This window comes from Papaver somniferum, unplaced genomic scaffold (genome assembly GCF_003573695.1).
Source record: "Papaver somniferum cultivar HN1 unplaced genomic scaffold, ASM357369v1 unplaced-scaffold_139, whole genome shotgun sequence".
Classification (NCBI taxonomy): domain Eukaryota; kingdom Viridiplantae; phylum Streptophyta; class Magnoliopsida; order Ranunculales; family Papaveraceae; genus Papaver; species Papaver somniferum.
The window spans coordinates 1,903,708-1,975,006 of NW_020623156.1; the positions used below are offsets into that span (position 1 = coordinate 1,903,708).

The 71,299-nt window shown below is 37.5% G+C and overlaps 2 long non-coding RNA genes and 2 pseudogenes across 6 annotated transcripts; 2 read left to right on the plus strand and 2 right to left on the minus strand.

The window, feature by feature from the left end:
• Nucleotides 1-29,679: 29,679 nt before the first annotated feature.
• LOC113335247 lies at nucleotides 29,680-40,352 on the minus strand (annotated as a pseudogene).
• Nucleotides 40,353-53,020: 12,668 nt separating this feature from the next.
• Nucleotides 53,021-55,714, plus strand: LOC113335154. Of its 5 annotated transcripts, XR_003353180.1 has the most exons (7): nucleotides 53,021-53,229; nucleotides 53,415-53,458; nucleotides 53,566-53,657; nucleotides 53,758-54,180; nucleotides 54,286-54,382; nucleotides 54,647-54,824; nucleotides 55,106-55,465. It is a non-coding gene; the product is annotated as an uncharacterized LOC113335154 (long non-coding RNA). The 5 variants fall into 5 exon arrangements; XR_003353181.1 differs by adding an exon at nucleotides 55,589-55,714 and having other exon boundaries at nucleotides 53,415-54,180; nucleotides 55,106-55,242; XR_003353178.1 differs by having other exon boundaries at nucleotides 53,415-53,657.
• A 2,426-nt stretch (nucleotides 55,715-58,140) lies between these two features.
• Nucleotides 58,141-60,593, plus strand: LOC113335248 (annotated as a pseudogene).
• A 1,799-nt stretch (nucleotides 60,594-62,392) lies between these two features.
• LOC113335244 lies at nucleotides 62,393-63,627 on the minus strand. Its single transcript, XR_003353228.1, has 3 exons — nucleotides 63,535-63,627; nucleotides 62,615-62,798; nucleotides 62,393-62,507 (listed from the first exon to the last, which is right to left on the minus strand). It is a non-coding gene; the product is annotated as an uncharacterized LOC113335244 (long non-coding RNA).
• Between the last annotated feature and the right edge of the window lie 7,672 nt (nucleotides 63,628-71,299).

Sequence of the window (71,299 nt, forward strand, 5' to 3'; positions counted from 1 at the left end):
ACGATATTTACCCTTTAATTTTTAGATCTAAACGAAGGATAACCAGAAGGAATAAAAAAGAACGATTTATGGAAGCATTTTTATAAACAGGTCACAAATATTTTCATTATTCAAAAGGACACAGACGTAAAAAATCAATTCCCAAATAATGATTCGTTGAATCATTATCACAAATAGTTGACAATCACAGATCATGGCTCAAACGGCGAAAACAAAACTTTTAGGTAGCTAGAATGTTGTGTTACTAAAAGTTAAATCAAAAGAAGAGATGGTACGACAATACCACTTTATAGTAGCAAAATTTAATAACTAGAAATCTTAAGAGTAAAAGAAAAGAGATATCAGATAATGGAAAAGCTTAGAAGTTGACACATGGGTGTTGTCAGGTGGTATTTTTTAGTTGAATGATACTCAACTAAACTTTCTATGTGGAACACCAAATCAGAACAAATCTCCATTGAAGGAAACAAGAAAGTGAAAAACTAATTCCAGAGAATAAAAAGCTAATAGATATGGAATAGGTAGAATAAATTCTTTACCCATTCCCTGTTTCTAATGCCAAATTGTTACTACCATTATTCTAGTAGCAACAACCAAACGAACAAGATCATTGGATCTTGTTCTAAACCATAAAACAGCAAGTAGAAGATGAATTTAAACAAATAAATAACAATAGTTTCACACAACAATAATTTACGTGGTTCGACATCGGAGTGTCTACATCCACGGGAGGGTAAAAGAGTTTTATTATGATTTTTTATCTGTTACAAGGGTGATGAACCCCATTAATGATGATGAAGTTCAGTGAAAGTTTCAATAACGAAGGTATAACGAAGATGTAACGAAGGTATAACGAAGGTTCCAAAGGTAAAACGAAGGTAAAACGAAGGTATAACGAAGGTATAACGAAGGTTCCAAAGGTAAAACAAAGGTTCCGAAGGTAAAGCGAAGGTAAAACGAAGGTAGAAGATAGAACGAAGGTAGTAATACTACCCAGCTATTATTCCTCTCTTCAGAGGTATTGGGCATCTTACTCCTCCCTCTTTCTTCCACCCTCCAAAAATCCCCCTCCTCTCTTCCTTATCTTCCCCTATTTATAAGGAAAAGGGATGTTAGTTATTTACAAAAATGACATCCGCTTAGATTCTAAGCTAACTTAGAACTGATTCGGTGTACGCCGTTGTATGCTTATATCCAGCTACGACTTCTAATCACCGTCCACGTGTACGATGCATGATTCGGTATCTACAATACTATTGTGAAGTTTCTCCAAGTATCCAAACTCGATATGTTGTCGGTACGAATACGTCAATAATATATTTTCAAGTATATGTTATCATTTCGGTCCTCCAATCCTCACTGTAGACCAAGCTAACAGTGTGACGTATATGAATACTTTAAATGTATATATAATACGGATTCGGAAGTTTCTTCAAGTATCCAAACTTTGTTGTCGGTACGAATACCAAGTCAACAATGTATTTTCAAGTATGTGTGCTGCATAGGTTTTATACCATTTTCGTCCACCATTCCTCATGGTAGACTAAGCTAACAGTTTGACATTGCAATGATTGCATATTCGTATATACTATATATGGATCTTATATTAAAAATACCCGAAGACGTGAATGATACTGAGTCAACTTGTAAGAATTAATCAATAATGCTTCATGGTTATCTCCCCTTTTTTCTTTCTGGAAAATATTACCATTTCCTCTCTGTTATTTTAAAACTCTTCTAATTTCTCTTAGATTTTAATCAACATCTGTCATGTTTATTCTCAAATCTTAAGATCCTTTGACTAATTTGGTTACAAATGTTACTGTTTATTAAGTACTGCTCAATTTTAGTCAAATCGGTTGATTTTGTCTATTAGTTGAACAGCACTACTACTGTGTCCTTTGGAGCCCCTACAAAGCCATCCGAAAATAATACTTGAGCAAAGACGTATTTTCTGATCGAACAATCTATATATATCCCATAGCGTTTGATCAATTTTCATATACCTATCTTCTTTCTCGGCCAGTGACAAGTGAGTAACTATGTCATGGTGTAGAGATCCTGAGTTGTATTTAGTTTGTAATAGGTCCCACTTTATGATACAGAGGTTTAAGACAACATTCGGTAACAGGGTGAAGGCAGGTGATTCCGAGGTTGTTGGAGAATTAATTATATCTGAGCATCTCGCATTGGACAACAATTACCAAGATAGCGATTACTACGATTTCCTATGGTACCTTAAATCGTTTGATAGCAATGATGGAGATGGATATCTCAAGTGGATAAACTCCCAAGGTATGACACTCGACAGTACAGGCATCTGGTCGGTGGTGGAACCTGATTCAGCCTTCTTCAGTATACCTCGTCCTCCTGAAAAAATATTTATTACCCAGCTGATGCTTGACCAAGTAGTTCTTCTGAAACAGATTTCTGAAATAGAAACTGCGAATTCCTCTCTTACATGCCAAGTCAAACAAGAAAAAGATGAGAAGATGGATGTTATCAATGATCGGGATAGAGAGAAAACGGAGAAGGATGCTTTGCTGCAAAAATTCTCTGAGTTGGAAGTCGCAAATGGCCTTCTACAAGAGCAACTGAACCTAAAGAAAAGCATTAGGCTAGCACTGGACAAACAAGTAACTGATTTAACATCAAAATTTGAAGAGTGTAGTGATGTTGGAAGTAGATCGGCTGACAAGGAGGTAGCATGGATGAATGATCACCCAGTTTCTAATGTTTGGGTTCCTTTCGAGCAACTTGATGTTCTAACATTTTTGCAGGATATACCGTTGACGATCACTAAAACCTCAGACCTGCCGGTAACCGATGAAGATAAAACAACTAATATTCAAGCAAACCAGTTCTGTCGAGGATTATATCCTCTAGTGGTTGTTAACGTCGGAGAGTTGATCCAAGGCAGAGAAGACGCACGATTCGACCCAGATATTTGGGGTTCATACACCAACGCAGGAATTTGTTATGCCGCGCGTAAAATATTCGAGTCCGAAATGTGAGATGACAACACGCGCGCAAGTCATGATAATATCTTTATTACGTTACATATTTGTGTTTGTTTTTGCGTCTTTTTTTGTTGCTTTTGGCGTGTGGTCAGATCCTTGGCATATTTGAATATATGCTTACTTATTCGACTTTTAAGATAACCTGTTTTGCCTATTTTTTATCCCCATTTTCCTATTTCCTATCCATATAAATTTTCATCCCTAATAATCCTAAGTAGCACTTATATACATTTTCATATATGCTAAATACCATCTCTTGACTTTTTTATTTACACCCGAAAATAAAATCACCAACAACTCCACCACCGAGCTTCTTCCTTCCTACCCCACAATCCTCCATCGACCACCTAAATCACCTTTTCTTTTATTTTGCAGGTTTTGTATCACTAAGATGCATTCCTGGACTCAAGGGGTCTGTAACCATCAAGCTGCAGAAAAATGGTTAAACAAAACAATTTATGTCCTTATGGTTATTTAATTTTAGGATTGTATTCAATTAAAATTGTAATCTTATTAAGATAATTCATGATTTTCAATAAAGAGGAGGAACATAATGTATGATTTGTTTAGTCTTGTATGATTCTTACGCCCAGTAGTGAGTAGTCTGTACACACACTCCTCTTTCACAACTTCTGGAGTTTAATTAAGTTAAAGACTAGAAGGCAAACATTAATGACGGTGAGATTCAGTAAGCTTTAGTATCGTGTCGAAGGCCATTTCACATTTTTGACATGGGTGTTTTTATAAAGGAGGGGTGATTTTCAATCTGTGCTAAAAACGCAATGTTCACTTCTATTTTGACGGCTTGCTAGCGATAAGCTTGAATCAGTCAGGAATATAATCAGTCTTAATCATCTTCCATAACAGTGATTTACGGATTAATCGTCGTTAATTGATATATGTATGGAGGAATCAAATGACAAAAGATAAAGAAAGAAGAAGAAAACAAAAGTTAAAAGTAACAGAATAATTGAATAGAAAATCTAACCTAGAGTTTTTAATTTGAAAGTTTTCTAGTGATCGGTAACGAGGAAGAAGATAAATAGGAAAGTCATAATCTTAGCTGATTGACTTTTATAAGTGGCAAATAGGAAAAACCAAACTTGAAAAGTAAAATTAATCTTAGAAATTGTGAGGGGATGGGAAATAGGAAAAGAAGGGGCGGGAAATATGGAAAACCTTTTTAAAAACGTCAAAAAACCATGAAATTCTTGAAGTAAAAACAGAATATACGGAAAAACAAAAGAAGGAATTGTCTTTTGTTGATTAGATGTAAGTTACATATTACATAGCTAGGTTTAACTCTCTATATATAAGCTATGAGGTAAATTTTAGTTACATCTGGCCCCACATACGTGGGTCCAAGGCCATATAACACTTCTTTTTGTGCGGTCCAATAGTAGTGTTTTATATGTGTTTCACATAAGTACTTTGAATATAGTTCTTCACATGTAGTTCTTTCTTTGTGACATATCTAAGTCAATCGGCTCATTAAAACCTCGTCAGGAAAATCTAAAGGGACAAAACCGAAATTAGGAAAAAGAGTAGAACAATAAGAAACTTCGAGTCATGTTGGACTCGCATATGATGCTTCGTTAAAACCTTGACAAAGGTAAAAGAGTAGAACGCGATAAGTTCAAAAGAATGCTTTGCTGAATACCTGTATATAACATAATTTCTCTATTTTATAGGTCATTGGTGAAAACCCAGTATTGATACGCAATAGTAGTAGCAGTTATACTATGACTTTTGCTGAAAAATGTTGCGATGCAATCCTTGGTTCATTGTGCTGATTTCGGAAGTGCTTTCACTTGAAAAACTATCGAGTTTCATTTCCTTAATTAAGATAGTGTTCATCAATATCAATGCGATCTTCAAGTCTTTCAATACTTGTGGCTGGTATAGTTATGGATGTCTCGTTAAAAACATTGTCGAGTAACAAAAACCTCGTGAGAAAAACTAATCTCGATCGAACGAAAAAAGAGTACACACTACAAGGAAAATGGTGTATTGCAACACGTCGTTTATGTGGCAAGAACCCCTATTTCATGTGGCTAAATCCTATTGCCACATAATTATTTTTTGCCACACCCTGTGTGACAAGAAATTATTGCCACACCTTTAATGTACCGCAGCAAAAGCTGGGTTTTTTGCCACACCAAACGGTGAGGCAATAACATGAGGCAAAAAAATTATTTTTCTAATTTATTTTTTATTTTTATTTTCAATTTTTTTAATAAAACTAAATTAATAATTTTTAATTTTATTTTATTTTTGAAATTTTTTTTCAACGGCGTAATTGAGGAAGAAATTTGGTTTCATCACATTTGATTTCGTTTCCATCCGGAAAAACATAATTGATTTTTTTTTCTTTTGGACGAGTACTATTTTATTTTCAAGAAAATAACGGGAAAAAAAAACAAGAATTCAACTAAAGAATTTAATTTGTTTGCATGATAAAAAAAAAGTTTCATTGAATATCCTGATTAATTGCCGTTTCTTTCAAGCACTGATTGATTACACTGATTATACTCATAATACATTTAGATCTTGGATTACAAACTTTGTAAACTAAAGATAAACAACAAAAAAAAATGATCTTCAAACAAAGTCCTTCACGGGTGAAATTGACTCCTGCAAAAAAAAACAATTGGCTAAATTAATTATCTAACATTGATTGGAAATCCATTAATAAATTTAGATTCCAGTCTCAAAGTTTAGACTTTAAGATTTCACCATTTTATAAACAGAGGATTAATACGAACAAGAAACTATCTACCTCGTATGATATCAATACCATAATAAAATGGCCCCCATTAATGACAACAAAAGTGGATGTGGAAGCTCTTTAGATATAGCATAACAGATGCATTGTTTAATCATCAAAAAACATTGTAATAACAATCTCCACGAACTTGTTGCAGGAAGAAGTTTTCAGTACAAGTAATTAATACCGTAGAAAACAATCAAATAAAAACTAATACATGTACATGATGATAAGTTTCTGAAAGAAGAACTAATTATCTTGGAGAGAGTACAAGAGAGATGGAGGGGCGTTGTTTTGATGGCTTTAAATCAGAGAAAGGAAGAAATGCTAAGAGTTAGGGATCCTACAGTTATCTTTGAGAGATAATGGGGATAATTAAATATATTTTATTAACTAATTTCGTGGATAGTGGGGATAATTAAATACATTTTATTATGGAAGGAAATTATGTTTAGTCAAAATTTTCCGTTTTAGGCGATTTTCAAAATATTTTAAGCATTATTAAAATAGTAAATATATTTCCTTTTACAACTCCATATCAAGCATCCGTGGCAAGAAACCACTCTTTTGCCGCACCACATCCGACCTGCGGCAATAAAACTATTTATTGCTATACCGAAGCTTACATGTGGCAATAAGGTTTATATTGCCACACCTACCATAAACTACGTAAGGAAATAAAGTCACTTTCTTGTAGTACAATACAGCTTAATATTTCAGAGTGCAACATGTCGACCTTGTATCCTCCCCTGATGTCAGCATCTCCGCCTGAATTCAATCAGAGGAGTTTCCAAACAAGAATTTATGAAGATGATTATACATGGAATTCAATTACATGTTGATGTTTCCAAAATACCAAATTTTTGAAGCGGAAAAGGATGATTCTAGTGGAATTCCAATTCCATCAAGATTTTCTCCTAGTATGGTGGATGAGTCTCAAGAATTGGACCAATTTGAACAAAGGGAAAATTTCTTTTCTTCGGATTCGTCAATTCCCCCTGGATTCAGAAGATATAATCGATTCCAATGGGTTGCTTCAAAAATCGTCGATACAGCACTACCAAACCTACAGTGCCCAAGCCGGTTCAACCAGCCAACACTAGGATGCGCGGAAAGTCTAAAGTGACAGATTTCCTGAATGAGATGTTAAGCAGCAAAAACAAATGTTCTTCAAAATCTCTTACTAGTACTGGCAGGATGTCAACAGATAATCTCATGGAATATGGTTATATAATGGGGTTAAGTTTTCCTTCTTCGAAGGCAAATCGACAAGAAATGTTTAGTGATGTGGAGAAAAATCACATGGGTTTTGACCATGGAAGAGGTTGATGAAAATCCCACTTAAATATAGCTTGCGCTCTTGTGTTAGTTCGCAAGTAACAATTGTTGTTTAGTTCCTAAGGTTTGTCAAGAGATCTTCATTTCTTTTTATTTATCCCTGGAACTGTATTGCTTTGGTTGGAGTTGTTTTCCCTTTATTTTGGTGTATTCGTCTGCGCACGACTTGTGGGCTTCTTAATACAATTCCTACTAATCGATCAAAAAAAAAGAATATGACCAAATTTTGTAAAATTCGTGAAGAGACAAAATTTAATCTACATAGGAATTTCTGAATTATGGAGCAAGTTAAATTCTAGGTCCTTTTAGGAATTTTGAGTCACATGACACATTTTGAGACTTAACGGAAAATTTGAGTAGTGGAGTGAACGATTGCGTTACAGTGGTATATTTCGGCTCACAAAACAAATTTTGAGTCACCGACTCATTTGGAATTACCAAGTAATTTTGAGCCATGGGGTAGGTTTCAGGTCACTTGACAGTAACTTTGGGTCGCAGTGATTGATGGTGTACATTTTGAGTTACTTCCAAGATTACGAGTTAAAATGTCATAAAAATGTTCGGTCACCAGGAAGACCATGGTCGCAATGTGGATATTAGATAATGGATATATCTTGAGTGAACTAGAATCCATATGGGTGAGACTGAAAGCAATATTTTCTTACTTCATCAGCAAATTGAAGCAATTCAAGATGGAAGTCAGGATATTAATGCTACTCATCAAGTTCAACAGCTAGAATCCCAAGTTGAACATTGGCAACAGGTACAAAATGATTATTGGGGGCAAAAGGCAAGAGATGATTATTATCTGGAGATGGACATAAATACTAAACACCATCACGCAATGGCAAACAAGAGGCTTCAAGAAATAATATTATAGCTTTGAAAGATGGGAATGGACACTGGTGCACATCAAGAATAGAACTAGAGAATTTACTTACTGATCATTATGTTGCCCTTCACACAATAAGTTCACCAGTGAAGAACGAGCAATTATTACAGTGCATTCCAAATACCATAACTGTAGCTGACAACATGGAGCTCATGCGTATACCAGATGAAACGGAAATTTTCAAGGCATTGAAGGGTGTGAAATCTTGGAAAGCGCCTGGACCTGATGGATTTCCACCAGGATTTTTCAAATCACACTGGGATATTGTTGGAAAAGATGTAACTGATATGGTGCAGCAATTCTTCCATACTGGTTACATGCTCAAGAGTTTGAGTGCAACTAATATTGCATTAATTCCAAAGACAAAAAACAAACAGTTCCCGTCAGATCTAAGGCTGATAGCTCTATGTAACACATCTTACAAAATAATCTCCAAAATCATGTCAGGGAGAATGAGGAAACTGATGGGCAAAGTGATTTCACCATTACAAGCTGCATATGTACCAGGACGACAAATTACGGATAATATTCAGCTTGCACAAGAAATAATGCACTCAATGAAACATAAGAAGAGAGAAGATAAGTTTTTGGCTCTAAAATTGGACATGTCCAAAGCCTTTGATAGGCTGGAATGGTCCTTAATCAATGATGTAATGCTACAGATGGGATTTTGCGAAGATTGGTGCAATCTCATCATTCAGTGCATTACGACTACCAAAATTTCCATCGTTTTAAATGGATCACCATGTAAAGCTTATCAACCTTGAAGAGGCATACGTCAAGGTGACCCGTTATCACCTTACTTATTCATTATAGCAATGGAGCCATTATCAAGATGTTTACATCAAGCTGAGCAACAACAAAATATAACTGGGATCAAGATAGCACCTACAGCTCCATCTATTTCTCACCTCTTTTTTGCGGATGATTGCCTTTTATTTGTGAAAGCTGATCTACCCAATGTCAATAATGTTCTTAAGATTATTTCGGAATTTGGTGCTGCAATCAGGTGGGTTAGTGAACTTCAAAAAATCAAGTGTGCATTTCAGTAAACAGATGCCGCAAATATTTGTAGATTACTAACAAGGAGACTGAAAGTTCCAAAAATTCAGTCAGGTGAATGTTATCTGGGAATACCACTTATGATTGGAAAGAAGAAAAAGGAAAACTTCTCACATATACTGCACAGAGTTACTAATCGTCTCAATGCTTGGGATGGTAAAACAATGTCGCAATGTGGTAAATATCTAATGGTAAGGCACGTAACTAACACAATTCCTTCCTACATAATGAGCTGCTTTCAAATTCCATCTGACACTCTCAGCAAGATTGAAGCAGTCCAAAGAGATTTCTGGTGGGGTTTTGGTGAAAACAAAAAAGGTACTTATATAACTTCATGGAAGGCACTGGGTTTACACAAGAACTGTGGAGGCCAAGGTTTCAGAAATTTGAAAATCCTAAATAAAGCGTTGTTGGTTCGAGCAGCTTGGAGGATATGTACAAAAACAGACACTCAGTAGGGAAAAGCTAATTCATGCCAAGTATTTCCCCTGCACCAGCCTACTGCATTCTTCCATAAGATCAAGTTGCTCTTACTTCTGGAATGGAATACAGAAGAAAATAACTTTTATAAAACAAAATAGTCAGTGGAGATTGGGTAAGGGAACGAAGATTAAAATCTTGGTGGATATTTGGGTGGTAGGTCTTGATCAACCTCCTACACCAAGAGATAGCATAGCATATAGTGAGTCATATATTTGGGTTAATGAGCTTTTTCTTAATGGCAGACAACTTTGGAACACTGATCTTGTGCGCTATCTGTTTGAAGATTCAACTGCTGACAAAATTCTAGCAATGAGAATACCAAATTCTGCAGAAGATAAATTGGTATGGAAGCTGACAAAGAACGGAAATTTTACCCTTAAGTCTGCCTACAACAAGTTATTTGAATATAGTCTGGGAACAATGCAGGTCTCACTTTATATACACGGGACAACCACTCGTTGGAAAAATTTCTGGAGCTTAAATATATGGTCAAGAATTAAACACTTCTTTTGTAAATGCTTAACAGACATTCTTCCCACTAAGGAGAGGTTGTCAAGACAATGCCAGTACATCAACAGGCTTTGTCCTCTTTGCAATCAATATGATAAAGAAATCATGCATGTTTTATTTACATGCCATTTTTCTAGAGCAGTCTGGATGCTCATCCCAGGAGGGTCAGTGGTGTTATCTGGAGTGCATAATACTATGGGTGCGCTGTTTGAAGATTGGATGCAACAGTCTACACAACAAAATCTCCCTAATAATTGGCTCATCACAGCAACGATTGTTACATGGACTATCTGGAATACACGATGTGAAGTGAACTTCCACAATCTGAAGGCTGATCCACAATCTGTTGCTAGAAAAGATTTGAGCTTTTCCATATACTTAGAGAATGTTTATAGTAAACCACGTCATCATAGTTCTATAATTCCTAATGCACTTCCTAGGGAGATACATTGGAAACCTCTAAGCTTTGATTCTGCGTGATTTTACAGGAGCTTGGAGAGGATGCTTCTCAAAATGCTATGCATGAGTGAGAGATTCGGAACAAGCAGAATGTTTAGCTTTCTATGAGGCAGTCATCTGGAGCATTGCATTGCAGATCACTCACATTATTGTGGAAACAGACCTACAAATCATTGAAGGCTATATGAACAAGGTTACTCAAGGAATATCCTGGGAAAGTGAAACCGTTCTGTTAGATGCAATCGATAAGTCTAGATTATTTGAAAGTTGGGAATGTTTATTTGTCCCCAGAGTCTGTAATAAGCCTGCTGATTCTCTTGCAAAATACAGTAGGAAGTTTCGTGTTAACAGGGAATGGCTAACTTGTCCCCTTGAAACTATCGAGTCTGATTTATTGTCTGATAACTCCCATCTTTAGTTAATAAATTACTTTATATTTGCATCAAAAAAAAAAATTCTTGAGTGAACTACACAAATTTGGGCCTGTATACTGGGCTCCAATGTTTGACCGAAACGCAAAACCCTATAATCACAAATTTTCTTATAAATCGAACAAACTCTAGAATTTTAGATAGTGACAGATTAGAGAGTAGAGACTGCCACTGCGAGTGAGGCGGCGCCGATGGAACCAGTGATTGGAGTTCAACAGATGAGAAATTACTATTTCGAAGATTAGACGAGTGGTTATGATCGGAATGTTGGTTTTTGTGGAAATAAAAGAGGAAGATATTTGAAATTGTCATAGTTATCCTCTCAAATCTAAGTCGTTTGTTTTCAACCAATTCACATATTAGTTGCAGCATATATGTTGTTGGTTTTTTTTTTTTTTTTTTGGTAATGATGGTGTTTTATGTGGGGATTGTAGGTTTTTCTTCAAACAGAAAGTCTCAAGTTGAAGTAGATGAGTTTTTCAGAACTTCCAACAAAAATTGGGTATCAATTGTTACGACAACAGTGGAAACGGTAGATCAACATAAATCTTAAGATCTTGAGTATTGGTAATCTCTGGATTAGAAGTGCTTTTTTAGTTTTGTTTGTTTGTTCAAATATAAATTCATATATCTAGTTAAGCAATAGGATTGGGACAAATTATGTAATTTTGGTTTTAGTTGGAAATATATGATCAGATCTCTGATTCCGGCAATGTTGTACTTGTAACTTTCATTTGAATTGTCAGGAGTTATTTTTTTTATTGGCCTTGTGTAAGTTAACGGTAGTGTTTGATGATAGTTGCATTACATTTAAGTACATATTTGGTGCTTTCAGATTGATTTTTTTTTTTTTTTTTTTTTTTTTTTTTTTTTTTTTTTTTTTTTTTTGCAAATTACAAATTGCTTTCAGATTTGAAAGTTGCATTTTTGCTTTACAAATCTAATAGCTTAAGAACCACAAGACCACAATGCCTTTTATCTTTATTTGTTTGTTGTGGACATTTGAGCAAACGTTAGTCCTAGTTTCTGGTTTATACCTCATAATCTCAATGAAAATCTTTCCAAGTGTCTTTCTGGTTGACGGTGTAAAAAGAGTTTGAAGACATTCATGTTAGAATCACCATCAACTATCGAGTGGGAATGATGATCTGGCGAACGCTCTGAACTCCATTGTGGGTTATCTGGCGCGCCATATATTTATACGATGCCAATGGTTGCTTGTTTTGTATTGTATTAGCCTGTGTGAAATTCTGCATTTCTCCCTTCTTTTGTTCTTACGTGTTGAGAAATAAACCAAGATACTATGAAGAAGACAAAAGGGATCAACAATATTGTTGATCCAAGTAGTGTGGATCAACTATGAGAGTTGATCCAATGTGGTGTGATCAACTGGTGTAGTTGACATGAAGTGGATCGATAAACAAGTGTTGTTGATCCATGGTACAGTTTTTAGAAGTTTACTTGGGTTACAAGTATTACTTGTTTTAAGAGTTTGCTTGCGTGAGAATTGTCTAGAAGTTTCTTGTTAGAGTTTGTTTTTGATTAGGAAAGTCTTTTTACTTGAGAGTCAAGTTTGTGAATCATATAAATAGGCTGTTAAGCCATCAGTCGATATATATGAATTAAGTGAAGCTTGTTGATGCTTGTTTGAGTTTAGTCTTGTGTTCTTTTAATTAAGTCTTTGATATCATATTTTCTACATCTGGTATCAGAGCATTGGTATCAGATTCTAGGGCTATGGGTAAGAGTTTGAGTTAGATAAAATGACGAGTTTAAGTTCAATTAAGGTACCTGTGTTTGAAGGTAAAAACTTTGAACACTGGAGGTTGCAGATGGAGAATATTTTCACATACCAAGAGGTATGGGATATTGTGAAAGATGGTTATGTAGAACCAGCAGAAGGAGCTGTAGTTGAAGGAGCTGCGCAAGCTGTTTTAACTGAAAACAGAAAGAAGAATTCTAAAGCTACATATATTCTTCATCAAGGTATTCATGAATCTCTCATGGATAGAGTTATTTATATTAAGCAATCTAAACCATCTTGGGATGGTTTGGTAAGCTACTACACAGGATCTGACAAAGTCAAGAAGGTTAGATTACAAACTTTGAAGAGAAAGTATGAATTACTGCGGATGGAAACTACTGAAACAGTATCAGATTTTTTCTCAAAGACATTAAATCTTGTCAATGAGATGAAGGCTAATGGTGATACTGTAGAAGATTCAATAGTTGTTGAAAAGATTTTAAGAAGCTTACCTAAGAAGTTTGAAGCAAAAATAACTGTTATAGAAGAGTGTAACACTGCTGCAACTATGACTCTTAATGAGTTATTGGGTTCATTACAAGCATATGAACAAAGATTACTAGAGAAGACAACTGCTGCAAAACAAGTTGAAGAGGCACTTCAAGCCAAGTTAGCTGGAGAAACAATCAAGGAAAATCTAATACTGGAGATTTTCAAGGAAGATATAACAATGGATGAAGATCAAATAATGGAAGTTATAGGAATCCATTTGATAGATCAAGAATGCAGTGTTATAATTATGGGGAGACATGGCTATTGAGTGTCCAAAACCAAGAAAGACAGTTGATAACAATTACAAAGAAAATTTCAAAGCTAACAATGCAGTGTCATACAACAGAAGAACAACCTCAACTTAAGTGGTATTTGTATACAGGTTGCAGCAATCATATGTGTGGAAGAAAAGATTTGTTTGAAAGTTTGGATGAGTCTGTAAGATCTACAGTAAAGTTTGGAAACAACTCAACAATTCCAGTTATGGGAAAAGAAAAAATAGGGATTATTCTTAAGAATGGTTCTAAAGCATACATCATGGATGTATATTATGTTCCAGGTTTACATCAAAACTTGCTAAGTATGGGACAATTGTCTGAAAGAGGATATTTTATGAATATTTACAATGGTTTATGTTTCATCAGAGATAGAAGAAGAAGATTGATAGCAAGAGTGGAGATGACTAAAAATAGACTATTTCGTTTGAACATTCAGCATCAAAAAGAAAGTTGTTACAGTAGCAGTGTGCACAATGACTCTTGGTTATGGCATAAAAGGATGGGCATGTGAACTTTAACAGTTTATAAAACTTAGCAAAGAAGGAGATGGTGTCAGGTTTACCTTTCATAGAGGTACCAGAATCAAGATGTGAAAATTGTATCTTTGGAAAGCAGCACAGAGATCCATTCGCAGTCAACAAAGCTAGAAGAGCTAATCAACATTTGGAGATTGTTCATAGTGATCTGTGTGGTCCTATTTAAGTAACTTCACATGGAGGTAATAATTATTTTATAACTTTGATTGATGATTTTAGTAGAAGAGCATGGGTTTATTTTCTTAAACAAAAGAGTGTTGCATTTCAAGCTTTTAGAAGTTTCAAAGCTTATACTGAGAGACAAATTAGTAAGAGTATCAAGATCTTGAGAACTGATAGAGGTAAAGAATATACTGTTGTAGACAAGTTTATGGAAGAGCATGGCATTCATCATCAACTAACTGCAAGATATACACCACAACAAAATGGAGTTGCAGAGAGGAAGAACAGAACCATGATGGAGATGGAAAGAACTATAAGAAGAACAAAAGATTTACCAAAAAGTTTTTGGGGTTATGCAGTTGACACAACTATGTATTTACTCAACAGATGTCCTACAAATAGTTTGAACAACATAACACCAGAAGAAGCTTGGAGAGGTGTAAGACCAAGTGTAAGACATGTGAAATTTTTTTGGTATATTGCATATGCACATGTACCCAGAGAACTAAGAAAGAAATTGGATGACAAGAGTGAGAAGTGTATTCTTGTTGGTTATAGTTCGGTAACCAAAGGATATAAATTATACAACCCAGAAGCAGGAAAAGTGTTTACAAGTAGAGATGTGATCTTTGATGAAGATTCAAAATGGAACTGGAATAATGGATCAACAACTAATGTTGATCCATATAACAATGTATCAACAAAGGATGTTGATCCACATAATATTGGATCAACAAGGAATGTTGATCCACTTGCTGCTGTCAGAACAGTTTCAGATGAAGTTGAAGAAGAAGTGCAGATTCAAGATAATGTTGAAGAGCAACATGAAGAAGCAAGAACATAAACAGTACAACAACAAGAAACTACAAGACCAAGAAGAAAATATATCATACCTGCTAGGTTGAATGATTATATTGTATCAAGAGATGATGAAGATACTGATGATGAAGTAGTGAATTTTGCACTATTTGGAGATTGTGATCCTGTAACTTATGAAGAAGCATCAAAAGAACAAGGTTGGATTCAAGCTATGAATGAAGAATTGAAGTCAATTGAAAAGAATGATACATGGGAACTAACAGAACTTCCACCAGGGAAGAAACCCATAGGTGTTAAGTGGGTTTATGAAACAAAATACAAGTCAAATGGTGAAGTGGATAGAAAGAAAACAAGGTTAGTAGCTAAAGGTTATAGGAAAAGACAAGGAGTTGATTATTCAGAAGTATTTGCACCAGTTGCAAGACTTGATACAGTAAGGATGATCATTGTTTTAGCAGCACAAAAGAATGGGAAGATATTTCAGATGGATGTGAAGTCAGCATTCTTGAATGGAGTGTTGGAAGAAGAAGTTTATGTAGAGCAACCAGCTGACTACATTATGGAGGGGAAGGAGAATGAAGTAAACAAGCTAAACAAAGTTTTGTATGGATTGAAACAAGCACCAAGAGATTGGTACACAAGAATAGATTCTTATTTCTCTAAGAAAGGATTTAAATGATGTCCACATGAGCATACTTTATACTTGAAAGCTGATGATCTTGGCAATCATATTATAGTGGGTTTGTATATGGATGATCTTATATTTACTGGAAATAGTTCTGAGATGATTAAAGGAATTTAGGGAGGATATGGTGAAGGAGTTTGAGATGACAGATCTTGGATTGATGTCATATTTTCTTGGCATTGAAGTTCAACAAAGTGAAAAAAAAGGAATTTTTATTAACCAACAAAGGTATGTTGAAGGAATTTTGAAGCGTTTCAAGATGTATAATTGTAATCCAATCTTAACATCAGTAGAACAGAGACTGAAGTTGACAAGAGAAGGATAGGAGAGCTTGTGAATTCAAAAGACTTTAAAGGTCTTGTTGGATGTTTGAGATATTTGACTGCTACAAGACCTGATATCATGTATGCAGTTGGATTGGTTAGCAGATTTATGGAAGAACCCAGACAATCACATTTACAAGCTGCAAAACGTGTTCTGAGATATGTTAGACGTACAATCAGTATGGGAATTCTCTATAATGTTTCAGAAGATCCAAAACTAGTTGGATTTACTGATAGTGATTGGGCTGGTGATACAAAAGGAAGAAGAAGCACATCAGGTTATGAATTTCAGTTGGGAACTGGTTTTTTCTCTTGGTCATCTAAGAAGAAACAAGTTGTTGCATTGTCTACAACAGAAGCTGAGTATATAGCTGCTAGCAATTGTGCTACACAAGCAGTGTGGTTGAGAATGATGCCGAAGTCATTGTTTGAAGAACAGAAGACATCAACAACAATAGTTTGTGATAATAAGTCTACAATTTCATTAACTAAGAATCATGTGCTTCATGGAAGGAGTAAGCATATTGATATTAAATATCATTACATCAGAGAGCTTGTCAGTAACAAGGAGATAGCTGTGGAGTTTGTTGAAAGTGAAGAGCAAGTAGCAGATATTTTCACCAAGTCTTTGAAGTCTAACACTTTCATTTACTTGCGTGGAAAGTTGGGAATGATTAGTAAAGAGTATCTTGGTTTAAGGGAGGATGTTGAGAAATAAACCAAGATACTATGAAGAAGACAAAAGGGATCAACAATGTTGTTGATCCAAGTAGTGTGGATCAACTATGAGAGTTGATCCAATGTGGTGTGATCAACTGGTACAGTTGACATGAAGTGGATGGATAAACAAGTGTTGTTGATCCATGGTACAGTTTTTAGAAGTTTACTTGGGTTATAAGTATTACTTGTTTTAAGAGTTTGCTTGCGTGAGAATTGTCTAGAAGTTTCTTGTTAGAGTTTGATTTTGATTAGGAAAGTGTTTTTACTTGAGAGTCAAGTTTTTGAATCATATAAATAGGCTGTTAAGCCATCAGTCGATATATATGAATTAAGTGAAGCTTGTTGAAGCTTGTTTGAGTTTAGTCTTGTGTTCTTTTCATTAAGTCTTTGATATCATATTTTCTACATTACGGATGGTATGCGCACCAAAGCCATCTTAGTATTGGGGATAATTTATAAAACTTGAACAATGATTTTGACATTCATTTCATCTCCTTCCTTTTTATACCAAAAGAGCATCGTAATCCCTGTTTTGTTAGTATATCCGGATGAATGAATCAAGTGAAAAACCATGTTCGGTAAGAGATCCAGGTTCTACTGTACTTGGTGAAAATTAGGATCCACAACAATTAGCAGCTGATGGCGAAAAAATGAAGAAGAGAGAGTTGGAGTTAAATCTAGGGATACATCAATCAAGCACCAACGCCTCCGTGCCTCTAGTGGTTCTAAACAACACCTCACTTTATGAGTCTGACACCAGTAGTTTTAAAACCACCAAGGATGTAGTTAAAATGCTCTATCACCTCCTCAGCCTAATGTGTTTCCTGCAGGCATATGCCTCTACTAACACCTCACTAGGGACAACCAGCAGCAGGAGCGATTCAAAAACACTTCCCAAGCAACAACAACACATCAGATCAGCTTCCCACATGTGATGGTGAGCTAGCTGTGGCATGTGCCTGATGTAGTTTTGAAAGTAGTAAGTAGAGTATCGTTCAAACTCGGACTTGTAAGATTCGATTTCAGACTTAATAAAATATATACAATAAAGTTGTCACAGTATCGAGAGGTACTGAGACTCACGATTCCACCAAATTCCATTCATGTGATTCAAATAATAATTCCAATCAATTATAGATCAAATATTAAAAATATGGACTGTTATTCTTTTCAAAAAAGTAGATTTTTGAAAAGCAATGATTGTAAATCAAAAGCATGATGTATCAAAAATACATAGACCAAGCATACACCATCAAACGAAATCACACCCATTCAATAAAAATCATAAATCGATTAAAAATCAATGCAAATAGTCATAAAAGAATTATTAGAATTACCACATGCGTGAAATAGGGCTTCCTCCGTCATCCCAGTGTTGGGGTTTAGCTTCTCATATCAAAAAAAGGCTCAAAAGAATAAATCATGGCTCAAAAGTTGTTTTTATTGAAGAGATGATATGATTCAGTGAATATGCAACGACGTACTGGCGTTCCAGAGTTCACTGTTACAGGAGGTGTGGCTAAATGAAGATAAATGTGGCTATTCAGCTGTTACAGAGAGAACACTGTAGCAGTGTTGCGAATTTGAGACGTTGTTCTTCGTTCTGCAACGCTTGTTCTTCAGCAGCAGCAGAGACAGGCTTCCTGTAATCTCTGATTCTCGCCTCCTGAGCTCTCCTCTCGACCCCAAACTCTCGACAGACCTCGATTCTTGAGACCCTAGGAAACCTATTTATACACCACAGGGCGATTAAATCTCTCCCAAATTGCTTCGAAATCTCTTTTTTCCTTCCTTGGAAGTCACGGCAATAATTCCTTCCATAAATTGTTTCACGCGTTTCTGAGCTTTCCCACTTATCTCAAACTCTTCCTTAGATATATATGTATCTTTGGAAAGAGTTTCTTGCATTTAATCTCTCTGAATGTCCAAAAACAAACTCGACAGGGACCGTGTTTCCTTTTTCCGGCAATTCCAGCCCAATTCGATCGATCCAAACGCATGTATTAAACCTGTTTTGCTCTATCAAGTCCAGCCCAATCATTTTCCAGTGTTGAATCACCCTGAAACTCGTTGAAATCTTCAATCCAAAATCTACAGCGTCTGCATGCATTTTTCCCGCCAAAAATCGTTTTAAACGTGAAGAAGAAGGGTGTCCCCCTATCCAAAGCGAGAGTCCGAATAGCAAATGTCCTCCCAGGTGCCTTTAACAACTTTTCGAGCCAATTTCGCCGCAAAATCTTATTTCTCCAAAAACACCTACAAAGAGATAAAATACCGAAATAAGTACAAAAATGGGTACTAACAATATACACAATAGAGATGAAAATAGACACATAAATGCGTCTATCAAATACCCCCAAACTTATTATTTGCTAGTCCCGAGCAAATCAAAACTACAAAATAAAATCCTAACTCACTGTCGCAGGTATCGTCGATTGCATTTAGCGTATGCAATAAGCCTTTAAACCCCTAGGTGGCCCTAGTGGCGGAGTGTTGTCTCCGGAGGGCTTACAAGAGATATACCCACAAAACCTTTACTACTCCAGACCCTAGCTATCTACAGAGAACCTTGGAAGGCACTAAAGAATCTCCTTGGTTGGCATACTTATTGACTACAGGAGAAAGTACCCTGATGCGAAATTCCAATTGCTGTACACGAGTTTGCACTCAAGCATACTAAAATTCATAATAAGTGACAGAGCCCTACTCAGATAGTTGCACTATGGACATCATATTCGGAGTCAAAACTAATCACATGGATAGATCAAGAAGATGGATATAAAAAAACATAGATGGTTTTGATGTTTACTAAGTGAACGGCGTTTCCCATATCTGTCTGAAGGCCTCCGCCAAAATGAACCTATCCTAATGGATTGAGATATTAGTCTGACTAATATCAACACACTGGCATATACAAGGGAACCAGTGGTCGACTTTATTGAATTTATTCCTTTTGGTCAAATGGTCTGGTCTCAATTTTTTTCTTCTCTTTTTTTTTCAACTTTTTGGTAACTACCATTTTTTTCCATCTCTTTTTTTTTTTCTTTTTCTTTTTCAACTTTTTTTTTTTCATGGTATCTCAATCACTCTAATTCACCCTAGCATTGGTAACAACTTGAATCGTGGGCCCCACCTATCACTTAGAGAAACATTGTTTAAAAACAAAATAAAATAAAAATAGAAGTGAAAAGGACTCAACGAGATATGGTGAAACTATCATGTTATTTCTAACACCTGAGCTCTGTGCTATTATGAATAGACTCTTCTAGATGTTGCCATCTAATCAGATTGGTTCCTCAACTCCTACAACCAAAATGCTTCCATCCACTTAGATTAGTTAGTGCAATCCTAAATAGGCATAAATTTCTAAGCTCTGGAGTTTATTTATTCATACTGCAACTAAAAAGTTTCTCCCATACCCCCAAACATAAATCTAACATTGTCCTCAATGTTCTAAAGATGAAATTAAAAGCATGAACAAGGAGAAACTGTTACCATTTGAAGCAAAAGAGATAAGGAAAGATATTACCGTGTCGCATGAATGTTGGGTTACCTCCCAAGAAGTGCTAAGTTTAAAGTCTTCAGCCAGACTAAGAAAGGATTAGTCACCTCAGAGAATGAAGTAATAGCCGAAATTTATGTGGGTCATCAAAACCAAATAGAGCTATCACAAATAAAAGGAATCTGCAACCTGCCAAGAAAATTAACAAATAAAGCGCACCCTTGTCTAGTTTCCTGTTTAAGAAAACTACATCTAGTTGTGGTTCAGGTTCAGGTTCTATAACTGGGTCCAAATAAAATATTTTCATGGGTTGGAATTCCTCAAAGCTAAGATCCGGTTCAGGTATTAGAGTCTGAAGAAACTCAAGTAAAAATTTAAAAGCACATAATAATAACCTGAATAATTCAGGATCCTTAAAGTCAATCAGTTTTGACTCACACAGCTAACCACAATGAGAATGGTGGTCTATCTTAAGCAAATGTATCGACCCTAATCTCTTAAAGTAATTAGGTTTAGTCTCAAAACTAAATAATTGACACATCTGAAATTTATACGTTCCCACAATTGGTTGAAAAATATTTGGTGGGAAAACAAAGTCGATCTTGGTATCATATCCTAGTCTAACCTCATCAACCAGAGGATGAGTTTCTAACAACTGAACTTCCTTATGGACATCACTAGGTTCAGGAAAACGTGTGTGAAGATAATCTTGTAAAATGGTTGAGGCACATATGTCAATTCCCAAGTGAGGGACCTTTCTAATAGTTAAAGCACATGGAGAATGATAATCACCCCCAAACTTAGAGTTTTTTGTGTCTCTAGAAAGACTAGTCACAACTTCCCTAATTTCTAGGTCATCAGATTCCTGGAAATGGTCAATTGATTCTTCTAAGTCAGGTTCATCCTCACTCATCTCTACGAGTTCATCTTCTTCGTCTAAGACTATTGTTTATAAATCGCTAGACTCTAAAACATTATTCTCAGAATAAACTCGTTCCTCTAAATCATTATCGGCTTTGTAAACAGGAAAAACTACATCGTATAAAACGAGGGTATCTCTAGTCAAATCCTCGTCCTTTTGAATAGGTGAATAATTATTAAAATTATCGGGATCTGAACCAGAAATAACACTATCATCATAAAGTTCATTTGGAGTAACAAATTCCTGATCACTATGCCTACATATTTCAAATTCTTCATCAACACTATCCTCGTCATAATCATCATAATAGCATGAAAATGGTTGAACCTCATCTAAACAAGTAGTGTTACCAATTTTATCCTCGTCATCTTGATTATGCAAATAACTATCCTCATTTTCAAGGGTACTATTGGAATCACTGTATTGGAAAGTAAGATTATTTCGAGCAAGTCTTTCGTTCGTCTCAGCCATCAGCTTGAGGGATTCCTCTAAAGAAAGTTCACTCATTATTGTAGTTCTTTCGTATATAATTACACTATTCATCTCAGCTAACTTACGCGTCGACTCAGCTAACTCCCTGAGGGACTCTTCTAAAGGAGGAATAGGAACAGAGGGATCATAAAAAGGACTACTTTTCAATAGTTTGATTGTATCCTCTAGAGACGAAGAACTAGTACTATAATCTTCTTGCTCGTAAGACTGATGTATGTGTGGATATTAATTGGGCTCACCAGGGTATGACTCATATCCTTCCAAAGGATGGCGTTCCCAACCACTATTCCCAACATGGTCATAAAAAGGATGATGTCCATATTCAAATTCAGGTCGATAATCATTGTATTGGCTTCTATCATACTAGTTCGACATTCTTAATTGCAAGGGAATTCTACACAATCACAAACAAGGCTGACTCGACCAAAACAAACCTAAATTTCTAGCAAACAAAAAGCATAATGACTCCACTTAGATTGTCACTAGACCAGCTTCTATTCTTTCGAAAAGGAACTCGTTACAATCTGAGCAAACCCCTCTGGAATCAATCGAGTCAAAGTAAGTTGAATCAAGGCGAGGGAAGATCAGTGGAGCTTTGATACCCAAGGCCTCATCGGTTACAAGGCGGCGCAGTCACGCATTCAACTCACAGAAACCGTCAATAACTTCGAAGTATGCTCAAAAGAGTAACCAATATTCTTTAAACGACTGTCCTATTAAGCTCGTTACCCTATAGGTCTCGTTCTAGTCAAAATTTTAGGATTAGGTTTGCGTTTGGTTTCGTGTTCCTAAGGCGGGCAAGAAGAGAACGGTGATGAAATCCGAACCCTTATCTTGTATGGCCAGTCCTTGCCCTTTACTAGGAATTAAAAGCAACCGTATTCAAGTCCTCAGCATATATTCACCTTAAGGAATACAGTAAACCCGCTGACAGGGGATTCGCGGGTCTTTCGAAAAACTTACCTCCCGTACCAGACGGGCGAAGAACCGCTGAAATCGACTCGGGCCACAACTCCTATGTTATGTACGAACCCGAGGGGCAGAGGTGATATCGTAATCACCGTCTTTCCCTGCACACAGTTTGTATTTAAACCAACCCTTCCTTAGGGTTTAAAAATAATAATGTCCAAGTGTCCAAAAAGAAAGAAAAAATTACAAAAATAGCAAACCCTAATACAGTCCCCGGCAGCGGCGCCAAAAATTGATGTAGTTTTGAAAGTGGTAAGTAGAGTATCGTTCAAACTCGGACTTGTAAGATTCGATTTCAGACTTAATAAAATATATACAATAAAGTTGTCACAGTATTGAGAGGTACTGAGACTCAGGATTCCACCAAATTCCATTCATGTGATTCAAATAATAATTCCAATCAATTATAGATCAAATATTAAAAATATGGACTCTTATTATTTTCCAAAAAGTAGATTTTTGAAAAGCAATGATTGTAAATCAAAAGCATGATGAATCAAAAATACATAGACCAAGCATACACCATCAAACGAAATCACACCCATTCAATAAAAATCATAAATCGATTAAAAAGCAATGCAAATAGTCATAAAAGAATTATTAGAATTACCACATGCGTGAAATAGGGCTTCCTCCGTCATCCCAGTGTTGGGGTTTAGCTTCTCATATCAAAAACAGTCTCAAAAGAATAAATCATGGCTCAAAAGTTGTTTTTATTGAAGAGATGATATGATTCAGTGAATATGCAACGAAGTACTGGCGTTACAGAGTTCACTATTACATGAGGTGTGGCTAACTGAAGATAAATGTGGCTATTCAGCTGTTACAGAGAGAACACTGTAGCAGTGTTGCGAATTTGAGACTCTGTTCTTCGTTCTGCAACGCTTGTTCTTCAGCAGCAGCAGAGACAGGCTTCCTGTAATCTCTGATTCTCGCCTCATGAGCTCTCCTCTCGACCCCAAACTCTCGACAGACCTCGATTCTTGAGACCCTAGGAAACCTATTTATACACCACAGGGCGATTAAATCTCTCCCAAATCGCTTTGAAATCTCTTCTTTCCTTTCTTGGCAGTCACGGCAATAATTCCTCCCGAAATTGTTTTACGCGTTTCTGAGCTTTCCCACTTATCTCAAACTCTTCCTTAGATATATATGTATCTTTGGAAAGAGTTTCTTGCATTTAATCTCACTGAATGTCCAAAAACAAACTCGACAGGGACCGTGTTTCCTTTTTTACTCTGTTTCCTTTTTCCGGCAATTCCAGCCCAATTCGATCGATCCAAACGCATGTATTAAACCTGTTTTGCTCTATCAAGTCCAGCCCAATCGATTTCCAGTGTTGAATCACCCTGAAACTCGTTCAAATCTTCAATCCAAAATCTACAGCGTCTGCATGTATTTTTCCCGCCAAAAACCGTTTTAAACGTGAAGAAGAAGGGTGTCCCCCTATCCAAAGCGAGAGTCCGAATAGCAAATGTCCTCCCAGGTGCCTTTAACAACTTTTCGAGCCAATTTCGCCGCAAAAGCTTATTTCTCCAAAAACACCTACAAAGAGATAAAATACCGAAATAAGTACAAAAATGAGTACTAACAATATACACAATAGAGATGAAAATAGACACATAAATGCGTCTATCAGTGCCCTCTACAATTAATGTTGCAGAAGCTAGAATACTTTTGATCAAGATATACAAGTACATGACATGGCATCGTATAGACAGATTACTATCGACTTTCTGATACCACCTGCAATTTTATACTATCTTTCTTTGGATTAATAAAATGGAAGCTGCCTAAAGAGGGGCCTTAGCACCAAGTTAGTGCCAATGGAAACCAAAGTACAACATAGACTAACCCATGACCAGGAACTTGAATCTTATATTTGAGTTCATTTTCTAGATTCTTCATTGTACACGATCTGAACCCATCCTAATAGACCATCATCCAAATAAATAATCAAAAAAAAAAAAAAGACCAATGAACAACACCAAAATACCTGATTAATAAGTGGGCTACACAATAACATAGATAGCCGCAGAACATTCTTAACATGAATAAACAAGAAAAACAATACATTCCATTTCAAAATGAAGGTAGTCATTTATTCATGAATTGTCCAACGTCATCTATGAAAAGAGCTACAAGTTGATTAGTCCAAAAAGCCAACAAGTACAAAGCAAACTAATACTAAAAGAAGTCTAACAAGTAAGGATAGAGTAAATAACCACACTGCCATAACTCCTAGAACTCCGTGCGACATTATTGTTTAGTCTACTAACTACGTTGCAGTTAAAAGTGCTAAAAAAAGAACATAAGTCAGATAGTCATACTACAAGAATCAAATCTCTCTCAACATTTGTTTGTAATTGGGATGTTGTGGTTGTAGTAGCATAAAATCTGACTTCCCCATCCAACAAGATCTGATGAACATAAATCATTGAAAATCAAACATGAAAGATAAAAGTGCATAAAGATAAAGATTAACATGAGGATTTTATAGTGGTTCGGCCATTAAAAAACCTACATCCACTTTGTTTTCACTATTATTAGTGGTGGTATACAAAGATCCATGAATGGAGGTCCTCATGGGACTTGAAACTCCATCCATGGAAGAAGATGGCGCGCAAGAGGCTAGCTCCTAGAGAGAATGAAGAAGAAGGAACCAACCCCTTTACCCTATATCTCCTTCTCTTATATAGGGGGTATTTTACATCAGATTACATGTATACCCTTAGGGATGACTAGATATGACAAGGATTAGAAAAGGTGGTATTATTGTGTAGTTGCTTGTAGTATTATATGGTGCTCCAGTCTAGATCTCGCGCCACGTGTCGAGTTGATATTTTACCCCCACAGTGGTGAATTGTCCTTGACAACCTATCTGTTTATGGTATTTGGTTGCTAGTTACTTTTTGATGTAACTTGTCTTTTGGGTTGTATCTTTGTCACCTTATGTGACCTTTTTCTAATACTCCCGCTGTCTCACTATTAGTTGACCTAATGGTACAATTTAGAAATGATTTATCTCTCAAATTATACCACGGATATTCGTAAATTTTATATCATTGAAAAGTATTTTAAAACATCTACGTAACGAATATAAACATGAGTATCAAATGATATAAAATGAACTATTGGGATAAAATCTAAAAATGACTAAGTCAACTAATAGTGGGACGGAGGTAGTATAATATTTCCCTTTCTATGTCAAAAAAATAACAACCAGAATACAAGTTTTAAAGGTCTCCAACTTCTTTGAAACTACCAAGTAATTTTGAGCAATGCCGATAAATTTCAAAATGATGTACATATTGACCTAGATTAAGTCAACTAGATCTTTAGTGATGATGTACATATCGACCTAGATTAGAGAATAAATTTTGGGTCATTTCAAAATGAGACCTGTTTTGAGGCATACTCAAATTAAGAGCGGAACTTATGTTTTTTGAATTTTTACTTAGGTTCGGCTGATAACTCAGAGGTTCGACTGATAACTTTTCAGCCGAACTTACGCAAATGTATGCCTCAAAACAGGTTTCTTCAAAATTATGGGTTAAAGCAGACGACATCTTTTGTCTGTCCAAGTCTACTTGCTTACCCATTACCATTGGATTTCCAGTTGTGCCTGATTTTGGATCACAAGGCAGAGCATCTGGTGCGATGTCCATTCCAGATCATGGGTATCCCAAGTGTTACACACCCAGTGGGCCTATAACACTGAGCTGAGCCACTACAAAAATTTGGGACGACTGTAAAATTAGGATGAGTGTAAGGGCATTTTAATAAATTAGATAGATTTTCTTATTAGTTAACTAACCCTAGAATTTTTTTGGCAGAAGTTTTATACAGAGAGGGAGAGAATAAGACTTCCCAGTTACTAGTGCGAGGGAGGCGGCGCTGAGGGAGAAGGAAGTTCTGATGAAGGTTTACGATCAGAAGGTTGGTATCATGTGGGAATCATTAAGCATACCTTGGAGATCAAAGAGAGAAAGAGATTCAAATCCTTGAAATCGTTCGGTCATAATGACTTCTCCTCTCAAGTCTTAGTTATGTTTCTCCATCATAGCTAGATATAAGTGCTAGTAACCTTTCTCTAACTTTTGCATTGGGGTACGATCTTTAAAATATGGGTGCTTTGAGATTGTTTTTGGGTTTCATTTGTTTAACCTGTTGGTAGTTTGCGTAGCTACATACCACAATTGTTGAAATGTTAGATCTGTTGAAATGTATTAGTAATTTCTGGATTAGAAATATTTTTTTTTCTTTTCTTTCCAAGTTTTGTTCCAAGTATCTGTTTGTACTTTGTATAAAATATAAGGGAGGCCCGCAAATCAATTTAAGGAGCCATGCGAGCCACGCAAGGAAGGTTAATGCCAAGAGTTATGCATGGCAGATTAATGCAGGAGGTTTCATGCAAAATTAATTCCAGGAGGCATGCAAGGGAAGTAAATACCATTTATGTTTACTCACAATGAGGGTAAGACTGGAGTTCAAAATTGTATAAATAGAGGGAATGTAATCCTGATAGGGAGGAAAAAAAGGGGAGAGGTAGCTGGTAGAGGAAAAATCCCATGTAATTCTATTATCAATAAAAAATCACTCCCCAAGGGGATTCGTCCGTGGATGTAGCCAAACCATGTCAAACTACGTTAAACTCGTGTCTCTCCTCTTTAGGCTATTTCATTTTTTTAACCATGTTTTCCTCATCATCACCAAAATCATCTTGTTTAGTGCCTGGAAATATTTCTTGGTGCAAACATTGGCACCGACTAAGGGGATTCGTGAAAACAATCGTGTTTTACCATTGAGAAAAGCGCGGAAGAAATCATGCACGAGTTCCATGCGAAAATCAGTAGCAACAAAAAAAAAGAAATAAAAAGTTTGGGTTGAAGAAACCATTGCGAGGGTTGAAGAAACCGTTGCGCTGCTTGAAGAAACCGTGACAAGATGTTGAAGAAAGCGTCGCGAGGGTTGAACAAAGCGTGGCGAAAACGTTGAAGAAACTGTTACCAAAAGTTTTTGTTATCCATCCAAGCCGCCAGCTGACTCAACTCACAAATCCAAGCCGATCTGTTCAAGCCGCTTCATCTGAGCTGAGATGTTTGAGCCGCTATCTTCAGCCAAGCCAGCAGCTGAGTTAAGCCGAGAACCCGGTTCACTTACTGATCCAGCCATTTCGGTTCTGTTTTGGTCCAACCGGATTCAGATCCGGTCCATTAGGTTCAGTTCAACATGTTCGGTTTCGGTCCGATGTGGTCCTGACCGTTCGGGTCAAACCAGTAGCCACGTCAGCATCAGCATGCGTGTTTTATGAAAGACTTGTTTCGTCAATAATTTCTTCGTTTTAAGTCCGAATTGGGTGATTTTTGGCTCGTTAGAATCGTTATTGAATTCCCTACATAGTTGAGTTTGAGGTTCGTGGATGGCGACATGATCGAGTTCGAGGTTTGTGGATGGCGACATGATCAAGCTGGAGATGAGTATTGCTTAGACCCTTCAATATTTATCCTTGCATCACTTCTCAAGCATCTAAAGCCTCACCTTGCACGTGAGCACTTAAGCCTTGCATTTATCGCAAGCATAAAATCTCGTCTTGCACACGAGTATGAAAGAATTGCACCTTGGCAAGCATAAAGTCTCGTCTCAACCACGATCCCAATGCCCGTTATTGGTCCAAAGACTTGTACTCAACTCAAGCAACAGCCAGCCTGCCCGAGCAGCAAGCGCTATCCTTGTTACATTGCGAGCAAAAAGCCTTGCCCCATCCGCAAGCACACACTACATTCTACTCAAGACTCGACTAGCTATCGAGCATCACAAGTCCACCACGTTGATAAAAGTCTCGCCTAGCAAGTGAGCGAATTTTATTGCAGGTTATCACAGTTGGGGGAGTCTTTGTAATGTCTCTACTCACCCTTGGGAGCGACTGGCGAGTTACGTCATCGACGATCGACGCAAAAGAAAAACAAAATTCTTAACCCCCAACAAGTTGGAGGTTAAGAGGGGGCGATGTTTTTACCGTGTACGGAATACACGGGAGGCCCGCAAATCAATACATGAATCCATGCAAGGAAGGTTAATGTCAGGAGTTATGCATGGAAGATTAATGCAGGAGGTTTCATGCAAAATTAATTCCAGGAGGCATGCAAGGGAAGTAAATACTATTTATGTTTACTCATAATGAGGTTAAGACTGGAGTTCAAAATTGTATAAATAGAGGGAATGTAATCTTGATATGGAGGAAAAAAAGGGGAGAGGTAGCTGGTAGAGGAAAAATAATTGAGTTCTATTATCAATAAAAATCACTCCCCAAGGGGATTCCTCCGTGGATGTAGGCAAACCATGCCGAACCACGTTAAACTCGTGTCTCTCCTTTTTATGCTATTTCATGTTTTTACCCCTGTTTTCCTCATCATCACCATAATCATCATGTTTAGTGCCTGGATATATTTCTTGGTGCAAGAAGTATCAATTCGTATATATCTAGTTGGAGAAATATTCATACATCTTATTTAGGGATTTTTTTTTTAGATGCATTTTTTTGCTATAATGTATAAAAAAAGATCCCGTATGGCATTATGTTTCAAAGTTTAGAACCCTGTTGGTCCTGCTTAATCTGATTGATTATTTTTTCCTAAGACATGATAAGCACAGACAGACCAATTTACCAAACTAAAACTGAAAATGACAAGAGGTTACCATGCCACACCAAGTTGGCAAAATATCAGCCAAAGGTATCAACAATTTGCAACAGGAAAAATGAAAACAAAAGAAAATTCATTAACAAAGTGAATATTACGGAACTATGCTTGCAACAAACTATTAGAGATACAACCCGAATCATAAAATGATACACTATAACATGACGAAACCAAGAACCGGAGCAAAAAAACAAACCAAGCAAAAACCAAGAAAAGGTTCCCCGAGAAACCAAGAATCAAACCAAACCAAACAAAAAATAACAAGAGGTTACAATACGTATGATAACAGATCATGAATAAAAGATAAATATATCAAGATATGTAGTTTTGGAAGGTCAATCCTGATCCATATAACTTCTCTTCCATGAGACGATCAAGTCGTTCTGTTAGATGTATATTCCAGTATCTTTTGTATACTCCAGTATCTTTTGTATTAGATGTAAATATTTGCTTACCTTCTTTAAGAGATATGTTACCTCTGTCAGGATATTCGACATAATCTTTTGTAAGCTAACTTCTTTATATAGGAGTTCTCATTGAAAATGAAACAACACAATTTGTTGTCTCGTCTGGTTTCACACTCTTTTGTTCTATATATATACTTTATTGTCTTGTAACTACCTTCATGGTATCCTGAGTCCGGTTTTAGATATGCCAGACAATTTAATTACATCTTCTTCTTCTCCTAAGAATCGTTCATCTATATATACTTTAGCTTCAAACGATGGACCGGGAACTATCATCACACATGTAGTTCTCAAAGGATCGAATTATGAAGAATGGGCTAAAGGGTTTCGTATCTCTCTGGGCGCAAAACAAAAACTTGGCTTCATTAATGGTAAAGTCTCCAAACCTTCTGTTGATTCTTCTGATTTGGATGATTGGTGGACTGTCAATTACATGATTGTTGCCTGGATTTTTAATACGATTGATCCAATTCTTCGTTCTTCAATTTCTTATCGTGATACTGCTTTCGATTTATGGGAAGATATTAGACTTCTCTTTTCTCTAGGGAATGGAATAAAAATATTTCATCTCAAATATGATGTTTCTAGTTGCAAACAAAAAGATGGAGAGTCCATTCAAGATTATTAAAGGAAGATGAAGAAACTCTGGGATGACATCAATGATTTTGATGCCTTACCTTCCTGTCAATGCTCCGGTTGCACTTGTGGTTTGAATATGACTCTCAGAACTCGGCGTAATAACGATCAGGTACGTGAATTTTTAATGGGTCTCGTACCCTATTACGCTAATGTTCGTTTTAGTATTTTGGGCACCGAACCACTTCCGTCTCTGCATGCGGTGTATTCTCGTCTCATCCAAGAGGAAGAAGTCAAATTATATACTGAACAAAGGGAGGATACAGCTACTCCAATGGCTTTTCACGTACATAAGCCACAAGGATCAAAAACCGGAGGGGCCAAACCTCCATTAAAGTGCACTTATTGCGGTCACAATGGATCGTTGTTGGGAGAAGCATGGTTATCCAGATGGTCGCCAGCCAAGATGTCCACCTGCGACTCAGACCAAAAACGAATCATCATCTTTCCGTAACCCATCATCTGCCAAGGCGAATGCTATTGTTGGTGAGATATCAGCAACTACAAATCACGTTCGTCTAACTGGTAAGAGTGGTCATACCTGGATTGTTGACACCGGAACCTCCAATCATGTTTGTTGCGATGACAACTTGTTTGAATCTTGTCGTGATATTAGTCCTATTCAAGATTGTTTGCCTAATGGTGTAAGTATACAGGCAACCAAAATTGGGATTGTAAAGTTGAATGATTCTCTTATATTGCACAATGTGTTGTATGTTCCAAAGTTCACTTGCAATCTCATCTCCGTGTCTCAATTTCTATCTTCATCACATGCTAACCATGCACAGAAGCATCTGTTAAGTGTTCAATTCACTAACTCTGAATGTGTTATACAGGACCATACTCTGAGGACGAAGATTGGTATGGGTAAGCTCACTGATGGGCTTTATTGCTTGATAGCGGGGGAACCAGCTCGTGTTAATGTTGTGTTAGAGAAGGTTGCTGCGGAATTATGGCACAAACGACTTGGCCATCCTTTTATTCAAGTATTGAAGTCTCTACCTAAAGTCGGTCGTATTGATAGTCAGTTAGATTTTCATGCTTGTGAAGTCTGTCATAGAGCCAAGCAAACTCGTACTTCTTTTCCATTAAGTGATAATAAGGCAGTCGATTTATTTTAGTTAATTCATTGCGATGTTTGGGGCCCTTATCGTGCAAATCGTGCTTGTAACTCGAGATATTTTTTGACTATTGTGGATGATTTTTCTAGATGTGTTTGGGTGTATTTTATGAAAACTAAAGATGAGGTGCCTATCTTGTTAACAAATTTTTTTGCGATGGTTGAACGTCAGTTTACACAAAAGGTTAAGATTCTACGCAGTGACAATGGAACTGAATTCAAAGGTCTTTTTCCTTATTTTCGAAAGAATGGTATTGTTCATCAAACTTCTTGTGTTAAGACACCACAGAAAAATGCAAGGGTGGAAAGGAAGCATCGTCATATTCTTAATGTTGCTCGTGCACTACGATTTCAGGCTTGTTTACCAATCGATTTTTGGGGTGAATGTGTCCTAACTGCTACATATCTGATTAATAGAACTCCTTCTCGTGTGCTTAATTTCAAAACACCGCATGATATTCTATATGGTTCGGCTCCTACTTTTAACTCTCTTCGAGTCTTTGGCTGTCTTTGTTATGCGAAAAATCTTAGTCCTTGCGATAAATTTGACAGTCGCAGTCGTCGTTGTATATTTCTCGGTTATCCGTTTGGAAAGAAGGCATGGCATCTATTTGATCTAGACACAGGTCAATATTTTCAGTCCCGAGATGTAGAGTTTATTGAAGATGTTTTTCCGTTAGCTGATAAAAATGATCTTCTGCGACTGCACTCTTTGTATCTTGATGAGACTGCTTGAACTATATCTAGGGATATGTCTGCAGATCCCTTTGAAGCTGATTATAATGTCTTACCAGTTTCTGGTGGTTCTTCTTCCGCTGCTGATAATGACGCACCTCCACAGACTAGTTTACGAAGCTCACCATATCTCCAGGATGCTGCACCAGATCTCCAGGACATTGCACAAGACTCTGTACACATCACAGACGATGATAATGTACAATTACTTCATCCTCCAGAACCTTTTATATGTGATACACGTTCTGTTGAAGGAGATTCTGAATTGGTATTACCTGATGCTCCTCCACCTGTTGTACCTGATTCTGAATTAGTATTACCTGATGCTCCTCCACCTGCTGTATCTGGTACAGATTATATTCCCACAGTGACCTAAGATAGTGAACCTCATCACCACATAGTTACATATGAGGATTTGGGGCGCGGTAAACGTACAAAGTTTGAGAATGTACGTCACAGGGATTTTGTAAGTTGGCAGGGTGTTTCAAAACAGGCTAACACAACCTTGGTTCCCCCCTGAAGCTTCACCTGTACCAATCAAGACCTCGGGTACTCCCTATCCTATAACCCATTTCGTGAATTATGATGCTTTTTCTGTTGCCCATCGTACATTTGTTGCAGCCATTTCGAATGATGTTGAACCCAAATCATTTAAGGAGGCTATGGCTGATCCCAGATGATGTAAAGCAATGGAGGAAGAGATTGCTGTCCTAATCTCCAACGGTACATGGAAAATTGAAGATATGCCTCTTAACAAACATGTAATTGGTTGTATGTGGGTTTTCTGAATTAATCGAAGATCTGATGGCTCCGTTGAGCGCTACAAAGCCAGATTAGTCGTCCTTGGCAACCATCAAAAGGAAGGAATTGACTTCACAGACACTTTTGCTCCTACAGTAAAAACGGTTACTGTACAAACTCTTCTTGCGGTTGCTGCAATCAATAACTGGGATTTAGTTCAAATGGATGTCCATAATGCGTTTCTTCATGGTGATTTATATGAAGAAGTATTTATGCGACTTCCTCCTGTGTTCGGTAATGGATTTTCTGGCAAAGTCTGTCGACTTCGTAAGTCTTTGTATGGTTTACGTCAGGCTCCCCGGTGTTGGTATGCAAAGCTGGCAACTGCTTTGCGTACATATGGTTTCTCTACAAGTGCCTCAGATCACTCGTTATTTCTCTATCGCAAAAGAAATATTTTTATGTATATTCTAGTATATGTGGATGATCTTGTTATTACTGGCAACAATAAGGCTACCATTTGTGAGTTTCAAGCATATCTCAGTAGATGCTTTCATATGAAGGATTAAAATATTTTCTTGGTATTGAGGTAGCTAGAAGCTCTAAAGGCATTTTCCTTTGCCAGCGTAAATATGTTCTAGATATCTTGATGGAAACATGTCTTCTCGGATCCAAACCAGCTAGTATCCCAATGGAGGAGAATCATCGGATAGCTCTTGCTTCAGACACGCTCATGCCTGATCCTGCTCGTTATCGAAGGTTGGTGGGGAGACTAATTTATTTAAATATTACACATCCTGATATATGTTACTCTGTTCATACTTTGTCTCAGTTTATGCAACATCCAACTCAATCTCATTGGGATGCTGCACTTCGAGTTGTGCGTTATTTGAAATCTAGCCCTGGGCAAGGTATTTTACTTCGAGCTAATTCCAAATTAGTTCTTGAGGCCTATTGTGATGCAGATTGGGATAGTTGTCCAATTAGTCGTCGTTCTCTCACGGCCCATTTTATTTTTCTCGGCGGTTCTCCTATATCGTGGAAAACGAAGAAACAAACCACAGTGTGTCGTTCTTCAGCCGAAGCAGAATATCGTGCTTTGGCCTCCACAACTTGTGAGATTATATGGTTGAAAGGATTGCTCCAAAATTTTGGTGTAGGACATCTAAAACCAGTTTCAATTCATTGTGATAGTCAAGCTGCGTTACACATTGCTAATAATCCCGTCTTTCATGAGCGTACGAAGCATATCGAGATTGGCTGTCATTTTGTGCGTGATGAAATTCTTCGAGGTACTATCGTTATATTCATACTACTTCTCAGCTAGCTGATATTCTGACTAAAGCTTTGGGACGTCAGCAGTTTCAAAATCTTCTTCTCAAGATGGGCATTTCGACTCTTCATGCTCCAACTTGAGGGGGGGTGTTAGATATATATTCCAGTATCTTTTGTATACTCCAGTATCTTTTGTATTAGATGTAAATATTTGCTTACCTTCTTTAAGAGATATTTTACCTCTGTCAGGATATTCGACATAATCATTTGTAAGCTAACTTCTTTATATAGGAGTTCTCATTGACAATGAAATAACACAATTTCTTGTCTCGTCTGGTTTCACACTCTTGTGTTCTATATACTTTCTTGTCTTGTAACTACCTTCACGTTCAACCATTGTAGGTGTCAAGTAATTCTTCCAATCACCAACCTCGCCTTTTCTAAAAATGTCTTTGTTTGCTATGGAATTACTCAAAATCGTTCCACTTTTGTTCACGTCCAAATTCTTCATGTGTTGAAAACTGCATAAACTTAATATTTCTTTAGTCACTCCTTGACTCTCTTCTTCCATAGAAAAACTATGACCTAAGAATTCAGCGAGTTTCTTCAACTGGGATTCAGGTTATTTCTTCAAATCTTCGTACTTTAAAAACAACACTTTACAAGGCGTCTCTAAGCTCCCTTTCCAATAACCTAGAACATGATCCCAGTACGGACCAAAATCTGAAAGTCCGCTGCAGAATAACTCGAAAGCGTCTTCAATCGACAGAGGGGTATTCTTTTTCATGTTTGATAGGGGAGGGGTACCGTTATCATTGCTCTCCGGCAGTGTCCTCATTTTGTTGATAAAATGCCATGTAGAGATGAAGGTGTCTTGAGGGTTTCTACATATATAAACAATCTTACAATTTATTGCCTTATTAATAACGGAATCAGGTAAAGAAGTGTATGTGATGGGTAGATATAAGCCTGCATGTAGAATCATCATGATTATGGCTACTCCTTTTGGTGAAATCTAGGAGACTACAATCTGGATAAACATGTTTAAAGTCCACGAAAGGAACAAGGTCATGAGGTGAAACTGTAAACAATGGGTGGTTTTGGGAAGTAGATAAAATAGGGTGATGGGTACGGTTGACGATGGCAAAGACCAATGCTTTCAACCAAACGGTGCCAGATTTGGGTAGTGAGGCTAGTAGTAAATCAGTATCCACAGCTTTGAAGTTCCGTTGAAAATCTTTTATATTTTCTAATGCTTCGGCAAAGATCCAAAAACCTTGATAAAGAGCAGAATCTCCTATACCAAGACAACCAACACTCGGGGAGCTGGGATGATCACAAGCATTTTCGTCACCAGTGGATTCCATGGAATGGGATACAAAGTCTGCATAATTAGGAATTTATGATATGATATAAGTAGCTAGGCTAGAAGTTGTTACTCATCTGCAGTCAGAATTGAGGAGTTTATAAACTGAAAGGAGGATGCTTCATTAGAATTATTATTTTTCTGGAAGAGACAGTTTGTGGTCCTGAAAGTAAAAATTATAGCTCGGTTTCCACAGAATTATATGGAACTTGGATATATTTGAAGCAACATCTTCTTTTGAAGGACAATTTTTCATTATTGGTCGAAGGATTTTTCAGGGTACTATTTTGCTTGGTCTTTAAGGCCCTAATCACAATAACTTAGGGGATGAACTTTTGATGGAATTATACGCTGCCAGAGGCATGTGGCCGGTAGCCACTACCTGTGGTGACTTTAAAGCAATCATTGATTCTTTAACGCCAGGACCCATCACACGATTGAATATGCCGAATTAAAATTTTCAAAGAAAGGATTGATCATGCTAGTGGAAACACCGCAGAAACACAAATTTTCAAAGAAAGGCATCAAAAGTCTAACTCAACACAAAATTGAAAGGCTTCATTTGATAGTGCGCATGGGCTATTCTATATATTCGTTTTAGTCATACTAGATTTTGTGCCCGTGCTATGCATGGGGATTTTTTTTCTATTTTAACTTGGTGTGGGCGGGTTTTTTTCTCGCCCCATGGCGATGTATTTCTAACTTGATGTGCGCGGGGCTAGCTTCACCCCGTTCCGTGGCAATGCATTTTTAGCTTGGAGTGTGCGGGATGGCGATACATTTTTGACATGGTATGCGTGGAGCTTCGTCCCTCCTCGTGGCGATGCATCTTTTATTTTTACCTTGTATTTCCGTAGAAAATATGGATGAAATATGTGAAATTGTTTATCGATGAAATAGTAGTTCTATAGTAATCCCAGTCTTTCAAGGGTGATGATTATTTATTAGCTTCTTAATTTTAACATAATCTAACCAGTGCTTCACGCCGGGTATCGGATAGTGCTTTCTCTCTTTAAAATTCAAATTAGTTTTATTTGCAGTTAAAATTTATTGGTTTTCGTATTGTACTTCTATAATAATTTTCCAAATTATTCTATTATTATTTTTTGAATCTCCCTCAAAATCTATTCTCCTCTATTCTCCGTTTGTTAATATGGATCACCGATTTTTATTATTCACCGTTTTCCTTTTATTGCACATGCGATCTGCTTGCTCCCATCGAATTATTAAAACTCATATATGAGTGGATGTCAATATATCAACTGTAGCTAAATAAATAAATAAAGTAAATTAGCTAATTAACTAAGGGGTGAAGCTCCGCGTACACCAAAATCAAAAATACATGTCATCGGACGGGACGAAGCCCTTCGACACCAAGTTAAAAAAAGAAAAAAATCGCAAGATTTGTGGCCGTGATGTGCACCAGACATTCTTTTCTTTTTAACTTGTTGTGCGCTGGGCTTCCTCGCCCTGTGGCAATGCATTTTTGTTTGTTTGTGGCGGGAAAATACATTAAATAGGCGGGGAATCTGTATTATTTGATAGTTAGTGTCTCACTTATATTAGAATCAAAATTAGTGTATTAGGAAATAATCACTGGAGAACAATATTATCAAAGAGGGCTTAGATCATCCGCAACTCCATTTTTTCCTCTTTCCAGTTACAACGGTCAAAGATTTTTTTATCTTTATTCACGCAACTCAGTTGTTCTACAGTCTACACCTACTATTTCCTTTGTACAGACTATATCAGTTCTTGAAGGATAAGCGGAAAGAGGTGTTTCTTTATTACTCTAAAATCAGCAAATCCCATCATCTCCTACAAAGTTGCAGTTTCTGGACAGAGTGATACCTGGGCCAATTTTACAATTATGTATCACAAAGAAAAGAGAACATGAGACTGGTCAAGCGAGTGCTACACCTCAAACAAAATCATGATTAGCGGGACAATAAACCAAATACAAAATTATAATATTTACGGAATGCTAGAGGAATTAACTCTAGCCAGTCGCTTAGTCGAATAGTTGTGTATTAGGAGTGCTATTTCCACCATTGCTTGCAACAAAGCTAAACTTGGTAAATACACGTGATCTTATCTTTTAGTGTGTCATCTTGTATGAACAATACAGTCAAAAGACTTAAGACAAAGCAATGAGCTGAAAATGTCGAAATCTTTCTTTAGCAAGATAATAGCAATGGTCTTCTACAAACCTGGTCATAACATGACAAAGGGTCAATAATTGAGAAACCAAAATTATTATGTTTTTAACTGATCAAACTCAGATTAGTTATTAGCAATCAGATAATAAATGAAGAAGCGCATATTACAAACAAGGAGATATATGAATGAAGAATTTTTCAGCATAGTTTCTACCGGTAAGAACAATTTCAATTGGCCATTGCAAGTACAACCAATTGATAATAAACCAAATCAGTTGCCTGCCTTATAATGTTAGATACAGTTGTAGAAGACCCTTTGAATGCGTTACGCATGACTATATGTGTAGGTACACGAAATAGGATTGCCACGTGTCATACCAAGTAAGTTACGCATGACTACATGTGTAGGTACACGAAATAGGATTGCCACGTGTCATACCAAGTAAGGTAAGGAAATCCTAGTCAAAGATCGGTGTCAGTGACCAGTCAAATCAGTCAACATCAGAAGGCGAAATACAAATCCCAAGCGCGAGGTAACTCTCCACCCCGAATAAAGTAGAAGGACCATCAAGATACTAAGGCGAAGTTACGGAAAGATTACTTGGAGAAGAAGATAAGCCACGAAGTAGGAACAGTAGGGCGCAAAAAAAAGGACAAGTGTCCCGACAAGACCACGTGAAGTCAGCGAAAGGTGGGGAAAAACTTTATGGAATATGCTTCAGGCGAAGCATAAAGTAACCTTGGCGAGATGATATGAGCTGTATACCACTAGGATTGCTTAGGCCTATAAATAGAGACCTTTGGACAATGTAAAGGGAGAGATATTTTGGAGAGGGAAAGGTCTAGCATAAGAGAGAGAGAGAGAGTTAGGGTTTCCTTGTAATACATAGGCGGGGAGAAGGGATTAGGGTTTCCTTGTAACCCACGAGTGTAACTTGTATTTCGCTTGAGATTAATAAATAAGTTTAAGTTCTAGTGTTTATTATGTCTTAGATCTTGCATATTCTCCATTTGGGTGTGTTGCTGGATTTCCAGTAATCACATTTTGGCGCCCAAAAACAAGGAACTTAGATTGGGGATTTATCCTCATCTAAGAGTTAGAAAAGGCAAGAGGTTGTCTTAGAGATTGTAGAGATTATAGATCTAGCGAGTTGTTTGAAGTTAGGGTCGTAGATCTTAAACTTTTACATTCGTAGACAAGGTTAGGAACATAGAATAGGAAGAGATCTTAGAATTTCGCGTGGAGAGCAGAGAAAGATCGTGGAAGTTGAAGATTGTTAGATGGCCAGGACACCAGATCGAGAAAGGCATGTGATAGCAACAAGAAGAAGCAAACGTATAGAGGCGAGGATAGGAAGGATGGAACGGGTCGGAACATCAGCTGTAGGAGGCAGACGAGAAGAGAACCAGCGGCGGACGGAGGAAGATGGCCTCAGGGAAGGTTCAGTACACACATCCGATACAGACACCGTTGTCGAGGAGGAGATGACTCGCGAGGATATGGAAGAGAATATCGGAGAAGAAAATATGACGTTGAAACAGCTAAGGGAGACGCTCCATCGTGAACGAGAAAGGGACCGGGATTGGAAAGGCATAATGCTAGGTTGAGGCAACAAAACCAGCAACTTAACGAAAACGTGGAGATGAATGCCATAGATTCGGAAGGAAACACTGTATCTTCGGAGGAAAATGAACTGCGGAGACGGCGATATGACCACGAGGAAGATGAAGGAGGACGAAGAAGAAGACGACGAATGAATGAAGACGAAGAAATAGCACTGAAGAAGAGCACTGGAGATCTCATAATGGGAAGATCAGAGGCGGAGACATGAGGAAAAACATAGGCAGGAGGACGAACTGCAACGTCGGGCGAACCTTATCCGAGACGAGGAGGAAAGGCGACGACCAGGCGAAGGGAGGCTTAGCATGATGAGAGGTCGTCCCCCATGAGGAGGATGGATAAAATTTGAACCAAGAAGTCCTGAACGAGTTGAGAGACATGAGGGATTTAATTAATAACTCACGAAAAGGTGGAAGAGTATAGTTAGCAAAAGCAATAGAGGAAGCGGATAAATCTCCATTCACCTATGAGATCATGCATGCGGAAATCCCGGAGAAATGCATATTACAATGCTTGCAAGCATATTCAGTGGATCGGAAAGTGCAGTGCAACACTTGAAGAAATATACCCTTTCGCTGATGCAATGGGAACGAAATGACTCGGTGCTTTGTCGATATTTCCCCGCGAGCTTAACATGGGAGGCATTAGCCTGGTTCGATGGACTCCCAGAAAAGTCAATATCATCATTCAAAGATTTGCAGAGGATATTCTTGACGACGTACATAAGCAACAACTTGTTGAGACCAGGGATAGAGACACTGTTCAACTTGAGGAGAAGGCCAACAGAAAACTTGCGGGGGTAGGTCACGAGATGGAGAACCGTGTCCAGCGAGTTAGCAGGGAGAGTTGATGAACGAAACTTCATCTTAGCCTTCGTGAATGCTTTGATCCCAACGGACCTGTTGTACACACAAATAATCATTATTCGAAACTCGATAACAATGAATGAGCTAAGGGAGTACCAGGAGGAATACACAGCGTTGGAGGAAAACCAGAGGCAGTTCAGCGAAATGACGTTGGCCCCGGCGAAAGAAGGGAATTCTAGGATGTTACCTAGGGCGGTGCACTCAGTAGAGGATAAACTCGGGCAAGGAAAGGGAGAGCCAGCAGTTCCCGTTCCAACGAAGCTTTTGGCCGTCTCGAGTGGAGATCAGGAGTGGATTGATCAATAAAGGTATGAGGAGACAAAACGAAGAAATCATGAGCCACAAAGCTACAATACGGGATACCAACCTAGGAATAATCAAGGACCCAGATACATGGAAAGGAGGCCCAATGGACCAATCTTTGAAGATGTGAAACTCTCACGACTTAACACAACTGTGAAAAAAGTGTGGGAGGCAATACTTCTGACAGAGGACCCCCACCAAATTTCGGAAAAGAGCCCCCACCAGGGTCTCGAAGTCATGAATTTTGTAAGTATCATCGCTTCCATGGACACCAAACAGATGATTGCAGGAACGTTCGGCGAATTATACTTCGCTTGATAGACCAAGGGAAACTCGCGCATTTCCTAGAGAGTTATGTGCTACCCCTCCACCTCGTGAGAATCATCCAATATACCGGATCGAGATAGACCGAGGAAAGCAACAATTAAACTGTAATTCGATAATTCACGCGGCAAGAAGTCTCCAAGACCTTCATGACAAAGTGCTTAAAAGAGTACACAAGAAGGATTTCTAGGGAAACGAAATATTCAGCGTCATGACGAAAGAGCCGCTAGAGGAATGGCATAAGAGGAAGATAACCTTCTCGGCAAGGGATGCACCTGATGGGGAAATTTTTCACACAAATCCTCTGGTCGTGAACTTGGGATTCGGAAAATATTCCAGATGGGAGGAAGAGAAAGATGGGGAAAGGAGAATTTGGGCAATAAACAAAATCTTAGTTGATACTGGGAGTTCAGTCGATATCCTCTTTCACCATACCTTTAGGACCATGGGATACAAGAACTCGGATTTCGTACCTTCTACATATAACATATATGTGTTCAATGGGGTAGCGTCTAAGCCGAAGGGGGAACTGACCGTGAAGATTCTCGCTGGAGAACTAGAGACGAAGGTCACAGTATGTGTCGTAGATGTCGATTCTCCCTACAATGCTATCATAGGGCGTCCTTGGATACATGGAATAAAGGGAGTGGAGTCGACATATCACCAGGCGATCTGGTTCCCAATGCCAAGCGGAATCGGCGAGATAAGAGGAGATCTGAGAGACGCAAAAGAATGTATAACAAAAGACGTGCATAACTCTGAGGAGAAGTTAAGAAAGAAGATGGAACAAAGGAAGAAAGTCAGCGAAGAAAGAAGAGCCGAACAGCTGATGGTATATACGATAGAGTCTAGCAAAGAACTGAGCGGAACGCGGGAGGATGAGGAGGAAACCAATGAAGCAAAAATTCTTATCGAGGAAGATAATAACGCAATTCCAGAGGAAGGAGGCCAGGTCAATCAAAAACAAGGTGGAAAGGCCAAAAAGGGGAAGGTTGCTGAAGGAAATGAAATAACAAAGAATAAAGAGGAAGCTCCCACGACGAAGGAGAAACAAATTCCACAAGAAGGAGGGAAGACGAACCGGTCAAGAGGCAAAAAGGCACAGGGACAAGAGGCCGAGGAAAGCGTTGAAATACAAAATTCACAGAATAAATTAAAAGAAAGTCGCGAAGACGAGGATATGGCCCGGTTAAAGGAAGAACTTTACCAAGAGAGGCGAAGGAAAGAGGATCTGGTCAGGGAACGAATAAGGTTAGAAAGAGAAAATGAGAAGTTGATCATCAGAAATAATCATTTGAAAAGGAAGCAGGTGGATAGTAATATGCAATAGGAGAGATATGCTATGAGAGAAGCACGAACTAAAGAAAGACATTACACGCGAAAACGAGAAGGCCTGGGACGAGGTGATCAAAAGGAGCGAGAAGACTTGAAGAAGGCCATGGAAAGCAGCATAAGAGAATTCAGGGAAAGGGAGTATCGAATGCAACAATCAATAGCAGTTACTCGAGGAAGAAACAATGTCCCCAAGGAAAGGAGAGAAACTAATTTGGAAATGGTAAACAAATGCTCAATGAATGAACCGTGCAAGCCAGAAATAGCGGCGCTTTTCTCGTTAAGGAAAAAGGAGCATGAGAGATTGCGAAGTCTCGTCGCAAGATGGGAAGCAGTATGCAAAGAATTGAAGGGAAGAATCTCGGAAGAGGAGTTGGTGCGATCGTTCATCTATGCTTTATCAACCAGGCAACCGTTATTTTCCGCACTATTCAAGATAAGAAATGCAGTACGAATGAAGAAGTTGAAAAAATACCAAGCCGAGCACATTCGTATGGAAGAAGAATAAGAAAGATACAATGAGATAAGATAAATGTATTCGCTTTATTTTAATGATAAAAATGAAACGATCGATGTACTCAATTTTCAAGAGCATAACAATAAAAATTTGATGAAATATTGATGAAATAAATATACGCCGAGTAACCAAAGACAGTAAGACCTCAAGATTAGGAGGAAAATAATGAATGTGAAATAAAAAGTTTCTAGGGAAACTTAAAACCTTCGCCTAGGAAGGCTGGGAACCCTCGGCATGCACCCTAGTTCGCTTGAAAATGCAAGAGGCGAAGACCTAACGCATGTCGTGGACAACTCTCAGGCAGAAAGCTAGGAGAAATGATAAGACCTATTCGCTGAGGGTCCCTTTTATGAAGGCCTTCTATAAGGAGTGCAGAAATATGACCAAGGCGCCGACGTATTCGGTTGAGCTGCGGGTGCCTGGGACGTCTGGAGCGTTACCGGCCATGTCTGTCTGGCAAGTCTTGGTTACGATGCACTCGATCCCAAAGAAACCCCACTTAGGGTGTGACTTCGTAACTCCGAGCCTTATCGGCGAAGAGGATAAGAAGTCGCGAAAACAACTGAATGTCGTAATAACCGGATGGGAGGAAACCAACATGCATGTTAGGGTTAACCTCCTTCAAGGGGCACTCAGGGGAATATAAAGGGATGGCACCCTCCATATTAGGGAGCTGTGTGAACAAAAAAGACGGCAATGTCATGGGGATGCTATTCATGGGAATAGATGGCCTGTCATATTGTCGCAAAAATAAAACTTATCAAAAACGTTAAGGCGAGGTTGACGGAGTGCTATTCGCAAAAATAGCAAGCGCCTGAGACTTCGCCGAACTAATACCCTTAAAAACAGGGTGAGGCGCAATAAGACCTTACTTAGGAGGCACAATAAGACCTCATAAGCAAGAAATATACACAACTACTAAAACAATAAAGTTATAAAGAGTATTCTCAGAACCATCTCGTCTCGATTGGATGATGCCAACAAGAACAAGAGGGAAGTATATACTTTTATATTTTTTGTTCTTTTGGCATCATCCGCACGAAACTACAAAGCGCTTAAGATACAATCTAAGGCTACAAGACAGGACAAGAAGGAACCTGAAGCAAAAAACTAAGACCGGGCGCATACTTTAGCAACTAGTGCTCCTCACTCTCTTAAATTAGCATTCTCAACCTCGCCGAAAAGCAAAAGGCAGCAGGGATGAGTGAAGAAAGAAAGCCGGAACTGACGGTGATTTGAAAGGTGAAGGCAGAAACGAAGAGGAAAACTCGCAAAAGAATAAAAGGCAAGTATATACTTAAAGGATTCACTATTCTTTTGAGAGTTTCCATGGTCAGTATATACTTGAGGCAAATGGCGGAAATCAAATAAACACACGCTTGATAAAACATAATCATAATATCATGAAATGTTATAAAACAAAGCGTTTGCTCCCCAAGATTAGGAGCGCCCATAAAAAATTATTAATTATAAAACACTAATCTGAGACGAGAGAAGATAAAACTAAAACTGCTACTGAGGAATGGCACTATCGATGATGGTTGATTTAGGGATCTCGCCGCCTGCCTCGGTAATGCTAAGTAGAAGCTCCCTTGGACCCCTCGTTGTCCTTCCCGGCGTCAACTTTTGGTTCCTCGTAGTCATCAATAGACAATTCCTCGTTGGTAGGATCAGAAGCTTAATCCTGGGGCTTCTCATCATCAGAAAAAATATCCAAAGGAAAACAAGAAGGAGGAATGCCATGCTCAGCGCAATAGTCATTGAAGAGTGGAACCAAATAGCTCTGAGTATTCTTGTGGTCCGTCTTGGCTACCTTCTTGGAAGAATCGATGATCTCGTCCATATTATCATTTGGATTCTCAATCTCCTCATTAAGACGAGAAACGTCACCACGAGCTTCATCTGTATCCCTGGTGATACGAAGGACCTGACTCTTATGACACTCATCTGATTCTGCGAAGATAAGAGAAACTACATTAGAGACAAGGAAGTAAGACGGGTCAAAAAAAGATAATAATACACCTAAAAACTACCTTCCGTCTGAAGCATAGTAGTATTTAAAGTACTCTGAACATCATAGTATAGATGATCGAGCTCGGCGAGTTTGAGGTTAGAATCTTCAAGTTGAACACATAACTCATGATACATTCTATCCCAACCTTCACCATGAGAGGATTTCAAAGTGCTCTTGTTAGACTGCATGGCGAGAGCGCCTTTTCCACAGAGACTTGCATGCTTGATCGGAGGAGAGGATTTTGCAGGTTTTGGACGAGAGGAAGTGACTCATTTAGCTTGCAAGAGTTCCACCTTTTTCCTCAAACAATGAACCTCCTCGTTTAGACCATCCACAGTGTTCCGAGACCTACGAAGAGTAGCTGCGAGCTCGGCTTTGCTTTTGATCACTCGATTGTAATCTTCCTCCAGTTTCTTATAGTTGGCTATCGACGAAGAATGGAGGCTCCGCGAGGTGGTAAGAGAATTAGAGACCCGTTGAAGCTCTGACTTAAGGCGCAGGTTCTCATGATGGATATGGAGGTTCAGTTCCTCGTTACGGGAGCATTCAACTGACAGACGGTCCACTTGCAAGCAAAGCGTCTCGGCCTTTTCATCAAGGATGGAGTTCTCATAAACATAAATATCATTTTGAGTTGTAAGGTTCACCATATCAGCGCGAATATCTTCCAGCGAGGAGAAATATTCGTCGACACTTATTTGACGTTGCATGCATCGAGCTTGACGAAGCATAAAATAAGAAAATAATGGAAGCAAAGGCAAGAACAATAGAGGGACATCCAAGAAAAAAGAACTCACTCAAAAGATTCTCTATCTTTTGGCCTTTCTTGCGGGAATGATCTTTTTCTTTCTGAAGGTCCTCCGATAAAGCTTTGATTTTAGCTTCACCCTTCCTAGCCATCACGCGAACAAGCTGAATCTCCACGAGGGTGGCCATGTGATGGTAGACTTCCTGCGAAGCAAACTTGAACTCGGAAAATAGATCTCGGAGACGAAAAGGAAAAATGGCAGAAAAGGCACAAAGAAATCACCTGGTTCATCAAGGCAGAGTGCTGCTGGAGAGACAGATTATTTGAAGCACTCAAAAGCGCAGACGAGTCTTGGGAAAGGAAGTCGTCATAAACAAAGGCAGACAAAGACTCCAAATCACGAGATCTCATAGCCGAATCTTCTTGAGCCTTGTGGTAGATACCTCGAAGGAATTGCATGTCAGGGTCGAAGAGAGGATTTGACATTACAAGCCGGACAGGTTGTTTTCCCTTCTCTCCAGAGGGAGGTACCTACGGAGAACTCCTAGGATGTTCAACTCCTAGCTGGGAAGGGGAATCAGCGACCTTGGAACGGGTAACAGAATCAGGTTCTTTCGGAGGAGCAGGAGCACTAACTGAAGAGGACTGTTGCTTAGTGCGAATGTGACGACCATGGAGAGCGGAGGGTTGTATTGCAGCTAAGGCATCCACATCCAGGGTCTTTCGCGGCCTCTTGGATGCACCAGACGGAGGAGCACTCTTCTGCGAAGTCAAAAGTTAAAAACCAAAAAGGCTAAAATTTACAAATAAAAGGCGATAAAGATGGTACCTGAGAAGAAGGAGGAGGAGGAGGATGAGAACGTTTCTTGTGACCCTTGGGTACCCCAGAAGTGAATAGATCGCCTTGTGAAGAGGCATGACATCAGGATGGATAATTATCACAAAATCGCTAAAAACAGACGAAAATGATACCTGTTCAGAGGGAGACTTCTTAGCAACCACTTTCTTATTCTGTCGCGCCTTGACAAGTCCAGCAGCAGGCATCCCATACTAAAACAAATTGAGAAACATAAGCACAATTGATAGTTCTAAATGATACAAATCGTTGTAGGAAAAATCATACCTCGCTAGGAACAGTCCAGTGAAGTCTCCAGGGTTCACATCCCGCGAGATAACAATGTCTGGGAAGGGGACCATTGCGAGGAAAGCCCTTTTGGTCGTAACCCCAGACGAAGGGACCGCCAACTACTAAAGGAAACCTCACCAGTCATCAACAGAGAGACGAAGTTGGGAATCCACATCCAGTAAAAGCTCCTTAAGGGGAGGAGAAACCACCTTCCTAACAAGCTCAAGACCCCACTCCTGATACTCCATAGTGCTTGTAAACACAGCTGAATAGTTGTCCATGAAAGAGTCAATGTTGAAATCCAAGGAACCAAATTCGTCCGCTGAAGAAGGGAGTTGCGAGATACCATCGCGAGAACAGACTTTGAACTCGTTGGCCATCCGAATCGCATTACCAGTAAGATGGAAAACCCCTCACTGCAGTCTACCGAGAATCTCTAAGAAAATGGGGTTTGAAGGATCATACAATGGGAAAGATAGTCCCGCTTTCAACTGACCTAGAGATATTATCACCTTATCAGCAGACCAAGTGTCCGAACCAAGTCACCGGTAGTTCAGTTCCATCTCTTGGATAGCAAGAACAGTGGGATCTGGGGAAGAATCAACAGCTGGAGTTAAGGTTAAACCTAACTCATGGAGCTCGGCTTGAAATTCCTCGAGAGTTTTAAGTGAAGCAGATGCAGAAACACCTTTAGGAGACATGGTGATGAATAGAGTAGAGGATTTCGGAAAAATAAGGTAAAAGTAAGAGCAGAGATCAAACAAGAAAAAAGGAGAGATTGGAAGAGGCAGAAAAGAAACTCAAGTAAGGGTGGAAAAGTGTATTTATAGCAAGAACAAAGTACCGGTAAAACCGGGAAGTGACATGATCGAAGTAAAGGTGACCGACGACGGGCGGTTACCCAGGGAACGTGGCAACGTGGAATTATGGGTATGGAGAACATGACGGTTAAGGAAACTGAGACGGTTCTTATTCCATCCTCGCAACAACTTGGACAAAATAAGAAAAGGAAAAATGTAGGTACACGAAATAGGATTGCCACGTGTCATACCAAGTAAGGTAAGGAAATCCTAGTCAAAGATCGGTGTCAGTGACCTGTCAAATCAGTCAACATCAGAATGCGAAATACAAATCCCAAGCGCGAGGTAACTCTCCACCCCGAATAAAGTAGAAGGACCATCAAGATACTAAGGCGAAGTCACGAAAAGATTATTTGGAGAAGAAGATAAGCCACGAAGTAGGAGCAGTAGGGCGCAAGAAAAAGGACAGGTGTCCCGACAAGACCACGTGAAGTCAGCGAAAGGTGGGGAAAAACTTTATGGAATATGCTCCAGGCGAAGCATAAAGTAACCTCGGTGAGATGATATGAGTTGTATACCACTAGGATTGCTTAGGCCTATAAATAGAGACCTTTGGACAATGTAAAGGGAGAGATCTTTTGGAGGGGGAAAGGTCTAGCATAGGAGATAGAGAGAGAGTTAGGGTTTCCTTGTAATTCATAGGCGGGAAGAAGGGATTAGGGTTTCCTTGTAATCCATGACTGTAACTTGTATTTCGCTTGAGATTAATAAATAAGTTTAAGTTCTAGTGGTTATTATGTCTTAGATCTTGCATATTATCCATTTGGGTGTGTTGCTGGATTTACAGTAATCACCCTATCTCCTCAACATAGCCCCTATGCAATCGATAAAAAGGGTTCAAAAATCCTCAAAACCGCACCTATGAAACCAAAATGTCAACATACTTTTACGATACAAATATATTGAAAGGATACTACCGATAACAATACGGGCTTTACTGGTAGGATACTGAATCCTGAGTTAGCTAATCACATGTATATTGCAGGAAGTTGAGATTAATATAGTCTCCTTGAATGAAAACTTAACATGGGTTTCTCCCACAACCAAAATCAGATAACCCATTTTCACAAAGTTTCATTATTGACCAAAATAAATACTATTCAAGATAAAAAAAAAAATCGCACTTATTTTGAGCTGTTTAAGCATGATACGTAGAAAATCACCTCTGGTAGGATCTCAAGTCCATAGCAGAGGAAATATGAGCCGTATTATTAACAATTTCGTGGTATTGCTGAAGAAAAATCATAAAACAGCAAATCGATTTAATACATCAATAATTAGATCGGAACATTAATTAAATAGAATTATAAGAAGAAACGGCGAGAGAGAGAAAAAAAAAAGTTAGGGTTCAACTATCTACCGCCTCTCTTCCTCTCTTTATTCTCCTCTCGATTTTTCGACCTATTTATGTTCAATTTTAGATTTGTTTAAAGTCCGAATCTCAGTTAGGCAGCCGTGTTTCAGAATAAAGAAATCTTACTGGTATACTAACCAATTAAGAAAGGCTCATTAAGGTGAATCAACGATTTCTTTCTTAACACGAACTCCTGTATTAAGTGGGAAACATTAACGGGATTGAGGAAATACACAAAACTGTGACCGAAACGTGCATTTCTTCCAAAAGTGTGACTGATTTGAAAATTCTTCCATAAGTGTGACTGACTTTACCTAATACCCAAGGTACCCTTTATAGCCCGATGTCTACGCATGAGTAGCTTGATCTCCACATATTCATAGCTGATGTCCACATATTATAGCCGATGTCCATATATTTTATGAATAATGTCCGATGTCTAGGCTTCGAAACATGGATGTGCACACTTATCCAACATATGATTACGCCTAGATTCTGGATGTCTACATATAATATCTACACATCAGTAAAAAAAATGGTGGGGTATCAGTGTATCTATATATACACATCCATGAAGGGGTGTCTACACATACTTAACACATATGTTGTCGATATGTACACATCTGAGGATAAAATCCGGTATTTCCGTAAAAGATTAGGGCATACATGTCCGTTGACCGGTCATGGTCACACTTTTGGAAGAAATGCACATTTCAGTCACACTTTTAGGTAAATTCCCGACGGGGTTTCCTTTTTAAAGTGAATCACCGATTTCCCTTTTAACAGGAACTCCTGTATTAAGTGTGAAACACGATTTTTGTTTTTTTTTATTTAACGATTTAGACGTAACAAACTAAGCCAAGTGATGATAATGCTTGTCAATTTACCTATAAAGTAATTTACATTGGTGCATACCACTTTTGAATTTTGATTTGTTTTTTTTTTTAATCTTGCTATGCACCTCTATATCAGAAATGAAAAAACACCAATATGGCCACATCTATTAACATTTAGAAACCCCATTCCCATAGCTTAATATGATTACAACTAAGTACTAATCATTAAAGATACAATCCCAATCATCATACATGATAACCCCGCAAAAACCAAGAACCAAACCAATCTAATAAGAGGTTAGTATATGTATAATGATGGATCATGGATGGAACGAGATGAACATATCAAGAAATGTATTACGGAAACACGCTAGTCCTCCTGATCCCTGTAACTTCTTATTCGTGAGCGGGTCAAGTCGTTCAACTTAACCTTTCCTAAAATTTTATTTGTTTGCTGTAGAATCATTCGGAATCCTTCCCATTTTTGTTTACGTCCAAATTCTGAAACTCCAAGGCATAATAACTCTGAATCGTTTTCAATTGGCAGCGGTATATTATTTTTTTGTGTTTGATAGTGAAAGGGTGCTCCCTGGCAATGCCTTCATTTTGGAGATGAAGGTGTCTTGAGGGTTTCTATATATATAAACAATCTTGCAATTTATAGCACCATTAATAATGGAATCAGGTACACTGACGTGTATGGGTAGCTATAAGATTGCATATAAAATCATCATGATCATGGCTACTGATTTTAGTGAAATCAAGGAGACTACAAGTTGGATAAACATGATGGGAAGAAGAAAAAATTAAGTGGTTAACGGTACGGTTGAAGTACAACGTACAACAAAAATTGGGTATCAATTGTTGCTACAACTGTGGATTAGAATAGATGTTTTAAGTTCTGTTTTGTTTGTTCAAGTTTCAATTCGTATATCCAGTTAAGCAATATGATTTGGACAAATTATGTAATATTTATTTTAATTGGAAAACAATCATATCTCTGATTCCGGCAATGGGTTTTACCTGAACATAAAAAGATCAGTTTAAAGCTTTCATTTGAATTGTTAGGCAAAGTTTTATTTTATTATTTATGGACCTTGTGTAATTTTTAATGACAGTGTTTGATGATAGTTGCATTACATTTACATGCATATTTTGGTGTTTGATAGATCATAAAACGGTCAAAACCTCTAGATAAGTGCAGGTCAGTTTTGTATGTTGTAGTTTTTTGCTATACACCTCTAATAGCTTAAGAAGTAAGAACCACTAGACCAAGACCAATGTCGTTTCGTAATCTCAATGAAAATAGAGGATCATTTTGAGCGCAAGATTTGCATCAGAGTAGGTGCAAAGAATTGTTGAAGACATCATGTTCTGGCGAACCCTATGAACTCCATTGTAGGTTACGCGCTTCATATGTTTATACGATGCCAATGGTTGCTTCTCTTCATTATATTAGCCTGTTAAATTCTGCATCTCTCCGTTCTTATGTTCTTATTAGGGATGGTATGACCATCAAGGCCATCTTTTGTATGGGTGATACTTTACAAAACTTGTGTAGTGATTTTGGGGAATCCTCTTCTCTCTCTTCTCTCTTCTCTCCTCTCTCCACTCTCCCACCCTCCGTTTCAAAAAAAAAAAAACACACACAGTTCACTTCTGCTCGGATTTAGTCCAAATGGACTAGATCCGAGCAGGACTGGTGTTTTCTACTTGCTCTTTGGCTGTTTCTTTATGGGGTTCAATCTTTATCTTATGGGGTTTTCATTTGGGTTTGCAGAGATCTTGGGTTCTAACCAATCTCTTGCTTGAATTTGTTCCATGGGGGTTCTGAGCAAAGATTTCACTCTTTGTTGTATGGATTCATCTTGATGTGGCTTTAGGAGTCTGAAATGGTCGATTTCTCTTGTATTTCTCATTACCTATATCTCTAAATCCCTGTTTTTCTTGATCTCCCTCCTTTATTCCCTTCCTTTGGTAATTTTTCATATCCAACGATTTGTGGGGCAGTCAAAAACCATTGTTCTTCCTACTTTTCTTCTACATCCTTCTTTGCTTTCTTTTTCAACAACATAATCAGTCAAAACCCATGTGTAAAACTATCCTAACTTTTATAAAGCGGTTTCATTGGGTGTTTGATGGTCGTGATGTTTGAACATTGTTAGCACAACTGGCAGTCTCGCTGAAGACTCTCAGCAACAACAGTCAGATGAAGAATCTGCCAATTGGATAACCTTGTATTTTTTTCATTAAGTTACCTATAAACTCGTTCATTATTTGTTAGCTTTTATTTAGCATCTGTAAAGACTTCTAAAACAGTTCTGATGAAATATGAGTATAAATAAGAAATACATCTCCGCATATTTTGTGTGGAAGATCTTCTACCAAAAAACACAATGAACGGAAACAACAACAACAATAACAATACCAATACCCATACCCTAAGAAACAACCAGATCCATCACCTTGTCACCCTCAAACTCACTGAAACAAACTATCCTCTAAGGATATGGATTACAAGGCTTCATTGATGGAACTGAAGAAATACCACCAAGAACACTTCCAAATTCACAAGCAATAAGCCCAGCGTACAAAGAATATGAATTGCAGGTCTGCTAGTTGGATGGTTAAATTCAACATTGACTCCAGAAGACCTTTGCCATGTAAGAAATCTGGATACTGATGAACTTGAAGAAACAACTTCACTCCCTGAGCAAAGGTAACAAGTCTTTAAATTTTTTTTTGAATGATGCTAAGAATCTGTTTGATCAGCTTGCAGCATCAGGGTATGCTACCACTGATGATGAGAAGAAACAGTCGATCTGCAATGGACTGACAGTTAAAAAGTTAGAACAATGACAGTTCACTAACGAAATGTCACCAAAGGATTAATGGGAAGGAATAGGTAAAAGTTTGTTGTTAAAACTCACACTAATGGCAGGAAACAGTCATGACAGTTTTACAACTGTTACCTAATAATTATACAGTGACAGTTTTTATAAAAAAGCGTTATTACAATATGATGTATGATAACAGTTCAAAACTGTTACTATTGTCAAGATATTATAACAGTTTTTATATAGAACTGTTGCCTAATTGAAAAGCTATTAATAACAGTTGTTCTAATTACCGCCGTATTTACTTAAAAGAGTATATATAATAAGCATAAAATACCAATAACCGCACAGAGTAGTATGTAAAGTTGTAAACTGATCGCACGATCCCATTTTTTTAACCTATCCTAATTCTCTCCTTCTCTTCTCTTCCCTTAATTCCCTCATTCTCCCATTCTTCCCCACTATCTTTGCTAACTCGATCCAACCACCGGCATAACCACCTTCGCTATCACGTCCTCCATGAATTGGCGCTGAGGGTTTTGATAGAACATGAAAATTACAAGGAAATCAAAAATCAAAGATCAAAGCAACGGGTTTCATTCATCAAAATTTGAGATTTTAGTAGGTAACCATTTCCTCTGATATTTAAACACTTGATTTATGTTATCCCGTGATTCAATTTTGGATCTTCTTGTTCTTCTTTTTCACCTTCGACGCGAAGTAGATCCTTTTCACAATTTTGAATATCTGTTTTTCCTTTTCAATTCATGTATTTTTGGTGAATTGCTACCTTATTTTTACCTACTGCAGTTTTTAACTTACTCAAGACAAGAGCTATTATGGCTACGAACAAGGTGTTAATTTCTATCAAATTCTCAATCAATGTTTCAGTTTTGCTTCATCCTTTGATTCTACTGTGATTTGATTTATTGATCAACTTTTGTTCTATAATCTGGGTGAGTGAGATGAGATCTAAAATTGGAAAGGTTGAGGGTCCCGAGTTGGCTGATTGGGTTTTTGATGGTGGTCCCGAAGAGTCAGAAAAATATTTGTGTAAGTTTTGGAATATTTTTTTAGTGAAATCCCTTTACAATTTTGGTTTATCTTATCTGTTTAGGTTTGTTATCTAGATCCGTTTCTCTTTTTTATGAAGCCCTAGTTTTCAATAGCAAGCCCCGATTCTCCGAAAGCTCTTTCTTCATTGGGAAAGGGAACCAGGAAGAACCTGTTGTCACATTTGATATGGAGAATAAGAGTGCAGATGTTCATGTATTGAAATTTGAGCTCTCTCTTTTTGAGACTCAGATTTTGGTTAATACTCCTCAAGGGATATTATAGATATCTTCAGGTTTGCTCGGGAGGCACAATATTTACAACATTCTTGCGGCTGTGTCGGTTGGCATAGCTTTGGAGCACCTTTGGAAGACATTGTTAGAGGAGGATTGGAGAAGTTGATGGCGTACCATGTAGGTGTTAGTTGATAGATGGAGAACAAGCATTTGGAGTAATTGTAGACTATGCACATACAACTGATGCCTTGTTGTAAGGGAGTTTGCGCCATGAAGAATTATCACAGGTAAATATATCCCTTTTCACTGATTAGTTTAAATTAATAATATTTTCTCTTGAACTAATCTGACTGATTAATCATTCTTTGAATGAACTTGGATGTGGTGGTGAGAGGGATAGAGGGAAGAGACCGATAATGATGAAGATAGCTACAAAAAAAAGTGATGTTACTCTTTGAACTTCTGATAACCCTAGGAAGGAAGATCCATGTGAGTACCTGAGCATCGTTGAATACACAGATTAGACTGCAAAAATTTAAAGTTCTGAACTGACATCTATCTCTAGATTCTTGTCTGCATCCCTTATAAATATTGACGAGATAGCATGTGTATTTTATTCTAGTCGAGGCATTTCACTAACAGACTATCGTTCCATTTCTTTTGCTCAATGTTGAACATAAGATAAGGCTTAAATGATGTTAGACAAAACTTGGATGAGGTTAGACTAACTTTTAAATGTTGTACCTGCACCAGTGGATATATTGGATGACAAGTTGTCTGGTGTAGGATGGTCAATGCAAGAACTTTTTGAATTTGGTGAGAATGATTATTACCCCACCTCTTCCCAAATGGACATAGGCTCCTCTTACATGACATTAGGCGTGCAGCTGTACGGGCCTCTGTGGCCATGGGAGAGGAAGGGGATATGGTTGTAAGTATTTAAATTCCCTTAATTCTTTTTCTCCATTTCATGAATCAAACAGAGGATCAGGAATATGTTGGTAATAGCCATAAGTTAGATAGCTTAATAAATGGTTAGAAAGAATTGGAAAGCATTATATCGGACCTTATGTTTCTAAAAAAAATTTTGTTGAGCGGTACATATTACTAATGGAGTATGAAAGTGTTTAACTCCCAGTTTGTTGTCTTAGTTTCAACTTGCACAAGCCGTAAGCCTTTTCACTAACATTACTGCCAATATTTCGGCTGTAGGTGGTTGCCGGGAAAGGTCATGAATCATTTTAGATAGAAGGTGAAAAGAAAGAATTTTCTGATGATAGAGAAGAGTGTCATAAGAATTGCAGTACGTCAACGAGCTTCACCAGGATGTACTAGACACTAGCGTGGCGGTAATTCACTCACCTTTTTTTCCAGAAAACTTCAGTTATATGGGTAGCATATGATTCTTCACATCTCCTTAGAAAAGAGTTTGATTGGTTTAAGTCATTATTATGTGCCTGTGTTTTGTTTGGTCTTGAATGATCTAATATAAAGTGATTTGACCATCTTCGATATTGGAAACTTTAATTTTCGGATAATTTACATGCACGATTTTGTTGCACATGCTACAGTGGGTCAGAAACTTCTCTCCCTCTCTCTTGTAAAACATCTGGACTTTGCAAGATAAGTTGATAGGTTTCAATTATACAACGCTCTCTCTTGATCTTGATTTATTGTGATTATCCGGGTTGCCAGAGAGTCGCTGAATTTCAGGGGAAGAGATCCAAGCCTTGACTCTTTTATCTTAGATAATTCTCATGCGTGGAGCAAGGCTCACTCTAAGGATATGCCAAAGGTGCAACCACATACACTACAAAACAGAAGGGCTCTTGGGACGGTCAAAAAAACGTCCCAAGAGGCAAAAGGCCGTCCCAAAAAGGTATTAGGCACGGTTTTGTTAGCGTCGCCCGATCCACCGTCACTAATACTTCTGGGGACGGTTTGGCTTCTAGGGACGGACTTATAAAACCGTCAGTAGTACTTTTTGGGATGGATGTAGGGATGTAGGGACGGTTTCTTAATCCTTCCCAGATGTATTTCCAACTGTCATATAATGCCTATTAGTAACACCTAATAAGCGCTGCTAAAGTTCAAAAATAAAATAAATTTCTTTTCAGTTTCTTTGGCAGGATGCCTTTCCCTTTACCCTGTTAAACAATCATTCAGACTGCATTTTATCCCAAAATAGATTCTCACTCATGAAATCAAGTTGTTTACAAAAAAGATTCAGTCATTTACACTACCAAGTCTCATACAAAAAGAACAAAAAAATATGAAAAACAAACAAAAGGTGATATTTTCAGTCTGCACTGGAAGTGTATTTGAGTGCTTCTGCTCCAGAACGACCCTTTATAGCTCCTGAAATTAACTAAACAAATTGTATCCTAAGCTATATACTCAGTTCACGCTTGCTCATTAGAGAAAATGGAAATGAACAGTTTGAGCAGCTTCACACGGTAGAACTGGACTCACCTATTGAATAGTTGTATTTTGATGGACGAAAATAATTGAGTAATAGAGCTTGCGGATCAAAAATGAAGGAACCTAAATTGAGGGACACTAGTGGAAAATGGGTGTTTTACCACCCACATCAGAGACCCTCAATGACGGTAGCCGGACCGCTGACTACAAAGAGCGGTCTCTCATTTAAAAAAAATTCGGAATCTGTAAAAAACCGTCTCTGAATATTTACTATTTTATCCTCATTCTGGGACCCATTCCGCTACCCATGATTAGTGATGTATCTGTTGTTAGATGAACGGCTGAGAAACGTTTGAGATATGAGCCATTGATCTATATGAATGGACGGCTCGATCTGGAAGTAGAGACTTCGTTATTATCGATGCTGTCTGTACTCATCTCAATCTCTTTATCTTCCATTATCTTTATTCTCTCATACATCTCACAGCAGAACTCCTCTCCATCTCCAGCTCTTCTTTTTTCTATCTCCGTAAGTGTAAACGTTAATTTTCTCTCGATCGACCTCCATCATCTTCTTCTTCTACACTGGATCCAGATCCGGAAGGTGAAATAGAAGTTAATACCCTGAAACAAATAATTGATTTCAGTGATAAAATCCTTCTTACGATTCATTGGGGTAATCATATATGACTCAATTTTATACATCATTTTCAATTACAAAAATTTAATTTTTATTATTAGGGTTAGGGTGAATTTTCAAGGTCGTGATTTTCCTGGTAATAGTTTGGATTGAAGTGTTCTTTGATTTCTTCGATCTATTCAGAACTAGCTTTGATTTCTTTGATCTATTCAGATTTAGCTTTTCATATATTTTTTAAGGTTTTTAGTTTTTACTTCTCGTTCTTCAATCTGAGAAGATTTAAATTCTAAGATTTCAATCCTTGAGTTAGATTGATTCATAACTATATTGTATTACATAAGTACATGATTATTGATTCCTCATGTTAATAATCGTTACATTGATTCATGACTCTTGGATTTAACCCCATCATAGTTTGGTATTTATTTCATGATTCTCATGGTGTTTCTTTAGTTAACAGTGTTCTCTTGATTTCAGGATTCTAAGATTTGTTTGTGTTTGATGTTGTTGTTTGTATGTAGGTGGGTTTATGTTTTTGAGTAATGGGTTCCCGTAATTTTTAGGTAAGGTATAGAATCATCCTCATTACCCACCTTAAAAGGAAATGTTCAATATGCCATGAAAGTTATTTGTTTATTTGTTCATATTTTTCTGGATTTTCGTCAATCCTTCAAGAAATTTCCCAACTTGCAGTTTAAGCATTTTCTTGGGACATTGGTGGGGAAGCCATCAAATTGGGAAGTTATACATAGGGTGAATCACTAAAAACTAAAAAGTTCGTCTGCACATTAAGCATGATGCATTTTAAAAATTCTTAAGTTTTAGAGATGAGGTTCCCCATGTGGTAGTTTGTCATTGGCCATGTAATAAACTTGCAATCAAAATTTAGTGTTGATGAACATTTGCTCCATGATTTTCTTATGAAGATGCTAGAAATTGAACATCCAGGTGATTAGGTAAGATTGATACATTAGGAGTGTGTATATTTTTTATTATTTGGGGTTGTTTCGAAGGATTAATGTGAATTTTAGTTCGAGGTATATGCAAATGGTACCACTAGATGTTGATTGTAGTGTCCCTTCAGTTTATCGTACATTTATTAAGGAAGCTCCTTATGTCAGCGAGGTATAATTACAGGCTTTAGGAAGTGGCTATTCTGCGTAGAGGTGATTTGGCTGAAGCTCTCATGGTGGACCACTCATTTGATCATGCAAGTTATTACGTCCAAGTGTATCGAGCTGGTACTGAAGGCGATGGCCGCTTCTCTCCCTTACTCATACCAGCTGCTGCAACCAAGTTTAATGGAAATATGGCACTATTATCCTCGCAGGCTGGTCAGTCTCCTCAAGAGGTATGCACTTAATACATGTTACAGCTTGATGTTTATAAACCTGAACGCAAAGGTGCGTAGTTCTTCCAACTTATCTTGTTGGGTATCTTAAAGAACCAAAAGCTCCAGATGGGACACTGTCATTGATCAAGGTTGTGCAAATGATAAGTCAATTTCTTGATCTTATCAAAGCCGAAACTCATATAGCTACAGAATCCTTCCAGTGTCAGAACCAGAGTCGTCATTCACTCATTTGGATGACAACTACCTTTTGAAGGTTAAACTCGTGTTCAGTGTTCATGTATACTATGGACTGCTGGTTTATGAATTTTTGACGTTTTCTCTTTAGCAATACAAGGGGATTCTGATCCATGTAGCTATCACCCATGTCTAGCCTAATGTTATGTGCACATATTACCCATGCGATATTAGGGTAACAAAGGTGACAAGTACAAGTCTAAGGTGTGTGCACTTTTGATTTTGGGAATGATCTTCACTGTAAGCTCATTATACATGACATGTATGTTCTCCAATAAATTTTAGCGGAGTGTTAACTATATCATATTATGTCGCTCTGGTAATGGAATTTGCTACTCTATTGGGTGTGCTTGGTTCTGTCTACACATGGTCTGGGAAGGAGACTCACACCATTATTTTATACTGGTAGTTTGTATCTTTTGGTTGCCTATAGATATTCACATGTGTGTGTCTGTGTGTTTTATGTACTCAAATGTCTATGTTCTGTTATATGGTCACTGGCCAAACTAGTCAGTAGAGAGCACAGGAGTTCCTAAGCATATATGCCTAGCTCATTCAGTTTTTTTTCTCTCATGACCTTAAAAAATTAAGAGTAGAGAGTTCTGTTTCTACACTTTTAGTCGTGTATAACTCTGTAACTAGTTCATGCTTTAGAAAATATGCCTCCTACATCTGTTGTTTCTTGGCCCACCAGTATGTTATGATGTAATGTTAATTTAATTTTTTTACATTATCTCCTTGAAAAGGCTTTATACTGTTTTCTTTTTTATGTTTTCCGTTATAGCTGCATACTTCTATTTATAATCATTTGTTAAATGTTTATTATATAAATTCCTGATTTTTTTGTATAAATATGTCCGATTGCAGAGTGAGGACTCTCTGATTCAATCTACAAATCCATCACCTCATGTGAGCCAAGCTACTTATGTTAGCGAGATATAATTACAGGCTTTAGGAAGTGGCTATTTTGCGTAGAGGTGGTTTGCTGAAGCTCTCATGGTGGACCACACAGCTCGACGAGAAGATGAGTGTAACAGAAAGCAAGCTAGTGTACGGTTTATAGAGGGTGGAGATTCACAGAGGTAGTCGGAGGGTTCATGGTATCTTTCTGTTTAAGGAAGCATTGAAGATATCCATCTAAGGGAATAAGTATGTATTGTGTTTTGCTGTATTATGTTTCTGATGATCGTAACATGAGGGTTATGTTAGTGATTAATCACATCTCTGAGTGTTTTTCCTGGAAACAGCTCGAGCTTCAGTATCAACATGAGTACAGCAGCATCAGTACTAGCATTGGCTTGACAGTAAACCCCATGGTCAATTTCTCTGGGTTGTAGGAACACCCCTTTTTTCTCTTGGTACTGATATTTCTTACGACACTGCATCCGGTAACCTCACCAAATGGAATGCTGGAGTGAGCTTCACAAATGCTGACATGATTGGTGTTGTCACTTTGTGAGCTCTTTCACATGGATGACTGACTCTTTGTTTTTAGTTGAGTGTTTTTCTTTTTTTGATTGCCAGGCTCCTTGTTTTCTTTTGTCGATGTGTGTGTTATTTTCAATGCTTCTTACTGGCACATTGACAGTCCCATGACCTATACAGATGTTGGTGCCAAGCTTTCCCATAGTTTCAGTACAAATGAGAACACCTTGACCATCGGTACCAAGAAAGCTTTGGACCAATTGACTTATGTCAAGGCTAGGATCAACAACCATGGTAAGGCAAGCGCTCTTATCCGGCACGAGTGGAGGCAAAAGTCCCTCTTTAGCGTCTTAATTAACGAACTGACGATGAATTAGAGTAGCCGATAATCTTATACTAAGATTTTATTAACCAATTTAGTCTTTGTTATAGAGAAGCTCAGATAATAATACTGGTTTCTTGTATGATTGTTTTACATTTTACACATGTGTTTTACTGTCACATTTAGGAACTAAGAATGTGATGCTTAATATGTAATTTCTAAAATGAATTCTTCAGGTATTATCATAGGTGCAGTTGGGTCAACCGTCTATTAAAATCTTTAGCAGTCGCACTGGCTCTCGTTTTCCTTACTAGGTATTCATACTTTCCCTAAAGCTAACTAGGCTCAAACTTTATTCTCAAACTTTATGTTCAAATGATGGAATTCAATTTAGACTGTTGGATTATATATTTTAGAATTACGAAGTGCATAATTTCAGTCTTGTGATAACATGAATGTTCCCTTGTTATTCTTTCAATTTATTTGCTTCTTAATAGTCTTACATATGTCCTTTTTGTTTAAACATTAAGCCCCCACCCACAGTTAGTATCATCAAGTGTCGGTCATTTTTAAGCATTGGGCGTCTATTCTTTTAGCCTACTGCACTTGTGTACAATAATTATTGTGTAGTGGATGCTTACTTGAACATTTGATTGAGGTATGGTTGTATTATTGTTAAAACCGGATGTTTTAAATTTGTCTACGGAACTGCTATTGGAAATAGTGGTAACAGGAACTAAATTTATACCTAACTTATCTTCTAATTTTCTAGTCCCTGATCTTGTAGAAAAACTCAAACTGGGTGGCCCTAATAAAATTTTTGCGTACAAATGCATGATTTTGTTCTTTTGGCTTTGATAAGTTCTCTAATTGTTAGTACCATTACATTTTCTTTCATTTATTTCTTTGATTGATAAAGACTATAATGTGGAGGCATGAACAATGGTTTTGTTTGTATGATTAATATCCATAACATATCAGTTAGATGCATAAGTATAATTTTTGGTGTTCTTTTCTTGTTGTCTCTTCTCTTGGTGTTTACCTTGTGCTTGTACCATCCAATTTCTCGACTAATCAATGTATCATCTGCTGTAGGCATGGTTTTAAGTCTAATTTGAAGGAAGTGACCATACCCATCACTTATTTACTGGTAAGTCATACTCATCATATCTAATTTCTTTGGCTATGCACATTTATGTCCCTTTACTTCTACTATTTTTCAGAATTATAACTTACTTTTCCTACAGATACACAGATACACCATTATGAAGTATCTGCTCAGTTGGGGAGTTGGGAATTTTAACATTTTGTTGTTTAGTCAATTGTCTATTAGTTAATCATGTTGTTTAATCTTAGAACTTACTAGCTAGCTCGAACATATGTATTGCTCCGAACTCAGGATTTCCATCCTTTTTTGTAATTTTAAACCCAATAGATAAAATGAATGAATGTTGAATTTTCAGTTTGAGTTTGAATTTGAGTTTAAGATTTGGTTCCATTTGAATTTAATTTGAGTTCCATTTGACTTGACTTTATCTTGAGTTCCATTTGACCTGACTTGACTTTGATACAGTCAGATTATTTCAGATTTAGCCATTCAGGCATTTCAGCAAATTTGAATCTCTTATTTTTTTTATATTATAATTTAAATCTGAGACCCACGAGTAAGAGTCTGTACACCGTTACCCTTAAAATCGGTCGTTGTTTTGAGACCCACGGATAAGGGTCGTACAAAACAGCAACGCTTTATCAGAGACCCCAACAGAGACGGTTAAATCCGGTCGTTTAACTCGTATAAATGACTTGTCCTGACGGTCGCGGAACTTCTGTTTTCCACTAGTGGGATACCAAAAGAAACAACAATATTAGTAAGGTTATATACTTCTGAAGTCAAAAAATAGAAAAATCTTTGACCAATTCACTCAAAAAATGATCTAGAACTGTTATTTGCCCGAAAAGATTAAGAAACATATTCTCTTGCATGACATGCTCATAACAAAGAGATAAGGAAAGAATAACACAAAATCTGCTAGAATAAGGTGTATACAGTATCATGTTGAAATAATAAATAATAGAACTCACATGATTTTGCATCAGCGGGTCATTGACGAATCCAAGAATCTTATAGTACATTCTCAGTTGTTGTTGTGTGACTTCTTGGAACCCCTCCCAGAGACTTAGATGATTTCACAGCATTTCATCGCACATCTTTTGGTGCCTGCCAAACAATTGGTCGATATGAGATTGACAAACTCGATGCCTGGTTATGTTTAGATCTCTAAGATGGATACAAACTTAAAACAAATATTAGATAATCAATGTCACCTGGTTGCAAAGTTTAAGAAGTGGCCCTATCTCTTTCTTTGAAAGATCTCGAGTACAGCTGGATACCTGACTTCTTACCTTTGATTGTACCTTGGACAACTAAAGGTAATAAACAAGCTCTTTTTGCATCTGAAATGCCCAACACGGATTAGAACCCTTCCTGCACTTTTCCGTGTCGCATATCCTGCAACAAACATAAGTCGTTGTAAAACGAAATCATCAATCTACTCAATACATCATCAAACAGTTACATTATTCTCAGTAAGGGAAACCGAAACAAAGATCGACACATTCACAGTGGCAACAATCAGTTCTGCATGAAGAAACCAGTTTGTTTTGTTGACCTACTTAAATGCATAGTATCTTAACAGTCAACACTTCCCTAATAGATCTACATCTGTGTCACTTATTGAACCAAGGAAGGCAAGAAAACACCAGACAATTTGTTCTAGTAGCAATAATTGACAATACAAAAGCCTTAGCATAAAAAGTGTACATAAAGCCTTAGCATCTGATAGATTGTTAACTATTTTATTATGCACATTTTTGATGCAGGAATACTCGTTGCCTCACAACAACATTACTAACCATACTTTTATCAATTGTGCATAAGAGTAAACCAACTGTGCATAAGAGTAACAAATAAGACTTTTATCCACCATGTTCTGCATGTCCTATCAAGTTATCCAAATAGGAAAAACTTCTTAAAAAGCTTGTAAAGAAAGGACCCATGTATACCTAAATAAAAGAACAAAAACCATTTATGCCATAACAGAGATTGAGTGGACAGAATTCCTATAATTGCTTTTATTGCTAAACAGGACAGAATTCACAGGCACATACAACCAACAACAAGCATGAAACTTCCTCCTATCCAAAGAGCAGAAGCAGAAAAACAAAATAATGCAGGGAAATAATACCTTGTTCTTCAATTTGTGTTTTCTTCCGCAGATGAGTTCTCCAATAGTTCTTTATCTCATTATCAGTTCTTTCAGGCATCTTACGAGCTATTTTCGACCATCTAAACACGAACATTATTACTACTTGTTTTTATGTTAAAAGGAAATGGAATATAAAAATAGACCCTCTTCTCTTACTTGTTTCCCCAATGATGTTGAAGTTGGAGAATTATGCACTCTTCCTCTGCATTCATTTGATCGGTTCGCAACTAGTTCATCCATCTCAATCGGCAACTCTTAACACTCCTCCTAAGTCCTGCAAGAAATCCAAAAACATGGTTCAATCCTTATTACTTAAGTCTGCACGTACCAGACTTCTTTTTTTCTTGTCTATTATTGAAACCTCCAACCTTCAGTTCTGGAGGCTCGAAAATAACTTGAATCCATTTTTCATCCAATACATTCAGTGCACATGTATCACGTAATATGTAAAGAGAATTTTAAAGACCAATCTCATAATGAGCATAGGATAAATTTTATTTTTAACGCAAGCAGGAGCTTCAACTACTTGAATCATCTGTTTTGTTTAAAAAAAAACGCCCTAATGCACCGCGGTAGCCACCTCCAGGAGATGTAGGCACAGAACAATAAAGCACATCCCACTCTGAAAACCAAATTTGGTATGCGCCATATGTTAACAACCCAACCAGTAATCCAACGAAACATCAAATGCATATAAACTAAGTTCAACGATAAATGGAAAATGGTAGTGAGTATGGAATTACCTCCAAATATAAGTGGGTATTTAACAGGCTCGTAAACACGGTACTTTTGTAATTTCTGAGCCACTTCAGCTACATCTTTATGCCCTTATTTTAGTTAGCGAAACTCCTCGATCAGTTCCAGTCACCTAATTAAACAATGTTCTATTATTGATATTATTGCTGAACAAGACAGAATTCACAGGCACATGCCGCACATACAACCAACAACAAGCAGGAAACTTCCTATCCAAAGAGTAGAAGCAGAACAAAGCTAAATAATTCATGCATTGAACAATTAATGTGAAGCAGCAAGTCTAAAAATGGCATAGGAAAAAACACAGTGCATTCCCAACATGGCTTGACTCATATATGCTAAAAGGGGAAACCAAAGCTTGTGTTAGTAGTCAGATGACACTACATGTTAATTAATTCTAAGAGAAACATGTTTCTCTTGTGTTAGTAGTCAGACAGTAATTCCTAATTCATCACACTCAAAACTGAAATCACAATACTAATAATTCAATAAACTAAACAATCAATAAGAATGAGATCAGATAGATACACATTACAATAGAGAGAATTCGATCAGTAACCCAAATCGGCAAAAGATATAATTAATCTGTAGGTTAACAAAATTGATCGAGAGAAGTTTGGAAATGGAGAGAGGCTTACTTGATTTAATTTTGAATCCAAAAACGTCAAAGACAAAATCGAGCAAATTAATCAAACAGCAAACCTGAAAAATTCAAAGGGAATCAACAAATATACTGCGATTTTACCAAAAGCAACCTTAAATTCTTCGTTTCAAACATCAAACCAGAAAAAATTCACGAAGCTGAGAAAGAGATTCTTACCCTAAGTTTCCATGATTCGAGTGGAGATGGAGAAGAAAGTGAAGATTTCACAGAGATGGTATCGATTCCTGAGGATTTCGTGAAGATGGATGATGGCTGTCTTCAGCTGCGACTTCGTGGAAATTTAATTTTAGGGATTTCAGGAAAAAATAAAAACAGAAAAATGTTTCTGATCGGGAGAAGAATAAGAAGAAACTGAAAACTATTTAACTATACTCTGGGGCGTAAAATAATTAAATTACCAACGGTATAATCTATTTAATTGGGACGGCTGAGACGAATTCGTCCCTACTAGTGGACCAATAGTGACGGTCAGACATGAGTCGTCCCTGCTAAAGAAACAATTGGGATGGTTTATGCCACACTATCCCAAATACACATCACTAGGGGCGGCTAGAGTGGGCTGTCCCAACAACTACCTACTAGGGACGTTTTTCTTGGAAGTGGCCGTCCCTAGAAGCCTTCTTTTTTGTAGTGATAGGGTCTGGCCTGTAGAACATTAATGAGTATCTAAGGTATCACAATTAAGAATCTGGCAAGTCGTTTTGTTTGATGCTGTAGAATTTCAAGCTTGTCATATACTGGGTATGTGACCTTTATATTTGATGCCTTGAGATAGTTTGTAAGGTTTTCTTGTTCAATTTTTAAAGTGTTGGTGTGATTCGGTTAGCTGTAAATTGGTACTAGAATGTGTGTTGGTAAAGAAACTAGTGGTTTTTATGTTGTCCGTATTCAATGATCAATGGAATATGAAAGGTTTATCCTATCAAAATTTGAGTTAGAAATCTCATAGACAAAAATAGCAGACCATTTGCTATGCAAATATTGTCTGTAGTCGTCGCATAAATACCTCAGTTTCTTTGTGTATCCAGGGTTTTGTTTAGCTGAATTTTTGTTGGTCTTTCTTTATTACTTTTTAGAAAGCAACTGTGATAATACATGACACACAAGTGTGCTCTTCTTGCGCACGGGTTGAAACAGAACTTTTTTGTGAAGTTGGAAACAAACAATTGCTGGATGTGCGATATTTTGGGCCAGGTACTTCACCATTTCTCTTTGAGGTTATCTTGCATTGCTTTTTCCTACAACATGAACTTCATTATTTAGTTATTGGTGCAAACGTTCCACAGATGTGGAAGCTTGAGTTTGCTTTTTAAAGGCCTCCGGACTGATTATCCTACAATTCCAGGGTAAAAAATTTCAGCTTGGATTGGTTGTTGAAAGCATCGAAACTAGATAAAAGGTTGGCATGTGAACAACTAGCTTAATATGTTCAGGTGTGTATCTTAGTATCGGCATAGATTGATTAATTCATATTCTTTTCTCTTCGAAGTGGTAAATAAAGCTGCTTTGGTCATGTCATAAGTGAAGATGTATTATTTCCCTATATTTGTTTTGAGTGTTAACCTGGGTTCTTTATATAAATATTAAAAAATTAGATAGATAGTAGAATATGGTCAAATTGAAATGTTCAAATATCCTCAACCGTTTGCTTTATTTTTTGTATCTGTTAAGTGTTAACTGTATAGTCTTCTTCTTGTGTGCTGACCAAGATCACTTATGCCTGTCTGCAAGTAATTTGACTGAACAATAAGCAAAGAAACAACTCTCATTCATCAGATGGAGAAACTAAAAACTAAGGTACATAAGATAGCCTATACATTGTATTTCACATATGGTAATGGATGAAGGACCTGTCATTTGTCAGCTAGAGTAAAGCGTACTAATTACTAGGTGGTTCATTACTAGGTTCAGATCCTACCATTAGTTAGTAGTATATTATTAAATACATCGCAGTAATCATTTTAGTGAATGATACTGACATTAGTTGCTTGTGACAATGTAGTCATGGCTGCTCTATGGGTAGTAGTGGACCGTAGTGATGGCTACTTATTCAGCTGATCGACCATTCCCGTCTCTAACGTCAATCGTCATATGAGGATAAATTGAAAAGGGCATCCTTGTCTTGAGCTAACAATGAGAAGGAAAAATCTGGCATTGTTGAACCACTTAACAGCAGAAATCTCCATCCTAGAAATATTGAAGTGGTTCAGAACACCCATTTCCGCAACAAAAATCACAAGGGTATGATCATCTTTTGACTATGAGCTTTGAGTTCTCAATTTGAACCTCTATGCAAGAGTTTGTTGATTCCAGTTTGTTGTCTTGTTCAAGAAGCGTTGCATTGGGATTGACATTGCCCTCTGGGTGTCTCTGTGTGAAGCTTTTGTCTTACAGGATAGCTGACAATTTTTGATAGTTGATGCTAGTTACTTTTATATTTGTAGCATTTTGTAAAACCCATTTGTACAAGCGAGTCTGTAGAAACATATTTATTTAATCAATATATACCTCTAATTTTTTTCTTCATGTATTTGTACTATATATGATTGAGTTGATATGGGAGGAAACAATTGTATGGAAAGATGTTACCAGAAGACACTATCATACTTATAGGGGTTTAAGATAGTTTTATCTGGAAAAGCTTTACTGGAAGTTATCTACTATGACAGGTTTACGGAAATACAACCGCTTATTGTGACAGGTTGTTAACAAAACTCATACTAAAAGGTGTTTACCATGACAGTTTTTCTTAGAAAATGTTACCGTAAGATCTCTGCAGTGAAAAAGTTGGGTGTGCGATGACGGTTTTAAATAGAAAATGTTACTGTAACTTGTCAATTGTGACTAGTCTATTAAGAAACTGTTGTCGTAGTAAAAGAAATCAAGTCTCTGATGACAGTTTATTTAAAAAATGTTACCGTAAGTCGTTAACAATGACATCTTTATGAAAAAACTGTTACCTTAAAGCCACCATTCCATAACAGTTTCTTATAGACCTTTCGTAACAGAGCCTTTGCTGACAGTCCAGATTTTTTTGAAAACTGTCATATAAGTATTTTGGCGACAGTTTTGAACTGTCATCTAAGCCCATTTTTGTACTAGTGAGCTGGCTTCAATTCAGCAACCCATTGCCAATGTTGCGAATACCAACATAGCATCCTCTAGCAGATCTGGTGCACGCAATAGCAATCAACCGAACCGTGGGTTTCGGCCAATGCAGAATAACAACTTCCAGCGCCGCAATTAATCTGGTCCAAAGAAGTTCGAACAGCCATGCCAGATATGCAAGAAGGATAACCATCAGGTTACCAGATTCTGGTTCAGATATGACAAATCAAACAACAACCAGCCAAAGCCCCCTGCTGCCTATAAAGCTCTTCCAGGAGGAGGATATAACAATGAGTGGGTGACTATACTGGCGCTACCCATCATCTCACTGTTGATATGAGGAACTTGACAATTCCTCATGAAGATGATGGCACTGAACAAGTGCAAGTTGGTAATGGCAATGCCTTAAACATTGCTCATGTTGGTAATGCAACTTTCACGCATAACTCACGCAAGTTCAGTTTAAATAATATCTTTCATATTCCTCAGATTAAAACAAACCTGTTATCTGTCTCTCAATTTTGCAATGATAATGGTGTTTCCTTTGAGTTTCACACTACTCATTTTTTGTAAAGGACAAGCTCACGGGAACAATGCTGTTGCGCGGGCTGAATAGGAATGGACTATACATATTTGAAGGCTTGGGCAAACTAGACAACCCAGAAAAGCCACAAGCTCATGTTGCATCCTCCTTGCTGATTTGGCATCAACGTATGGGTCACCCTATGCTCCGTACTGCCTCTAGCATTTGCAATAGGTTCTCTTTACCAATTTCTAATAAACAGTTTGATTTTTGCAACTCCTGTCATGTTAGCTAAAGCAAAAAACTGTCTTTTTCTCTTAGCAGTACAAGTTATGAAAAACCTTTAAGTTTAGTTGTTTCTGATATTTGGGTATCTCCTAAACTATCAAGAACTGGTTTCCGTTATTACATGTTAATCATGGATGTGTACTCACATTTTACATGGGTGTTTCCACTAGTTCAACGTTCTGAAGATTTACAAACTTTTATCCACTTCCGCAAGCAAATTAAAAATCTGACTGAACATAGAATTAAGGTTTTTCAATCTGACAATGCATCGGAATATAAAAAGTTCACATCATATCTGAATGATTCTCTGGCATTCAGCACAGATTCTCATGTCCTCATACATCACCACAAAATGGCATTGCAGAGACACGCATTCGCCATGTCACAGAATCTGGTTTAGCTCTCTTATTTCAGGCACATATGCCTTACTCTTTTTGGGCTGATGCATTTACCACAGCTTGTTACTTAATTAATTGTCTTCCAAAATCATCCACAGAAAACAAAACTCCTATAGATCTTCTTTTCAGCAAAACACCAAATTACAATTTCCTAAGAGTTTTTGGTTGCATAGCATATCCCTGTCTAAGGTCCTATAACTCCAATAAACTTGAGCCGATATCTTTACCGTGTGTCTTTATAGGGTATAGTAATGCTCATAAGGGATATCTTTGTTTACATATAGAAACTGGTAGAATATATGTAACTCGTCATGTACGTTTTGAAGAAAAGTCCTTTCCATTCATGCCAAAGCAGCAGCGAGTACCATTGCAATGTCCAGGTATAGTGCCATCTGATACTAGTGTTCTTCTATCTCCTCCTTTTAGGAATAGAATATTACCATGTTCATAGCAAGCAAGTGATCCTACATCTCCAGCACTGTCAAGGTCCAATTTATCTCCCAGTTACTATGGAGATTCCTGAAGTTTCAGCTACATCACCATCTCTGACTCATCACCAGCAATCTGCATCACTTGATAACTCAGCAGTGTCAGCAACGAGCTCAACTCAACATGATCTGTCAGATACGCAGTCCTCTCGTGCAGCACCAATCTCTCATCCTATGCACACAAGGGCCAAGTATGGCATCAGTGAACCTGTACGGAAGCTGTGTTTATCTGCTACAAAATACCCTCTCCCAGATTCAGATTTTATGGAGCATACTTGTTACTCAGAAGCATGTAAAAATCCTAAGTGGAGAACAACAATGGATGTTCAAAGAAATGCCCTTATTCGAAATGACACATATTCACTAGTTAAGTATGAGCCAGGGATGAATGTTGTTGGTTCTAAATGGGTATTTCGTGTGAAACAAAATCCTGATGGAAGCATTGAACGTCGCAAAGCACGGCTGGTTGAGAAGGGGTTTAACCAACAGGAGGGTGTTGATTATGGGGAAACATTTAGTCTTGTTATAAATCCTTGTACTACGATGTTTTAAGTTCAGTTTTGTTTGTTCGTATATCCAGTTAAGCAATATGATTTGGACAAATTATGTAATTTTTTTTTTAGTTGGAAAACATTCATATCTCTGATTCCGACAATTGGTTTATACCTGAACATAAAAAAATCAGTTTAAACCTTTCATTTGAATATTGTTAGGAGAAGTTTTATTTTATTATTTATGGACCTTGTGTAATTGATTTAGAAGCTTTCATTTGTATTGATTATACTTTTTTTTTTTTTGAATTTTACAAATATTTTGTTTAGATTTAGTTCGTCTATGAATGTTGTTAGTGGACAGTGTTTGACGCAGATCAGTTTGGTGCTTCATAGATCACAGAACAGCCTTTTATCTAAATAAACCAAGCCAAGTAAAATTCACAGTTGGTCAGTTTTGAATGTTGCAACTGGGTTCCGGTTCTCTCTTCATATTTTAGATAAAACACCTTATGAGGACTATTGTGACGCTTATGGATGTTGTATCCCCAATATTCTACTCGGTGCACAAGATTGAGATGTGGAAAAGTTTATCAATAATTAGTATCATAAACAGGATTTGAGATGTGGAAAAAATTTAGGACTTGAGATGTGGTATTTTTTAGGTGTATTCATATCTGATTTGGGGAATGTTATACTCTAACTTTGGCTTATGTATGTGAACATATATAGATCAGTTCGAGGCTTTCATTTGAATTGCTAAACACAAAATTTTGTTTTATGGACCTTACAAATATTATTTTTTAAAAAAAATTCTTCATTAATAAATGCTGTTAGTGATAGTGTTTGATGATAGTTACATTACATTTACGTACATATTTTTGGTTCTTGATTGATCATAGAAGAACCTCTTATGAAAATAAACTAAGCCAAGTGACGATACTGATTGTCAATTTATTTACCTATGAAGAAGTTCAAGACGCTTATGCTGCACCTCAGTTTTTGTTGCATTTTTTTTTTTTTTTTTT